The sequence below is a fragment of the Gossypium arboreum genome, chromosome 7 (genome assembly GCF_025698485.1).
Source record: "Gossypium arboreum isolate Shixiya-1 chromosome 7, ASM2569848v2, whole genome shotgun sequence".
Taxonomy (NCBI): domain Eukaryota; kingdom Viridiplantae; phylum Streptophyta; class Magnoliopsida; order Malvales; family Malvaceae; genus Gossypium; species Gossypium arboreum.
Genome location: NC_069076.1, coordinates 14,842,032 through 14,914,120, shown reverse-complemented (window position 1 = coordinate 14,914,120; position 72,089 = coordinate 14,842,032). Strand labels below are relative to the sequence as shown.

Here is a 72,089-nt window from a genome sequence, read left to right as displayed (position 1 = left end):
TGTACCTTTTCTATTAGTCTAGGATGAGCGCTTCAACCGAGTAATCTTCTTCGCTATCCTCAAGCTCACATCTGCCGAGTGCGAGCTCGTTTTGACTCAGAAAATTTTTCATAAAAATTACCAGTAAGGTAATTTCATAATTTCTCTAGACTTTTGGGTCAAGTTGTAAATTAGAAAAATATCTCTAGAAATTTTCTGAAATAATCTCTTCAGAGAATTTTCTCTCTACAAGTTTCTCTTGAATTCAAGTGTGTGTAAATAATAACCCAAAACTCTCTTTATTATTTTTTTTTCTCAATAATGGTAGAACACTACCACAATGAAGTAAATAACATATTAAAACACACCTACCCCCAATCAATTAAACAACCTTGAAAATAAAAAACCACTCACAAAACAGAGCCTATCCAAACACTAAACAAACCGAAATCCCCTAAAAAAGTATCTCTCTCTGATCAAAAGAAACAACAACCAAACATTGAAACACCATATAGACTCATACAACAACAAACCCATATTCTCAAACATTCTAAAAAAATAGACCCAACTCACCACCAAGCCTTAAACAAACATGGCCTACTCATTCCAGCAGTTGCTAGTGTTTCTGCCATTTCATTACTATTCAAATTAGCTATTGAAAACGATATCTTTCCAACACAGACAATTCTCCTTTCTAAGTCTGCAAATGTAGCTTGTTTCGACCATGATCTCCTTTTTTTTGTCCAAAATCTAGTTATAAACCACGCTCGAGCCCAATTCGACAATTAATGAACCTCCCTTCCAACCTATCTCAATAAAAATGTCCAACGCTGTAATGACCGCTCCTAATTCAATTGTATCAGCTTCACATGCGTAATAAGGACCCGAGAAAAATACTCTAACACTACCTTCCTCATCCCTCATCACGCCTCCACAGCCCGAAGCACCCTCAGAAGCAGTTCCACCAGCGTTAAATTTCAGCCACCCATGTGGAGGATAACACCAACCTCTTGAGCCAGATTTAGAAAGACTGCACTTATATGGACAAAACCACCATAATCTCTCTTGAATCATGTACTCGTCGAAAGCAGCTCCTACCCATAATAATGCCCTCATCTTGGAATGAAAGATCAGCGTAGCCATCGACAACACTTTATTTTTAAACACTATCCCATTCCTTGCAAGCCAAATAGACTAACAAGACGTCGCAATTGCAATCAGCCAAAGACTCTTGCAAGAACCAACAAACTTCACTTTGAAACATGACGAATAAAATTCTTCAAAGTTGTTCACCTCTTTCCATCTAACGTCCCACCAATTAAAAATCCTCCTCCAAAACCCAGCAATAAAATTACACTTAAAAAACAAATGGTCCGTCCTCTTCAGCTCCCTATTACACCAAGGACACACATTCAATATGGTTCGTATTTTCACCCCTCTCTTTATTAAGAAATCCTTCGTAGGAACTCTATCTATAGCAAGCAACCAAATAAAGTTACGCACCTTAGGAGGGACTTTTAATTTCCATATTCTATTAAAGACAAAAATGGAATCATCCCCATCTCCCTCAAGCAGTAGTTTAGATAATTGTTTCACCGAGAACTCACCTTTAATATCGTGCGCCCATAATAGCTGATCCTCCACCTCCGGAACCAAGACCTCGCAACTCACCTTTTTAATAAGATGAAAAAGAATCTCCAATTCTCGATCCAGCAGAGGTCATACAAATAACTCTTCCCATTTAACATTACACAAACCATTATTAAACGAGTAATAAAAAACTGAACCATTTTTTATTTTAGCTAAATAAAAAAGTCTAGGAAAATCCTGTTTTAAAGTACCATTACCACTTCATTTATCCACTCAAAACAACGTAGCCTTTCCATTCCCTATCTTCTAACTAAAATCTTTATCACCCATCCAAGTAACCACTCTTGCATCTAACGAATTCTCCACTATCCCTCTCCAAATCGTCTACATTTCTTTTGTTCGTACTAAATCGCCATTGTTTCATATCTGTGCCATACTTGGCTAAAATCACTTTTCTCCATAATGCCTTTCTATCAACCGCAATACGCCATCTTCATTTTGCTAACAGAGCTTTGTTTTTATCGCAAGATTAACCACTCTGGCTCCACCTTTTTCAGTTGGCCTGCATATTTGTTTCCAACTAACTTTCGCCATTTTCCGTTTTCCAACAAAGCTACCCCACAGGAAGCTTCTCCTTATTTTATCTATTTTTTAATAACTGACGCTGGTGCCTGAAAAAATGACATGAAGTAAATGGGCAAAGTCGATAATACTGCATTCATCAATACAATCCTAGCGCCCCACGAAATAGCTTTACACTTTCAACCCAACAATTTCTTTCTAAATCTCTCAACCACAACCTCTTAAGTAGCAACTTTCCTCGAATCCGCTCCTAACGGTAAACCCAAATAACAGATAGGCAACACCCCTATCTTGCATTTGCATAAAGCTGCTATGCGATACAAAAATTCCTCATTCACACCAAACCCCACAATGCATGATTTTTTGAAGTTTATACTCAAACCCAAAAATATCTCAAAACAACGAAGAATAGATTTCATATTTTCCACCACCCTTTCCTCAGCCTTTAAAAACAAGATCGTATCATCCGTAAATTGTAAATGCAAAACCATTTGATCTAGAATAACACCTTGAACACCTACAATAAGCCCTAACATCTCTACTTTTTCCAGCAACAAGTGTAGGACCTTCGTTACTAGAATAAAAAGGAATGGTGATATAGGATCTCTTTGACGTAACGCTTTGCGAAAATTAAATCCATTTGTAGACGATCCATTTACAAGGATAGCAGCTCTCACTATAGAAACACAATCCATCAACCATCCAATCTATCAATCCCCAAACCCCATCATTCGTAACACTAATTCTAAAAAATCGCAACGGACGTAATCGTACGCCTTGGAGAAATTTAGTTTGAAAATCAAGTTTCCCCCAATTCCTTTGATTTTCTTTATCGAATGTATCACTTCATTAGCAATTAGTATACCATCAAAAATTTGTCTCCCTCTAATAAAGGTGTATTGTGTCTCACTCACCAATTCTCCTATAACCACTCTTAATCTATGATAGAGGATTTTTGCAACAATTTTATAAAGAGAACTAACCAGACAGATTGGATGAAAATCAGCTATCTCACTCGAATTCTCCATTTTAGAAATTAAAGTAATAAACGAACTATTGATGGATCTTTCAAGCTTGCCAGACCTATAGAAATCTGACATCATTCTAAACAGATCCTCTTTAATGGTATTCCAATATTTCCTGAAAAAACACATGTTAAACCCATCCGGACCAGGAGCTTTCGATTCCTCACAACTCCAAACTGCCTCTCTAATCTCCTCTCTTGAAAAAGGTTCCTCCAGCTTCTCTACTTTAGTACCCTTTAATCTCTTAAAATTAAGCTCCATCTCCATCCTCTAATTTCTCAAAAGCCTCTTGAAATGATTTTTAAAAAATTCATACACTCTCTTTTTTAACTCTCTTGGTTCATTACACCAAAATTTCCCAATTTTCATTCTGTATATAGTCCTTCGCTTTGCTTTTATCTTAATAGCTTTATGGAAGAATGTTGTGTTCGCATCGCTTTCTTTCAACCACATCATTCTAGATTTCTGATGCCATAACGATTCTTTGAATTTCAATGCACCCCAAACATCCGAATTCAATCTTTTAAACTCCTCCATTTTACACTCACTCAGTCTTCTTTGTTCACTAAATTCATCTAATACCTTAATCCTCTCTTCACACTTTAAAATATTATCTTCCAACATATTACAATTGTTCTCGTTCCATTTTCTCAAGACCCCCTTAAGCTTTCTCAACTTTCTAGCAACCTGACCATTCAAACAGTCCATATTATTCCATTCCTTCTCTATCAAGCCTGCACATCCCTCTATCTTTAACCATTCATTGATAAACTTAAATGGCCTGGGACCCCAATCGATTTCAGCATCTGCTAACAAAATTGGAATGTGATCAGAAACTGATCTCTTTAAACCCAACTGCTGAATATCCTTAATCTTAATCAACCAATATTCTTCCAGCAAGAACCTATTGAGTCTGCTTTTTTTGTTATCCTGTCTGTACCATGTAAATTTCTTTCCCAACAAAGGCAACTCAATGAGATTATAGTTATTGATAAAATAATGAACTCTCTAGACCCTTTCTCTAATCCCAAACAGTTGTTCCTTTCACTTCTGCAACGTACCACATTAAAGTCTCCTCCCTCCCAGGGAGGAGAGTTTACAACAAAGCTTTTTTTATATAGAGAGAGTTTAGAGAGTTCAATTATGATTAAACTAAATCACTTTAATATTAAATTAATATAATATTTATCAAGATAAATATTAGATTATATTTAATATTAAATGTTATTAAATAATAGAATGTTTATCTTGTAGATAAACATTAAATTAAATTTAATATTAAGATAATTACTTCAATATTAAATTAATAAAATACTATTAAGATAAGTGTTAAATTAAATTTAATATTAAACTATTAAAATAATATTTTTTAAATAATTAATCTGAAATTAAATTCTCTAGTAGAGTCTCAGTAGGAGTGTAACTCTTCCACTGCTCAACCACCGACGACTAACCGCCACTGGCCATTAGGATGCCGCTGTCGCAACCACCGACACTGCCATGTCTAGTGATACAGATGCGACACCCTTACGGTACCCTGAGTCGGTTCAGTTGTTGTCAGTTCGATCTGAGTCAATGAGGACCCAACCTGTTCGGTCTTGTAACACCCCGAACCAGTGACCGTTACCGGAGTCGAACACGAGGTATTACCGGGCTTACTTCATTTATTTCCCCCTTTTTTTTTTGTTCTGTTCCAGGCAAGCTGGCTAACTGTATCGTAGTCGTTTTAAAAATCATATCTTGATTTATGAAACTCGAAATCCAATTCCGTAAATTTTCCCCGAAACTAGACTCATATATCTATATGGTAGAATTTTTGTAGAATTTTTGGTTGGGCAAATTAGTACAGTTTATTTGTTAAAATATCCCCTGTTACAAGGTTCGACTACACTGACCTCTGTACCTTACGATTTAAATATCTCCCTGTACAAAGCTTTGATGCCTATGCCGTTTGTTTCTAATAAAACTAGACTCGATATTGAATCTGTACATTTAAGGCACGTCTCTAATTATTTTGATAAAATTTACGGTGAATTTTCTAAGTCATGACAGGGGATCCAGAATTCGTCCGGGCCCTGTTCTGCAAGAAATTAAATATCTCCTAACATACAGCTCATATGGTCGTTTCGTTTCATCCATATCAAAATAGACTCATCAAGCTTCGATTACATAATTTATTCATTATTTAATTCCACTTCTACTATTTTTAGTGATTTTTCAATCTCACATCACTGCTGCTGTCAGCATCTGTTACTAAAGCAAACTATGCCTATTTCATGATCCTTCCATGATCTAACTAATAATTCATCATACATATCACAAATTATGACCACCTTATCAAAATTAAGATTTCTAAGACTCGTGAATAAGTGTTTTGGAACCAAATTCAACCGACCATATGGGCCATTTTCGCATGGCTAAAAGTTTACATACCAAAATTTCAACAAAACATAATAGCCTATACATGCCGAAATATTCTCTTAGTTCGACTAAGAAGACAATACCAAAAGGTTGCTAGCCGGTGTGATGACTTCGATGACGGTCCCGAGCACGCAAAAAGGACGAATTCAAGAAACCTAAAATAGGTGACAAGCAAACACCGAATGAGTATATAACTCAGTAAGTCATAAGCACTGCACTACCATCCAATAATAATAAAATTGTCACAAGAGGAAACAAATGATACGAGGCTAATTTCTCCATCCATACCGAACTATGTCATAGTTCCTTGGACCTTACGGTTAAATCTCATACCAATTCACCCAATGACATTTCATATACTATTCAATAGGATAATTGAGGCATTTCCATACATCATTTCATTTTCGCTACAATCATGCAAATAAATGAACTTTCATCTATTCCACGATACCTTATTTACGTGACTGCAATTGTAATCATCACATAGGTTCAAAACTTACCAAGCTCAACCCCGAGCATGAACATAGCACCTATTCGCCATGAACTCAAGGTACTTACTCTTTCCGCTGTCCATGATCAACTCGATAAAGTCACACCTTCCATGTAAATAATCGATCGAAGATATATATTGAGTTCGCACACATAGTGCTTAATAATCGATCATGCACACTTAGTGCCATGTGATTTAAGCTCGCACACATAGTGCCATATAATTTAAGCTCGCACACTTAGTGCCATACATTTCAAGCTTGCACACTTAGTGCCAATCTCGTCACCGTGCACACTTATTGCCCGCACACTTAGTGCCGAAACTAAACACTCTACACATTTCACTACCTTTTTACATTCAACAATGTCATTATTCCATACACATACATTTTTATATACATTTCGTTTTATTGAACATAATCGCATAGATATCATGCTCATTTAAATCGACATCAAACATATCCTTAATGACTTACCTTGTGTTGGGTAAAATAATTCCAAGTCGGCTACTCGATGACCTTCGTTTTCCCCTTGTTGGACGCCTCTCCTTTAGGATCTTGAGCTTAAACAATTAAATTAACTCATTCAACCACTTTGTAAAATATTTGTATCAAACATTAAAATTTCATTTCATAGGATACACATGGCAAATTATTATCCTTCTACCCCATGCTTTTGAACTATTTGGTTCACAACCATAGGCTATTACCCTATTGCCAACTATCCAAATCAAGGATAGTATCACAAGTGTGTACACCCATATGGCCGAATGTGCAAGATTAAATTCAACACCACCTATATGCTTAATTAGGTGGCCGAATATACCTTGTTAGACTCGACATTATACGTCACAAGAACTTTAATTTAAATTTGTCAATTGCTTGGCCAAGAACTCACAAGTGCCTTATCCATAACCCATTCGGCCTTACTACTTAAACTTAGCCTTTCATACACTTATCTCTATTTTTATAGGAGGCCGAATCCTTATGTGTTCCAATATCTAGCTTACTCAATTCAACACATCAAAACCACATCTAGGCCGACTTTGCTAGCACACAAGCCTTTGTCCGAATGTCCTTGACCTCTAGTCACCTAAAATTTCTTTGTTCTTTAAAATTCATCCAAGACCACATTCGGCACCTCCAACTAATAATTTAGATACTCTCAAGTTCATTCACAAGTACTATTATATATCACATTAGCATTAATCATTTTGCAACATGAATTCTATAGCATGGCCGAATACTCATGCACATACACACATAACAACAAGAACTCAATGACCCAAAAATCTCCTTTTATTAAACATTCAAACTCACTCATCTTCATGCTTCATTACGACAACATCAAAACACCAACCAAGAAAGACAACATCCATGGCTGAATATCATCTCCATCAAATAACAAAAGAAATCTAAACCATGGGCTAGGTAGGATTCAAACTAACAACTAAAACATGCATGAATCTCAAGGAATAACATCAAACATACCTCAATCTAGTTACAAGCATGGCCGAGCTTCTCCAAACCTCCCTTTCCCTCACTCACGGCAATTGTAAAAAAAATGAGAAAGGATGAACACTCCATCTTCCTTCACCTTTGTTTTCTTTATTTTATTTCACTAATATTATTTTATCTCAAATAATGTCATTCCTTATTTTAATATCCAATTAAACATATATATTTGCCCATCCACAACCATCTTGGCCGGCCACTAAAAAAAATTTGGGCAATTTGACATGCAAGTCCACCCTTGTGTTGACATGCACTAATAAGTCATTTAAAATTAGCCTATCATATTTCACTATGTCTCATATTGATCCCTATTTAATAATTTCTCATGCAATTGGCAAAATTAGGGAATGAAACTTCCACATATGCATGTACACACATAATAAGCATAGAATATAACAATTAATTATTTTTATAACTCGGTTTTGTGGTCCCGAAACCACTTTTCGACTAGGGTCATATTAGGGCTGTCACAGGTCTAGCCACTGGTTGGATGGTCGGCTCGATTTCACACACCAGGCCCGATTTGATCAGTTTTTGGGTTTTGGTCTCGATTTTAGGCTCCCGAGCCCAATTTACGAACTCAAGTTCAATTATCCATTGAGTCAATTGTCTGACTTGAAAATTAACTTCCAAAAATATCATATTAATTTTAATTGATTAATTTAATTTTACTTGATCAAGATTAATTTTTTCAAAAATCACTTAGGCTTTCCAAATTAATTTTTCAGGAAAATTCTTTAATCAAATTCTCTAGTTGAACAATTCTTACGACCACCTAATTTAATTCCACATCGAATAAATCGACTCAATTAAAGTATGCCTAAAGTTGTAGAATTTTCTTCTGATTCAAATACAGTCCGATCGAGCTTTTGTTGAGCTAGCGGAGAGACCAATCAGACATTTACAATTACACTCTAGTGATTGCAATTATGTCCAGAAGCATCGTTCCAATAATTCGCAATTACTTAATCATGGAGTTAGTCCACAAGAAGTACCATGATTGAAAACTCTTTATTGTATACTCTTTACGAAAGCAATTCATCCAACTGCTTTGTCCAATGACCTCGTCATGTGTGTGTTACCCTAATAAGATATCCTTGATTCCTTTGAGTTAAATTTGTTCACTCAATACAATCCTATTTTATCTCATAGTCACCATTGTGTCTTCTTAATAATTAATATAATTAGTGTTAACAAATGACTATGATAAATTACTCGTTCGAGAACAAGCAACCCGTGATCACATTCTATGTTTATCAATACACACAATGCCAATGAGAAGATATCATTAACTCTTTAATTGAGCTATGAATTCCACTGTTGCTAGTAAAGCCATGCCATACACAAGTCATGTACCCAACATACCAACTATGGGCTCGATTATCTTTAGAGCATAAGCCTCCACTTATATCAAGACAAATGAGTTGCATACGCATGGTTAGTGACTAACTCATGATTTAGGTAAATCACACCATGAATGTTAAAAGTGAATTAATTCACAAATGGATTCAGAATTAATTCATTTTAGGTCCGGTCCATGTATCATTCTACCAATGAATACATCTCTGTATCTACTCGTGGAGTCAACTACTCTGATAGCCAGGACTAGTCATCTCCCCAATTGGAATTCTAGACGACATAATAATTCTTCTCAGTATTTGAATCAAATGCTCACTTTGATTCTTTTAAAGGATTACGGACTCATTTAGATGATCTACTGAATTAAATTATTTTTCTCGCAATGTAAATGTTCTTTACAATGTCACTTATCTTCAGTTTGAAGTTTAGACAATTAATGAGCTAATATTTGCTTGTCACAATTTCGCTATGCATGCAAAATATAAAAGATATAAATACAGAAGTCATAATTGTGAAATGTGAAATTAACTTTATTTATGTATTCATCATTCAAATAAATAGAAAACAGTTACATGTTTACTACAATATGGGCACATTTCCCAACATTGGGCACATGGCCATATAATCCTTCCACATAGCCTGAGCCATCCCACATGACCATGTGCCATTGTTTCTTAGTTTTTTCAGTTTTGTTCAAAATTTTATGTTTTGTGCTGATTAGTCCTTGATTCCCAAACTAGTTTTAGAGTTTAATTTATGCAATTAAGTCCCTTATATTATGAATAATGCTTGATTTAATTGACTTTATTAATATTAATTATATACCCAATTGCATGAATTGTAAGTAACCATGTTTATTGTATTTATACTTACGATTTTTTTGTATAACATGCCTTATGACACCGCCAAGTTGAACCTTTGAAGAATATATGATTTGCCACTGAATTAATTGAATGAAAGCATATTTATTGTTGCAATATTTGATTATTTTTAATCATAATACTTTCCTGTTGTGATCTGTTTTAAGCATGTCTTATTTTGTTGCATGGATTGGGATGTTTTGTAAGGAGGAAGTTTTGAAAAACTATAAATTTGCAAATCTGGTGGTTCATCCACATATTATCTGGCAACTTTTATCTTCAAAAATGTTGTGTATTCATAACCATCTGGCAACATATTTACCTGCAACTTTTCGTGGTTCATCCACAATCTGATGTGTACGGATGGACGAGTTTCGAGGAACTTGTATGCTATGTAGCGATGGGGTAGGATCTTACCTGTTAAACCGATTCCATTTGCATCCAAAAAGAATGAGCTTGAAATTCTGAAATTTTCGATATGATATGGTATATGTGTTTTTTCTTATTCATGACGAAAAATTTTATGTTATTTTGATATACTGAATTTACTAAATATGATGTAAGCTATGTAAGTTGATTTAATATGTTTATCGGTTGTTTTGGTTGTCTTGTGATGGAACTCACACTGAGCTTCATAGATCACTCCACTTTTATTTTCATTCTTTCATATAACCCATCACGTTAAGACGTGGGCACAACATTCGGAGGTTCTTGGTATTATCATTTTTAATTCCAACACATTAAAGCTTAATCTTTTGTTTTAAATTTATTTGTGAACCGTAATACTTTATTTCAAACTACGACATGGGATTTAGGGCTTATGTTTGCTTATTTTTGCATGCCATTTAGTTATAGTTTTTAATTTGGATATTAAATTAATATTCTTAATAGTTCATGCATGAACCCCGGTTTTTATTAAAAACCTAAGAACTTACCATCTTTTCTGCCGCTAAGTTAATAATTAAAACGTAAAGGAATAATAAAGCGACATTTTAACTAAGTTTTCTACCAAGTTAATTAAATGTTTTAAAATGATCGTTTTCAAAAACTCTAATAATTTACCGGGTCATTTCGGTGACTAATATAATCTCCTGAATTCAGATCTAACGTCTAGACTGAATTGGAAAAATTACACTCAAAGTTTGTTGATAACCTACAATTTAAGAAACCATTTAGCCCAAAGAAAAATGTAAGATTTTATTTTTTATTTTTATAAATGTGGTAGGCAAAAAAAACATTCAAGGTCTTTAATTAATGTATTTTGGATTAAAGACATTATAAATATAATAATAAAAGTAGAGATGAAGTAATAAGGTTCATGTGTTTAGTAAGATTAATGAAAATTAGGATGTAGATTATACTTTTTTTCATTTTATTTTATTGATATGGATGGAAAGAAAACAGCATTAGGACAACAGAACTATAACACCGCTAGCTTAATTAAGCACAACAAAACTACCACCAAGAACAAAACACATTTAGTTTTGGTCATACACTGAACTCAACATCGAAAACAACACTTAACTTGCGGTCCTCTCACGCCTTTAATATCAAAATCCAACTTCAGTTGATGCAAAAACTTTAGGATTTTTGACTAATTTGTAAACACAAGTCCACCTCTAATCATCTTTCCTATTATTTTTTTTATACCTAAAGATTTCTTTTTATCAATTCACTACTTGAAGTTTTCAACTGTGTATTATTTTACCCTATTAAGAAAAAGATGATGTGGACGTGCTCTCAGAGCATCACGTCGCTTAATTTTTTTTTTTTTTGAATAAACTAGAAAATTAGAAAAAATAAGAAAAATAGAAAATGGCAAAAATTTCAGGAAAAAAACTCAATTTTTAAAAATTATATAAAATTCCTAAGAATTAAAAATATTAAATTTTATTTTAAAAATACATAAAATACAAGAAAAAGTAAAATATCAAATAAAGAGAAATTCCAGAAAAATATAGAAAATAACAATATAGATATATAAATATCTATATCACTTTTTATTAACCTTAAAATTTTTCTTTTGGCGAAATAAAATTCAAGAAAAATTTTTAAAATTGGAATTAAATTAAAAAGCAAAAATTCATATTTTTGTTAAAAATCAGAAAATTTTAATAATTATAAAATGTCCAGAAATTATAAAATATACTTTTCCTTTTTAAAAGATACATAAATTTCACAAAAAGAGTGAAAATTTACTTTTTGAGTAGATAATATGTTCAATCATGTAACATAAAAATAGTTCCATTTTATATTTTTATTTATATATTTTGTATGAAGAAAATTAAGATGTAGTAAAATTGAGAAGGAAAATCCGTACCTTCATATAAAACAAATTTTTGGTGGTGAATTAATATATATATAACATTATGAGATGCTATAAGAATAACTTCATGCGAAAGGGCAAAGGTTGCATTCTTTGATGTTGGAAGTTAATTGACAATTTTATGATATATATATATATATATATATATATATATATATGTGTGTGGAAGGCTGCATTGTTTTATACAAATATCTTAATTCTCTTTTACTGTTTTTTTTAGATTTCTTCTTACTTTTTTTTTTGTATTTTCTCACTTTCTTTATAGTATATATATTTTCAAAAAGTACCTTTTTTTTGAAGTTTTTGAAAATTTTATATAATTTTCCATTATAATTTTCTTATTTTAAATTTTTTTGAGATTTTAGAATTTTGTAGTTTCTCTTTTTCTCTTTTATGTATTTTTAAAAGAAATTATATATATATGGTTTTCTTAAAATATCCATCGAACGAGATCAATGACTAATTATCGTGTTTTAAATTTTTCTGAGATTTTTCTAATTTTTTACATTCTTTTGTATTCTCACTCTTTTTGTATTTATGTATTTTTGAAAAATAAAAGTATATTTTTTAAATTTTTGGAGATTTTATATAACTTTCCATTTTTTTCTAATTTTCTATGATTCTTTGACATATTTTGAATTTGTTTGAAATTTTGGTTTTTTTTCTGTGTTTAATATATTTTTAAGCAATAAAATCAGAATTTTATATAATTTTCTATATTTTCGAGCTTTTTTCAAATTTTTAAAATTTATTAAAAAAGTAAAACTGGTTACTTTCTTTTCATTCACGTAACTCTTCTTTTATATCTTTTTTAAATGCCGTTAACGGCTCAAGTAAAATGATACACGGTCGGAAATGTCACGTATTAAACTAATAGAAAATACTTTTTGGGTAAATTACGAAGATAGTCACTTTTGTTTATCTTAGATTACATTTTAGTTATTTATATTTAAAATGTTACGTTTTAGTCACTTATGTTAACGTGTTGTAACATTTTAGTCACTAAGCCATTAATTGCCGTTAACGATATAATGATAAGCTGACGTGGCACGTTAAATTTTCATTCCAAACAAAAATTTTAGGTTAAATTATACAATTGGTCCCCATATTTTTTTTGAGTAATTTAATTTTTTATATTCTTTTAACTTTTCTTTCATTTTTTCATTCTCTTCTGCTTCTCCCCCCAGTTTTCCTCATTTGAATTTTATTTTTTTCTGGAGAAAAATTCTAATGTGGCATTAAACTATTAGAAAAGAGATATAAATGGCATGGCGTCATTGTTTCATATAATCCTGTCCCCATCACTTTAACTATTAAAATAACAGATCAATTAAATGGTGACACATAGCTATTTCAGATTTAATCTAATAATTTTTTATAAAAAATAAAAATTATAAAATTAAAATTGATATAAACTTATAAATGTTATAAGGGTAAACTACCAGTCACTTTTGTTTATCTCAAGTTACATTTTAGTCACTTATGTTTGAAATGTTACGTTTTAGTCACTTACGGTAATGTATTGTAAACATTTTAGTCACTGAGCCATTAACAATGTAATTGTAGGCTGATATGACATGTTAAATCATCATTTCAAACAAAAAATTTAGGTTAAATTATACAATTGGCTCCCATATTTTTTTTCTTTTTGAGCAATTTAATTTTTTTCTTTTATATTCTTTTAACTTTCCTTTTATTTCTTTATTTTTCGTTCTCTTCTGCTTCTCCATTTGTTTTCCTCCTTTCTCCATCTCTTTTAATATAGTTTTTCTATATTTTCCATTTGTTAAATCTAAAGGGTAAGAAGAGAAGGAAACTAAAGAAATAGAAGGAAAAAAAATAAATTGTGCAAAAAAGATAAAAGTATAGGGACTAGTTTTAACAAATGGGAAACATAGAAAAACTACGTTAAAACAGACGGAGAATGGAGGAAAACAAAGGTAGAAGCATATGAGAATAGAAAATAAAGGGAAAAAAAGTTAAAAGAACATAAAACAAAAAAAAATTAAATTGCTTAAAACAAAAAAAAATATGGAGACAAATTGTATAATTTAACCTAAAATTTTTGTTTGAAATGATTATTTAACCTGCCACGTCAGCTTACCGTTACACCGTTAACAACAATTAACGGCTCAGTGACTAAAATGTTGTAACACGTTAATGTAAATGACTAAAACGTAACATTTTGAACATAAGTGTCTAAAATGTAATTTTGATGTGAAAATATTTATTTTTTTTATTATTTTAATGTCTATAGCATGTTAGTATTATCGTATAAAATTTTCGTTAAGAAATTTTACCGTTTGCATGCTTAATTCGATAAAAAGGACTAAATCAAAAAAGGTGCAAAAGTAGAGTTCTAGTAGCTAAAGGTATCAAATGGCTATAGAACTTTAATGTAAGAGTTCTTATGTGGTAATAAGACTATTAATGAAGTTAGTGGAATTATATGACTTGGTATTAGTGAAATTTTTTATGTTTTAAAAGGTTATAAAGGTAATTTGGTAAATAATGATAAAAATAATAAAACAAAGCCAGAGTCTTTCTTTGTTCATCTTCAATCGAAATTTAAGCTTAAGATAGCCATGGGAGAAACTTTAACATTCATTCATCTCTCCTAGCTTGCATGGTAAGATTTTTTGTCCCGTTTTTATTGATTTCTATGTTTTTAGAGTCCTTATAGCTTAATCTAGCTAGTCCATGGATTAATTTGTAAAATTGTTAAAAGTATAAGAGGTTGCCAAGAATGAATTCATATGGTTTTGATGTTTGATGGAAGAAAATGGATAGTTTTTGTTGGATAAACAACTTCTGTTAAGTGATTTTTGATGAAATTGTCAATTAGGGATTAAATTAAAAAATAGAAAATATTCATGGTGAAATTGTGAAAAAAATGAAATGTATGGCTTGCTAGGAACCTATATGAAACTTTTCTATAGTGGGTTAATGGAAATTGCATGAATTTTTATTTTATGAGCTAGGGATTAAATTGTAATGAAATTAAAATTATATGGACAAAAATATAATTTTGCTAAAATATGAATTTGAATTGAATTGAATTGAATTGAATTGAATAATTATTGATTTGAATTGAATTTATTCATTTAGATCAAGATAAACCTCGTACGGCTTTAGATCGAGGCAAAGATAAAGTTTCAAATTAATCGACTCTATTTCTACATTTTATCGTCGAAGTAAGTTTGTGTAATTAAATAGTGTTTATATGCTTTTATTTGAAAATTTATATGTGTTGCAGACTGTCATGAAATTAATTGTCATATATCCAATGATGTTGCGTCGACTACCAAGCCCCGTTTGAACCTTAGGAATTCATAGGATACAAATGACATGGCATTAGGGTTTACATGTTTCAAGTGCTGGTCTTAAATGTCCTACCGATGGCTGAGGTCTGACATGTGTTGCAGATACTCCACAACTCGTGTGAGCAGCATCGTGTAGCTACGTTCTGACCTCAAATGATTCAACGAGTATTATTCGAAAAGGAAATGGCAAGAGAACGATATGAATTAAGACATGTATATATATGAGTTTCTTTGATATGGTGATACATGGAAATTATGTAAGTTAAAATGGGTGACAAACTCAAATAATACATGTTGAGATTAATGACTATCCATGTTATTGTGCCTATGACTTATATTATGTATGCTAACATGTTTGGTGTAGATGCTAAGGCTTTGGCTAAGCTTTGGTTGGATTATGCCATGCTAAATTTAAATGTTGTATAATGAAATAGTAAGTTTTACATTATACAAACTTACTAAGCATTCATGCTTACTTTGTGTTATTTTCCATGTTTTATAGTGAATAGGAAGCTCGTTCGGGTTGGTAGCTGTCGGAGATCTATCACACTATCCATCAGCTAAATTAGTAGATTTTGATGTTTCTAAGTCATGGTGATAATGGCATGTATAGTTGTTTTTGTTTGATGATATAGCCATTTATGTTGGCTTGTAATTATGGTCTTTTGGGTGATAGAATGGTGTTATGTTGGCATGTATATATTTGGCCTTGTAATGGTTGTTATTATGGTGTTTATGGTACTTAAATGATGAGGGTTTGGAATGGTAATTAAAATGCATACTATGAGTTGTTCTTTAATATGTTTGGGTATGGTCATTTTGGTATATGGGATGTAGTTGACATATGTGGCTAATGGTGCTAGTGTTTAGTGATGACAGATGTTAAATGGCCAATTTGGTATTTTAAATGTGACTTTGATATGTGAAAGTAGTGGTAAGTTTTGGCATGAAGTTGGTTACAAGTTGGTTGATTTATTCCTAAATTATGCAATTGTATAATACATGTTGGTTGTTGTGATTGAGGTGCCTTTTGGGCTTATTGGTCGTATGAACATATACCATATTGCTTTAGCTTGCTTATGTGTGGTTTAGGTATACCTTGAATGCTTAGTTATATGTGAAAAAGGGTTGTAGGTGTGTGCATGCTTTGGGTGAGAAAAATGGCTTGGAAATGTCCTATTTTTCATCTGCACGACCAAAGACATGGGCGTGTGTCTTAGCCATATGTGACACACGGCCATGCGACACAGCCGTATGTCCCCTACAAGTTTCAAAAGGTTGCAAGTTAGGTTGTTACACAGCCTAGCACACGGCCTGGCACACGGGCGTGTAAGGCTATTTCGAAAGGTACACGACTTGGCACACGGGCGTGTGGCTTGGCCGTATGACCCAAGTTAGAGTGTTACACGGGCACAGATACGAGCTGGGACATGGTCATGTGTCCTTATTTCGAATGCCCACATGGCCTAAGACACGGGCGTGTGTCTCAGCCATGTGAGCCACACGGCCGTACGACCCCTGCAGTATGAAAATTTTCAATTTTTCCTTAAAAATTATATATGTTTTTGATTTAGTCTCGACTCATTTCTAATATATTTTTAGGGCCTTGAGGGCTCGTATAAAGGACAATATGTATGTCATGGATTGATTTTACTATGAATGATGTTGTGAATTAAATGTTTTGAATTTTTTGATAGTTTTGATTTGTAAACTTCGATAATGCTCCGTAACCTATTCCGGCGACGGATACGAGTTAGGGGTGTTACATCAATAGTCGAAAAAGAAGAGAAGAATCACTCAACTTTATTCAATTTTACCCAATTTAACTAGCCAAATCTTTTTTTTATATAGGTACTTACATAATAATGTTTAAAATAAATATAAACTCCAAAAAAATATAAAAGAGTTTCGCACTAATAATTTAATCTATATCCAAACTAAATCTAATGAATAGTCAATAAATTAAAAACTTTAAAAACTAATTGAACATTCAATTTTACAAGTCATATGTAATTGAAACTTTAATTATACGAATAAATAAAATATATTTAAAAAATTTCTAAGTAATATAAAACTCTAAAACTTAAGCCTAAAAAAAACTCAGATCCCATCCAAAAATGGGCCACAGGTTGGTGGATGTTTCATCCCCTCATAAGTTCGTATCATTCTCCCTTCTTCAAAAAAGATTCACCTTGGAATCCAAACATTATGTGAGGAATGGTATAATTGTGCTACTCCCGTTAGATTCACAAAAACTTCATATGTATCTTCTCTTACTATTGTGGGTTGAGAATATTACTTCGATTGGTCTCAGCCTCTTTACAAGAGGTAATCTCACCACCTAAAACCCCTCATAAATTTTAATTTTCATTAAATCAAAGGAAAATTGTAAGGGAAATAATGGTGCATCTAACTCTTCAAAACTAGACTCTAGTGTCATGGGGCTAGATCTTTCGTCTCGCAATCCATGCGACCTTAGGCGATCCGTTCGTTCCAAACTTGCCTAAGTCAGCCTTAACACCACAAGTAAGGATTCTCTTAGAATTCCTCCAAGGCACTAATTTGTATAGCGAAAGCAATTGATGCTAAAAGAAGCTGCAAATGAACAACAGAAAGCCACAGAAAATAATGCACGAGAGGTGTTTAAGTAAATGCTCTCCAAGAATTCTATTACTCTTAAGAATTCAAGTTACAATGGATTGAATTACAAGTGAGGAGGAGGCTTTCTATTTATAGTTGAGCTCCCCCAAAACCTACGGTCCGGATTAAGTTACATCGACAGATAAGATTAGCCTTATCCCTTAAATTATGGGATTTATAAGATACACCATATCAAATTAAATCTACAAGACATGATTTTACTAAAAATAGCATATGTTGCCATATCATCATTATAGGACCAACCAGGTTTCAATCTGACAGGCTTCTCCAACAGTTCTTTGAATCGGGTTATTTTTCGTGGGATAAATTGTAATATCCCGAATTAGGGCCTAATCAGAATAGTGATTTCGTGACTACAAATTCGAGATAGAAATAATTATTTTATAATTATTTTGAGGTTTATGATATGATTGAATGATTGTGTGAAAATTTCGTGATGAAATTCTATGCATAAAGTGCTTAAGTTGAGATTAGGGACTAAATCGAATAATTTACAAAACTTGCATTCTAGAAGTTTTTAGTATGAAATTGCTTTAGAATATTAATGAGGAGGTCTTAAATAGCAATTTGACCAATTTCTAAGTCTATGGAAAAAAAATTGGACATGGATGGAATTTTTGGAAAGTTTAGTAGTAAGGGCATTTTGGTCATTTGGATATTAAATGAAATTATGTAGTATAGGAAGTTGTAGATAAAACGGAATAAAAACGAGGTATCGAGACATCAAATTCATAAACCGAGCCATAAATATTTTTAGAAATATTTATGGAGTGTAAATAAGTTAGTATTAAAGTTTCGTCAAGAAATTTTAAGATTTCGGTAGTTAATTAGGTGAAAAGGACTAAATTGAACTAAGTGCAAAATTGTGAGATGTGATTAAATAGCTTAAGTATTTAAAAAGATGGATTTAAAGAGCAATTAGACCCAAAGGTTAATGGCTGGACGGTTTGGGTATGAAATAAGCAAGAAAACAATGTGAACAAGGGACAAAATTGGAATTAGTATAAAAGTTAATAGTAAAAAAAATGATGTAATTGAAAATCTAGACATTTCTTCAATATTCAACGTCCAATCAAAACCAGGACATTTTCATTCGTATCATGATATTATGACCTTTATTCATACCTCTGCTACTTTTTTTTTTTTTTTTTCCGTTCATCTTATCAAGTAAGCCACATACACTACATCATATGAGCATTAAGCAAATATGGATATTTATCATAACATGAACTTTCATCTTACATATTATCACATATGTATCATAAACTTTTATTCATACTTTTCTTAACCGAGACTTATCATAATCATAACTTTACTCAAATACCTTCACATAATATTGAACATGATCAGCGCAGCTCGGTTGGAGAGTACCCTGTCTAAATAAGACGGTACTTATACGCGTCGGAAGACATCACACTATCATAGATCAGTGGCATGGCATGTATAGCTAAACTTTTACATATGCTAAGTTAGTCCGAGAACCGACTAAACCTGCTCTGATACCAATAAATGTAACGCCCCCTTACCCGAGACCGTCGCCGGAGTCGAGCACGAGGCATTACTAAACTTATTTGAGCACTTAAACAAATTAGGACAAGCTGTCCAACTGCGTCATAGTTGCTTAAAAATTCATATCTCGAGTTACAAAACTCGAAATCAAATTCCGTAAATTTTCTCTTAAACTAAACTCATACATCTATCTACTAAATTTTTTTCTAGAATTTTTTGTCGGGCCAATTAGTACAGTTTATTAGTTAAAGTCTCCCCTATTTTAGGGTTCGACTACTCTGACCTCTGTGTATTACGAATCAGATATCTCCCTGTACAGAGTTTCAATGACTATGTTGTTTGTTTCTAATAAAACTAGACTCAATAAGGAATCTGTACATGTAAAGCATGACTTCTAATTATCTTTTTACAATTTATGGTGAATTTCCAAAGTCAGAACAGGGGATCCAGAAATCGCTCTGGCCCTGTTTCACAAAAATTTAAACTTCTCATAAAATATAACTCATATACCTGTTTTGTTCCATCCATATGAAAATAGACTCATAATTCTTCAATTCCATAATAATTCATCATATACTACCCTTACTCAGCCAGGGTAACTTCCAATTTCACCCACCAAATCAAAAACTAATGAATTAGATGATTGGACCTAATTGTAAAAGTCACAAAAATATAAAAATTACTAAGAAATAGTAAAAATTGAACTTACATGGTGCAAAAATATGAAAAACCAGCATAGGAGACCTGCTACGGCGTTTTTGGCTGAGAAAGATGAAGAAATGTCTAGATTTTCAATTACATCATTTTTTTAACTATTAACTTTTATGCTAATTCCAATTTTGTCCCTTGTTCACATTGTTTTCTTGCTTATTTCATACCCAAACCGTCCAGCCATTAACCTTTGGGTCTAATTGCTCTTTAAATCCATCTTTTTAAATACTTAAGCTATTTAATCACATCTCACAATTTTGCACTTAGTTCAATTTAGTCCTTTTCACCTAATTAACTACCGAAATCTTAAAATTTCTTGACGAAACTTTAATACTAACTTATTTACACTCCATAAATATTTCTAAAAATATTTATGGCTCGGTTTATGAATTTGAGGTCTCGGTACCTCGTTTTTATTCCGTTTTATCTACAACTTCCTATACTACATAATTTCATTTAATATCCAAATGACCAAAATGCCCTTACTACTAAACTTTCCAAAAATTCCATCCATGTCCAATTTTTTTCCATAGACTTAAAAATTGGTCAAATTTCTATTTAAGACCTCCTCATTAATATTCTAAAGCAATTTCATACTAAAAACTTCTAGAATGCAAGTTTTGCAAATTATTCGATTTAGTCCCTAATCTCAACTTAAGCACTTTATGCATAGAATTTCATCACGAAATTTTCACACAATCATTCAATCATATCATAAACCTCAAAATAATTATAAAATAATTATTTCTATCTCGAATTTGTAGTCACGAAATCACTATTCCGATTAGGCCCTAATTTGGGATATTACATAAATGATCCCCATCTTATCAATAGACCTTCATGGGGTGCATCTTGTGCCATAGCCATGAGCTTGGCCCGTGACACCAGTATATAACTTTTGAATTCATCGCAATTTACAATTCACTATCATTATTATTACAATTCTTCTTCTCACAAGATATTTCGATTAAACAAACTTAAAATTAGGAAATGACTGGAAAATTAAACCAAAGCTCCCTAAAAAATTTCTCTTCATGATAATCCTTCTTTAGACAATCATATCCTAAATGGTCTTTTTCACCGTAATATCAACATTCATAATTTGTGGTCCAATTGGTTGGAAAAAAAGTGATAGCTTGCACCTTGTTATTCATTTTATCATTGGTCTCATTAATATCGAACCAAATTTCAAAGTTTGGGTTTTGTGCTTCATGTCTTATATACATTTTGCAATAATTTTCACAAATCATTTTAAGATTTTTTTTTTTTTTTTTTGCCATCACACTAATAAACATCGTAAAAAAATCTGTAAATCGCTTTGAGTTCAATGTTTCAAAATGATACCCTTGAATTTGATACCACAGGATATGAAAATCCAAGATCAATTAAAGTGGAAATAGAATTAAAGAGTTCAAATTGAATAACTTGTAAAAATATTAAAGAGATTAAAGAAAAATGGGAAAAAGATTAAACTGAGACAGAAATAGAATTTATGGCCTTAGATGGGAATTTGGCCAAAAGTTTTTCCCTCATTTTTTTTATACACTTCATGTTCGTGTTTTACAGTCCACGTTGAGGTTTGTGGCTGCCCCTCCCAACAATATTGTCTCTAAGATTCAAACATAGGTCCTCCTATCACATCCCAAAAGTAGAGCTAAAAGAGATAGGGATAAAATTTAGATTTTATTTTTTTAAGCATAGGGTGAGAGAATTTAGAATGCCTTAAAAATTAATTTGTTAAGAAATTAACAAGAATAAGCTTGTTGGTTTAGTGGTAAAGCTTTAACTTATACTTAAGTCTCAAGTTCAAAACTATTATGCATCTTTCAACCAAAACATTTTATTTTCTTATTTTTACCCAAAAAGTACCAAAATTTCAAACTAGCCTAAGTTAAAAACTGTTTTCTTTTTTAAATTTAATCCTTAACTTAAATCAAACCTAATTCTAAATGATTTCCTAAACATATTACAATTAGGGAAAGAAAGTTTATAAATAGCTTATCTTTTCAAACCCTAGAATTTTTATCTAGAAAAATTTTCAAGAAAAACTCCCAAAATCTTTCTTTTCTCCTCCATTACCGAAACAATTTTCAACCAAAAATTTAAAGGTTTTAAAATTCATCCCTCTCCTCCCAGTAGATTGTCTTTTCCTTCATCTAAAACCCTAGGTGTGTGAACCCTATATATGCACCTAGATACACAAACCTTATATGTGCGAACCCGTAGATGCGAACCCTATATGTGTGAACCCTTTATATGCGAACCCTATATACGTGAGCAGATCCTACATGTATGAGCCCTAGATGTGCGAACCCTTTATGTGCAAACTCATATATACGAACCCTATGTGTGTGAACCTTATATGTGCAAACCTTAAATATGAAAACACTATATGTGTGAACCTTACATGTTAACTTATTATGTATGTGTTAGCCGAACTAAACATGTTAATATCCCAATGTTAATTCGCATGAAGAAACTGTATATGTGAAATTGTTCATATAAAGTAATTGAATATGTGAAATTTATATGAATTAATTGCATGCCAATGATTATTAGTATGAAAATTCATACACCGTATTGAAAGGTAAATGTGCTTGATAAGCATAGTAATATATTATTGATTGATAAATTGCATGACATGCTGAATTTATGTGCATGATTACGTGAAATCGGGTGTGGAGGACAAAGGAGTTCTATAGGAGAAAGTGGCAATTTAAATCCACACCGAAAGTCAGTACTCCACGAAGTAGACGACGATGTCATCAAAACCAGGTAAACCAGGATGATAGTTTAAAAATCCATCAAAATCGGGCAACCAAGATGGTAAGTTATTGTAGTAAAAGTCATCGTCATAGTCGCCGAGAAATTCGAGATGGTCAATTTTTAACATGTGTTTTAGTGTGTCGAGCGATGCTCGGAGGCGTATAGAATGGATGGGTGGGAACTTAAAACTAAAATTGCATTGCATCATGAACATAACATGTTCGTGCATTGATTTACTGAATGTTCCTTACATTATCTTAATTGCTATGTTGCTATAAATTGAATGCTTTATTGTTTGAATAATCATATGTAGTGGTTTAAAAATAAGACTCACACTGAGCTGCCATACGTTCACTTCCCTTTTTTCTTACCTTTCAGTTAATGCAGGAAACTAAGACTCAGAATGACATCGGAGGAACCTTAGACTAGCAACTTATTTTTTATTCTTAATTTAAAGTTTACATTAAAAGTTTTCCTTAATCGCTTTTAGGGTTGTAATTATTAATTATTTCTTGTTTTTATATCTTAGGTTTGGGATTGTTTAGCTTATTAATTCTAAGCACGATATTTAGTTAATACTATGATAATTGCATGTTATTTGGTTTAGAAAACTATTACTCTTAATAATGTTTTTTCATTGCTTTACAAATACTCTAAGTTTTGAAAAGTCTTTTTCAACTTTAACTGTTTTTTCAAAACTTTACATTAATAATAGTGTAATTGAATTGCTAAGTAAAGCCGGTTTAATTAAAGAATATTTCCCCTTAAAATAGAAGAGCGATTTTCATACAATCCAACTAAAAGCAAAAGATTGACTTTATAGGATCACCTCGGTGATCAATATAATGCCTTCGACTTAACCGAAACTCGTAGGTTGGGTTGGGGGTGTTACACTTCCCCTCCTTTTAACGCACCTAAGCTAGGGAGACGAAAGAAAGAAATAAAAAATGTATATTTTTTAGAAATTCTAAAGTAATGACTTAAAATGATAGTAAAAAATTCAATAATAAGAGATAAATTTATCTTGTGAAATCTTAATAAAATAGTGATTAAAATATCAATAATTGAACTATCTATGAAACTCCTAGAAAGATTTCTAGAAACATCGATAACTAAGAAATAAAAGAAAAATTACTCCACTCTAAAAAAACTTTCTTCCCACAAAAAAGAATGAAAACTTCATGTTTATTTAATTTTGTCCAATTTAACTAGCCAACCTCCTTTCATAGATATTTACATGATAATGTTTGAAACAAAATATAAACTCTAAAAAGTAAAAATTTTGGCATTAATAATTTAATTTATAGTTGAATTCTATCTAATAAATAAAAAATAAATTAAAAACTCTTAAAACTAATTAAATATTTGGCTTTACATGTGTTATATAAAGGGTACTCTAATTAAATGAATAAATAAATATAAAATATGTAAAATAAGTAACATAAAACTTTAAAACTTACCTAAAAATATCCTAATTCTACCCGAAAGATAAGTTATGTTTTAGAATATTAGGTTGATGTCAACCTCAAATAGTATTATAAGTAAGATAGGTGAAATTAAGATTACTACATCAATTGTTGCATAGAAGATGGAAAGTACGAGTTTGCCATATTTTGAGAGTTTAGAATGAAGTTGCGGATCATATGACTAAATATGTTGCAACAAGAAATTTTTTGCTCTAGTTGTTTGAAGTTCCACTAAGTTCAATAAAAAATTTGTTGATTGTTAATCGTAATAATTCTAGATCAATTTAATATTAATTGTTTGATGTAGTTGCTTTGTTCCGTGTTTTTTTTTACCAAAAAAAAAGTTACGTAGAATAAACACAATTCCAGAGCTAATATCAACTTAGAGCATTAGGAATAATAACAAACATCGACTTTTTGCCGACACTTGAATTTCTCAAAAAACTTCTTGCCCTATATTTTTCTGGAGTTGTCTCAATCTCACTTAAGGTCTTAGGTTTGACTCCTTTCACTATGTCTCTGATTTTTTTTTTTGTTTTTTTTTTTTGTCAATGGAGGAAAAAAAAGAAAGGATTAAAAGAGGAAAATATCTTACAATATATTGTTTTTATTATTAAAATTATTTATAAATTAATAATTTTAAAGTTTTTTATTTTTCAAGGTAAATGATGTGACGTTGTCACATATAATAATCTTATACTATCACGTCATTTTTTGTTATCACATTACAACTATTGGCTAAAAAAATTCAAATACTAAGCTGGAATAAAAGAAAAAAAAACCATAAGTATCAAGTTAAAGTTAGTGTCAAGTTCAAATACCAAACAAGTATTTAAGCCAAAATATAAACTAAATTTTAGTTAGTTTGATTTATTTTGGATTTGATCAAAGTATCATTCATGTTTCTTTTATAGTTTATGAAAATTAATATTTTGGGGATCTGTGATTGATTTCTCGATAATATTATCTTTAGTGTTTGAACTCGAGTTCTCTCACTAAGACGACAATATGTCTTCTCATTATACACAACACTTATTAGTTAATTAGTATGAACTTTAATGTAATATGTATTTTAAATTTAATACAATATATATTTTTTACAATTGCACCAAACACAGTCCATATGCCATGGATAAATTTTGTCCATTTCTTTTCAATTTCTCGTCTGTTGACTTTGTACTAATTTGATTTTACATACTAATTGTTCGAATATTTATTTATACACGTATTATATTTGTAATAGTAAAATTTTTAAATAAAATTATCGTTAATAATTTATATTAAAAATAAGGGTAATTATTTGGTACAGACAGTGAAAAATTCTCATTCCACAAGCAAGGTTGAGATTTTGTCACATATTTTTTTTAATTTTTTTTTTAAAATACAACTCAATTACACATTACAAAATCTCAAGTTAAAATTTTCCACTACCTAGGAGGGTTGAGCAAAAAATTGACCAAATCGAGTTGAACCGACAATTCAATTTTTTTATAGTTCAGTTTCGGTTAGATAATGTCATTGAACCACATCAATTTGATTTTGTTTCAGTTTATTTCATTGGACACCGAAAAATCCAAAAAAAAAAAAAAAGAAAGTTTAAAAATTTCAAAAAAAAAATCCAATATTTTTGAACATATAAGGCCAATACAAAAACCCATTTAGAACCTAAAACAAAATCCATTGCTTCTAAATTCTAAAAATAACTTTTATTATGCTTTTACATATCCTATAATTAAATAAAAATAAACCCTAAATCTAATTTGAGTGTCAACCTCTCACAAATTCATTGTTTATTTATTATTATTATTATTAAAATTTATAAGAATTCAAGTGTTCATCTCGGTTATACTTAATACGTCATTGTATTTATTCTTCAATTATTATTATTGTTAAAACTTTTAAAATTTTGGTTATCAATTAACATTTCCAAGTTGAACTATCATTACACATTGAGAGTTCTAAAATATAAATGATTTAATATTTGATTATGTTCAATGAAGATCGAGAGTAATTAAATTAAGGTTTAATTAGATTTTTAACAAATATTTATGATTATAAATTTTACAATTTAGTTTTCATATAAATTTATTAATTAAGGTTTTATGTATAATTGAAAAAATTGTTAAATAGTGTTTAAAAACATAAAACAAAGATAAATTTATTTAATTAAAGTTGAAAAGTACAAATCCAAAAATAAATTTATCTAAGTAAAATCCAAAAGCTAAAATCTGAAAAACAATATAAAAACTTAAAATCCGTACCAATTAAGTATGGTTCGATAATAACCGGTTTCTTATGTTAATTGGTTGAGTTTGCTTTGAAAAATGAAAAAAACAAAAAAATCAAATACTCCAACTCAATTAAAAAACTAAAAAACAGAACCGAACCGAGCCATCTCACCCTTCTACCACAGCACCGGAAAAATATTGGAAGATGGGCCTTCTATAAAAAGTTAGAATTTGGGTGGATCTGAGGTACTAAGGCCCAGTTAAGCCCCAACAACTTAAAAAGAAAGTATTATTAGGGTTTTTTATTTAGAGAGAGAAGCAAAGGGAGAAACCAGGAAACCAAACCAAACTAGTGAGCCGCAGCTTCTCTTCTTCTGTATCCCAAAATGGTTGCTTTTAGGGTAAGTTCAAATTTCTATTTCTTTTCTTTTTCCATTTTTTGTTGTTGAGAAAATGGTGATGGGATTTTGGGTTTTGATTTTTGATTTTTGATTTTTGATTTTTCTTTGAAAAAAAAAAACAGTTTCATCAATACCAAGTGGTGGGCAGAGGTCTTCCTACAGACGCAGATGAGCATCCCAAGATTTACCGTATGAAGCTTTGGGCCACTAACGAAGTCCGTGCCAAATCCAAGTTTTGGTCTGTAAATTTGCAATTTGCTGATAATTCCTGATTTCGTTTGTTTTGATTTCCTTGATGAGATAGGGGATTGGAATTTTAATTTTGGTTCCATGTTTAGGTATTTTTTGAGGAAGCTGAAGAAGGTGAAGAAAAGCAATGGACAAGTTTTGGCCATCAATGAGGTATTCAACCTTACTTGTTCTTCAATTTTGAACCCCCCATTAGTGTATGGCTTAAGCAAGCTAATTGCATTGCATTTTATCATATAGGAACCTTATATTATATTGTTCATTAACTTCTACTATTTAGTTGTGTTGATTAATGATGAAAGATTACAGTTACTCTGTTCATTCATAATTGGGAGTTACTGCATTATGACATACAAGGTGTTTAAGAAAAGAGGGGGAAAAGCAAAAAATGTTGGCCTAATCACATAATTTTAACTTGGAGGTTCTCTTATGCCTATATTTTAAGAGAAAAGGTGTTGTAAATAAAACACATTGATTTTTGGTTCATTGTTTATTTTAGAAGAGAAAGCATTTTAAGCATTAATATCTTTCTTAATTTGATTGCTTTGTTTACCATATACTAGATGTAGAGTTGTCACTGCTAAACATGGTAGGCTTATGTTCTATCCTCTCGGTTTAGTTTAGCCAGATCTTGTTTCTCAAGAGGGAATGATGTTTCACCATTTCCATGTATATGGAATTAGACATTTTAAGCCACCCGAGTTAATTTTTGTGTGTGTTTTAAGTGTTGCTTATTGGATAAGAAATGTTCTATTTTTTAAAAAAAAAATGATCTTCACATACTTGAGCTTGAAATGGTCTTCATCTAGAAACATGTTTTGATCAATCAGTTTGATTGGATTTAAAAGAAGCATCATGCTAAATGAATAGCCTTAGATCTAATCATGGATGGTATTTAGTTATTCATCTGAGCCTGGTATATCAGGTCATTTGATGCCACCAGAATGAAGTACCACTGTGAGTGAAGATAAAACCTTAGATTTTGAGAAACGAAAATACTTCTTAAAACTCTCTTGTACTGGGAGTTTGGATGTTTTGGAGTTGGGACAGTTGAGCTATGTGAATGAGACTAGGGACAGGGGTAAGGATCCAAGTTTCGGGCACAGTAATTCTTGAAATCTCAAAACAGGGGAGTCGGGGACACTATCCAAAAGTCGGACACGGAGTCTCCCATTTAAAAAATATAATTTTTTTTATGCCTCTCATAACCTAATTTATTTCCAGCCTTTGCTTTTCTTTTGAAAGGTTTTTTTTTTTTTTTTTTTAAGCTTTAACTTTTGGCCCATTGTGAATTATAAAATAATGGACTGGTCTGGAGTCTGGACCGATAAAAAAACCCCTAGAAAAGTGAAAAGTCACAACATTAGTCTTCTTCTCTATGCCGCCTGCTGCTGGGGCTTTACTTAGCAGATTTTTTTTCCTTTTCCTCCAGCAATTTCTGTCAGAAGTCGTCGATGGTCGACGTCATCGCATCTGCTGCGTATACACCTTTCTTTTTCCTTTCCTCCTGTTTTTTTTTCCCTCAGTTCTCCCTGCATTGTGTCCGTTGATTTTTGCTGGATCTGATCCGTTTCCAGTGTTGGAATCCATGTTGGATCGTGTTGACACCGGTACAACACCCCTAACTGCCAAGTCCGGGTAACAGAGCAGTTGAGTAGAGTAGACAACATGCTTACATATTTACCCGTGCTTTATACCTTAAATTAGTGTCAAACCTTGTAGCAATGCATTTGTGCTTTGATGCTGGCTCACTTGTGTTCCTTTGTTATTTTAAAGAGAATGATGCATTGTTCCTAAATTACCATGAAACCAATTTTTTTCTCGCAATAAATGTTTTTGATTGCAGATCTTTGAGAAAAACCCTACCAAGATCAAGAACTATGGCATTTGGCTGCGATATCAAAGTCGAACTGGTTATCACAATATGTACAAGGAATACCGAGACACAACCCTCAATGGTGCTGTAGAACAGATGTACACTGAGATGGCGTCTCGTCACCGGGTGAGGTTTCCTTGTATTCAAATCATCAAGACAGCTACCATCCCAGCAAAACTTTGCAAGAGGGACAGCACCAAGCAGTTCCACAACTCCAAAATCAAATTCCCACTGGTATCCAAGAAGGTCAGGCCACCAACTAGGAAGCTCAAGACGACATACAAGGCAACCAAACCCAACTTGTTTATGTAGTTGTCTTTCATGGCTGGTGGTGATAGGTCTAATGCCTTATAGTTTGATTACTTCCCTTGTTAGATTGAGAGGGGTTATCAAATTTTGAACACACTATATTAACTTTTATAGTTCTTTTATGTTTCGAAGATTGTGTTTTGATGACTTTACTTTTTAATTTAATGAACATGGTGAATTTGCTAATTTCTAGTTGGTGAATGATCTGTATAATGCATCTGCAATGCATGGTGCGGATACATTTTATTGTGCAATTTGATATTAACTTTAATTTGGTGAATTTATTTGAAATTTTGGTTGTAATTTAAATATATACATAGAACTTTAATTTTAAAGAAAGAAATGTATCAATTTATTTTTAAATGGGGTAGATATAAATATTTTTGTGTAATATAATATAAAATGATGCAATACTACTAATTGTATCAATAATTTGATTCATGTATAAAATTGTACAAATTAAAATTTATGTATGTAGTTACATATTAAATCAAAATTAAAATATAATTTTGATATTTATCTTTTTTATTTTCTTCGGACTTTTTATTGTCTTTAAATATCTGCATTAGTGTGGATCCTAGCATTTGAAGGATTTGAGAGAACTATTGCATCAAAACCAGAAAATGTGGGAATTTGAGAGAACCAATAATTAGTCTAAAATCGAGAACTGGTTTATGCGGAAAAGCTTGAAAAAACTGATGTGTTTAAACTTTTGGCTCAGTTCGGCCAAAAAGCATCCACTTGGTTCATCTCTACGTATGGTGGATCTGCAACCGGTAGTGCATCTTGACCTCACGAGAACCAGTGAAGGGTGAACAAAAATGGAGAATGAAAGATACTCGAAAATTGTGGCTGTATGGATGAGAAAAAAGAACCAATGAACGTAAACGAGGAAGTTCTAGGCTTCAGCACCACCTAAGAAACTTGGTAAATTTACCCTGACGATGAAGTTCTAGGCTTCAGTTTTTATTTTTTTTATATAATAGACAATTTTTTTTTTTTGGTTACAAATCTGGTTAACACCACGAAAAACTAGCATAGACACCTATTACCCATTAGCCCGTTATGAATGTGGATAGAGTGGAGGAGGTGCTTGATATTATCAAGTGTTAGTTGGAGATTTCATCCTACTTTAGTGCGTTCACGAATGATATTCAACCATTTTTGTCACTTCCAAGAAACTTACGTGAAGAAATATTATGATTTTTTAGAGTAAGAATAGAATGGAGAGTGAGAAACTTGGCATGAATTTTGTTGACAAAATTGAAGCTTCCAATGGACAAAATCTGAAAACCGCTATAATCCTGAACGATAGTAGCTCCACCAGTCATGTTATTTCGCCTGCAATTGACATTACAATGTGGAGAGGGAATTTGCACCTGTCTCAGGAGCTTGATTCCTTGACTGATGATTTTGCGAAATGTCTAGAGAATCGTGCAGGCTTTGAATCTTGGGAATTGCCCTATTGGTGAGGGTTCAGCCATCCAAAAGATGAGTTCAGTCCTTGATTCCAAATTATCCAAAGGGTACAAAACATGTAAGTGTAAAGTTGCCTCGAGTTAAAGAGAATCAATGTTGTTTGAGTCAAGCCATTGACGAAACTATGAAGATAAAAGGAGGAATTTGGAGGGCATCAGATCAGAGGACAAAAGGAGTGTCGAACCAGACAGCCCAAGCAAAACATCATTCAAGGAACAGGTGTTTCGTAGATTCTCTAAAAAGCTTGCAAAAAGGACAGAGATTATCAGCATTGGAGAGCAGATCCTTAGGTGGGAGACAAATTATGGAGTTTTTCCAGAGAAAAATGACAAGCATATCGACGTGAGTGGTTGAACTAATTGATAAAAGGAGGGCATAAACATTTTTAATGGAGAAGCGACGTTGAAATCGAATTTCCAAATAATTTTATCTTCTCCATATATCGAGAGTGTTCTGCTAAATATAATAAACAGATTAAAAGAATCAATTTTAATATTTCAATTTTCTCATGATAGACCGAGCCTTTCAACACCTTAAACCATAAGAGTAGGGGCTGAATCCTAATTCACACCTTATAAACCATCAGTTCAATCACTGATTCGGGTTTAGAAGATGACCAAATTCACAAGTTCTTTTATGAGCTTTGATAGGGGTTGTAGTCCAAGGAAAGACTGGTACTTGAGGTGTCATTGGAGCTGAAATGAGGTCCTTTTTGACAGCAAACTATGAACGGTGCCACAACTGATCGCTACTCTGTTGTCGAGGGTGACATGATATTTTCCCTAGACAATTAACTGCAACACAATATCACCTATAGGCAAAAGATAAACTCAAGACCAGCGAGCCTCGCATCATAGCATCCCATCCAATACTTCTATAACATTGAAGCAATCTCACTGGCAAAGATTTAGACTACTTGCACCAAGGCAACACTCACAAATTTATTGTCTGTTACACTCAATCTGCAATCTCTATTTCTCTTCATAAATGTTCCCACAACACTAGCTTTTCTCCCTTAAAACAAGCAAAAGAATATACACAACAATACCTGAAACTGCAAAATCATTTGCATTTATAATGATGACAACGTTAATGTGATCATCTACATATATATATATAACTATGAAACACCTTGGAATGACAATCGATCCCGAAGAGTGTCAAAAAGTGAGGAAGCTGCTGCATTTTGTGCAAATGTTAATTTCAATCTACCCAGCAATTCACCATCTTTTGCTTGAGAAGCTGCATCAGCAGCTTCTTTGGCCATGCCAATCCTAGCATATGCCTGTCAGTCATAACCATAGACAGATCTTGAGCAAGGATATAACGATAAAATTTTATTACATCTACTCTAATCAGAAACAATATCACTTGCAGATCGATTAAATAGAAAAGTCAAAACCAATTATAATTCCCATGAAAGTGGGAGAACTAAAAGATCAAATTAGACATGTATTGTTACCTCGGCCCTTTCACGGAGATCAGCAAGCTTGGGTATATATTTTAGAGCTTCACCTTTCTCATCAGCATCAATGCATGCCTCAACAAATGGCCTATAGCCTGTTTGATGCAGACAAGTAAAAAAAAAAAAAAAACAGAGATACCGTAAAACACTAATAGGCCTTGCAGAAAAATAGGAGAAGAAACACTCATTGTTGTGAAAAAGCTAATTTAATTCATGTATTCAAACAAACTCAACATATTTTACAGCATGAACTATTTCTGCACACATACTCTTCTGAAACAATAAAGAAGTCAAAGGGAGACAAGCATTTCGCATATGAATTAGCTAATACACAAAAGTACCATATGTTTACTTCACAAAAATAATTTAGGCTAAACCTACTTAAGAAACAACTAACTAAACTCTTCTTTCTAATAAATCAAGTTAAATTTTAATGTAAACAAATTTCTTTACTTTTCCCATTTTACTTTGTTTCTTCCTTTTGTATAATTCTTTTATCCCAGCCAAATCAACAATAAGGATACCAATATTGGGAAGAACGTAAACCTTAAGAAAATCCAGCCTGTGTCACTTCATCTTGTGATGTTAATTTAGAATCCAAGATCAGGTAATATCAAGTAACAAAGATCACTTGCAGACAATGCAATTATTATATTTTTCATAATAGCAGGTAGCCTAGATCACTTGCAGATATGCTTGATTTATGTCACCTATCTTCCGCCCTGTAATTGAACAAGAATGTTGATAGCTTACCAATTGGTGGTCTCTTCTCTTTTGAGAACTTCTCAAGAGCCTCCCAATCTCTAATTGTAGCCAAAGCAAAAACTTTAAGCCAATACCACCTCTTCTCAGAAACCTGAGACAAGAAAGCAATAAAGCAACAGTTATGATTCAATAAGTAATTTGAGCAATCTAAAAGGATGATGCCTAAATTGTCAAAGATGCTGAAGAATAAATGTTATATGTTGTGTGCCACCAAGGGAAATTCTTTCAGCAAGATAGAATTTAGGGGAAGATTTTTATGTGTGTGGCTAAATAGAAAGTAGGGGCACTTTATGAACCTTGAACTCGGTCTTCACTTTCATTGCAGCACGATGATTCCCCAGAACAATACATGTACGTATAGTATCACTGATACTTGAATCAACAAATATGGCCTGCTTTGTACTTACTTCTAACTCATGTTGTATTCTGTAACATTTGGAAGTATTTGAAAAAGTACACAAATAGGTAACCATATTAGTAGGCAACTCATTTTAGAATAAAAATAAAAAGAATATTGAACGAGAAAAAAAGTACATCGATTTGCTTATAATGGTTGGAAACTAGGACGGACTATTGACAAACTATAATCTTCAATCATGACATAAAATTTCCTTTTTCTAATATAGTCTACATCTTGCTTATGAGCACGGAGAATCCATCCTTGGCTTTATTATCCCACTTTTCCCATATTGGAAGGTTTTTTTTTTTTTGTTGGTGGTCAAACTTAAACTGATATAAAGATACACCATCACTTCATTCTTCCCACATATTAAGCATAATAGACCAACAGAAACATATGAACCTATAATGTCGACTCTGAAAGTAGGAAACAAATAATTTGAATTCTAACCCATCTTAAGAATCACATTAAAAACCATTTGGCAGTAGACCACAGGCTTATCTTTAAGAGAGCTGAGAACAAACCACAAGGTGACAGTCTTGTCGCTTTTCTTTAATAATACAATATTAAGCATCCAACATAAAACCAAATTAGCATCAAGCACAAATGGGAAAAAATACTTTGCCACTACCCCAAGTTTTGGCTTTTACATAGACATTATCATGTAGTTTATGCATCTCATCAACTATGTTAGGCATTTGTAGTTATTTGCTAATTAGTTTAGGCCACTCCAATTGCAATTTAGTTTGGAGTTTGATGCCTTGAAAAAAAGCACAATAAATTGATATCCCTCACCTCAACAACTTTGCATGCTCCTCAGCAGCCTTGGACTCAAAGGTATGTTCCTTGGTTTCTGCAAAAAGATGCTGGGCCTTGTCAATTAGTTTTATGCGTGGACCATGAAGCGGGGATCCTTTGCTTGCCATTGGATTTTTTCCAAGTTCCCATGACTCCTTCCACAAAAGAAATGCAACTTCCTACAATACAACAAACTTTACATCAAAACAAAATGGACAATCATTATTCACATATCCAACCAACTATAGAATTGTAACTTGGTAGGTCTTTGATGCATATTTAAACTTTGACCAGTAGAAAGCTTAAAGATGAACAAAATTTCAACTTACAACAGAATGATGGACTGAATGAGCAAGGAAGAGAAAGAAATTCATCCTTTTGTTTTCCTAGCCATTTATGAATTTACCATCAACCTTTAACTTCCCCATCTCTTATCTACTGTTCTGATGGCAAGAAATGCCTAGGACGTCTTCATTGCTTAATATTAGATATTTAATTACTCATTCATTCATCATAGCACTTGATCATTTACACAGAACAGGAGGCACCTGGTTTCATGCCTGAATTTTATGCATAGTTACCTACTTATCTCCTTGAAAAATTCCTCATAGATCAATTAGATTGGCAAATTAAAATATTGCAGGGTTGTTAGTGGTCACGTCAAGCAGCATTTGATAACAAATACGAATTAAAATCTTTGATCCATAAGGAGAGCCTACACCAGTAAACTTCTTTGATCCATGAAATGGGTAGTTGACACAGTAATAGAGGTCAACAAGTTCAGCCATAGCTGAAAATTAAGAACTCATAAAACTGATAGCTGATTGAAATAATCCACAAGTCTTTGATAATCAGTAAACCTTGTATATTATATCATCTGAAAAATTAGCATACTCGATACTCTTATTATCAGAAACCCAAGCAATCTAATGACTTCAAAGCCGGGATATCTTTCCAATGCCAGATATCATTCAACAACAGACAATATCTTTTTTGGCAGTTGAATCTATTTCTTATAAACCATAATAAGAATCAGCAAGAATAGAAATAACAATAATGATAATAACACCAATAACATCAACAATAATTCTAAGAATGATAAGTAGTATAGCAACAAAAGCACCGAAAGCTAAAACTTACTTGAAGTTGTCCAGTCGAAAGAAAGAAATCTTTCAAAAATTCATGCTTATAGCACCTGAAACACAAAATATCATGAATAATCAACAATAAACATTGACCCATATAATCAAAGAATCTGAAAATTACAAAATACTTGATAAAAGCTTCATTTTGACCACCATTATCAAATAAATGACCGTAATAGCTCGATGGCCACCAGAACCAGAGCAAACACCTACTCAAGGAAACAATCCAAAATTGACAATAAAAGCATACCTCCTAAAATGATATAAATACAATTTTATCATTATTCAATAACTTCCACTACTTAATACTATAAAAGTATAACAAGCATCTAAGTGGTGCACCATGTCTTGCCCCTTGTATGATCTATTCAGCCTCTCAGATAACGTATCACGTCTAACTAGATCATGATTACATGTAGCCTTTCATAATTTTAATTTGGACATTTATTTGCAAACTCAAGTGCTATTAAAAATAAAATATTTAGGAATAATAATAATAATAATAATAATAGTATTCCTTGAGTACCTACCTTGCATAAGATATAAACAAATCACGTGGTAGGGGTCTAGCCTGAATCATTCCAAAGAACTCCAAAGGTGGCCTCTGCATGAACAGAAATGTAACCAGTTCAAAAAAAATTTATTGGCAACTCCATGTCTAGTATCCCCAGGCTACTCATGACAGGTAATTAGAAAGAATTCAGTGAGGAAAGTCAAACCAAGTCCTTTTACATAGATGATGGAAACCCTAAAAATTTCAAGTATCACCAGGCTACTCATGACAGGTAATTAGCAAAAGACATACAACAAGGAAAGTGAAACCGTCTCTAACCTCAACATATATTAACTTAATTTTACAGTTTGTGTAACAAAGTTCCTTGTTCTATCAAAGCAGTACCTTTTGCCAGATATGGAAAAGAACAAGATAGACAAGGTCAGTGTCACCGCTTTCTGTTGCCTTCATCAAAGCAGTATCTTCTTCTCCTATGCTTAACAGAAGCGGCACCTGAAGTGAAATGATCATAATCAACATGCTTAATATGGTAAGATCTCAAACAGTACCTTGTAAACAAAATGTAATCATATAAGGATAAGGAATTTAACCTGTTTAGAGGAGCGAGGTTCATGCTCAACAAGCATAGCAGCTAACTTTCGCCGGCCATTCTTATCTGCATGAGCAGCAACTGCTGCATATGATATCCCTCTGCATAATTTTAGCTGAAACTCAAAAGGCACATTAATTCAGGTAATGAATTTGCATGAAATCAAATTAAAAAATAAACCAACATTCTTTGGCTACCTTATCAAGGAGAATTTCTAAGAGAGTGGCATCTGGAATTGCTAATGAAGCTGTTATCTTCGAGCATGCCCAATGCATTATCACCACCTCCTGAATGAAACCAATCAGTGGAAAATGAAATCTTATGTATATCATTTTATACTTTCTACTTGCCCAATAAAATGCAGCATTTAGTTCAAGTTATGAAAACATAAAAATTAATGAAGGCCTAACCTAATTCCCATCAAACAAATGAAGTTTGGGTGCAGTCTTATGGTTTAACTCTCCTTCTATGTATAAAGCAAAATTTGTGGAAATTTAATATAGGCAAAATCAGTGATCCAAACTTACTTGATTCATTCCAACATACTCTGATATCCGTAGTGCAAGAAGGTGGCGATGGGCATTAATCAAACGAGCAATCAGCACAGATGGTGTAAGCAACTAAGAGAAGCACATTATTCAGTAGGGAAAGTTAAAAAATAAAAATAAAAATTCAGAATCAAATTTAAAATGCAATCATTAAATCTTTAAGACCTTATATTGATTAATACTGAGAGGGATGCCAATCTCAGGATCACGCACAGCATTTAAGACCCGCAAGGTTTTACACATCTCCTGAATGCGATCACGTTGAAAAGTACTGCCAAAGCCAACTGGATATCATTATCAGGAGCATAAATCATAAGGGAAACAAAACATCCACGGTAGAAGGTAGCTACAGAATTAGTAAATTATCATCACGATAATAAAAAAAAAATGCACCATGGCTAATATAGGAAAAGTGGAGATTGCAGTAGCCAAAGAAAACCTAAAAGTGAAGAAAACTATGCTGGCTTCCTAAAACCATTTACACTTCTTGTAAATACAGCCTACAAGGTGTAGTTGGCTTACCACATGCCTTCCAAAATGCAGGGAATGTAAAGAGGCACGTGGAAAACTTTAGAACTATGTAAACTGGACAAAGAATAATAAATGTGTGGGCAACAGCTTGATGATCTTTCAACTAAAGATTCCAAATCAAAATAAGAACAGTAAGGCTCATTTTCAGATATGTGTTGCTCAATAACAACATAAATTGGTAAAATTACAGACTTAAACTAAGCAAATTTCAATCTTGTTTGACAACCATATAAACAACTAAAACAGTCAGCAAAGAAAACCTAGAACACATCACCCCAAACATGTTTCAAAGTTTGTTTCTCATACACCATACAGCGCTTGATACTGTCCAATGTTCCCCACCGTGTTACTTTATTACCTGTCACTGCACTATACAATTTTTTATGTGCAATTTCAAAGTTATTAAGGATAGTGTTGGATAAATGGGTTCCAAAATTCAATATATGCAGTTCCCAAACAAATTAACCAAGTTCAGTTCTTCACTTTTAAATACATAAGATGTAGATTCATTTGTGTGACTTCAATCTTAAAAGCATTTAAAACTAACAGTAATAATTCAAATTTTGATTTCAAATACAAAAAGTTCACTTTTATAACTCAGCATATAACCACGAAACATATTTGATGTTTTACGATTAAATTTTTGCATTTTTATAGGTTTCAGTTAAGGAATTAATGGATACCTGCAATGCATTGTCTGCTTATGATATTTAAATCTATATAAGCAAAGAAAACTGAACTCGGTAGTTGCAATCAGTTTGATGATATTCATCAGAACTCCATACAACTACAAAAGGTATGCATATGAATTACATCTAAATAAGTTTCCAGCATCATCTTATCTTAACCTCCATTCTCATTTTTTTTTTTTTTAGTAACACCACCAGCATAAAATGTTAGATTCCTAAAGCTTTATGTTCTATATGCATCCCAATACTTTAACAAAAGCATAACCATTCTATTTAAATTCACTGAATCCATGGTTTTACATCTGGAGATTATCAGTCGCAGAACAATGACAAGTGTCTAGTTTAGTGCTAAACATGAAATCAAAGGAACTCAAATCAAATTTCAAGATGCTTTCATTTTCAAAACAAGCAGCTTGATCTAGCATCATATCAATCAAACAAGAATTCCAACTAACCTGCAGAAAGCTTGTCCATAGCTTGCAGCTCTTAATAGAGTTCTTTGACGTGAAACATCAAATTCATGACCAGCAGCATCAATGCAGGCTTCAACAGCCTCAGGCAAGGATGACTGAATCAATCTCAAATTTTCATCTGCCTGATAATAAATAGGCAACAAAAATATCTTTAAGAAATCATGCCAAGTAAAAATCATTCCGCCTCAACAGCAAACTCATTTCTTTATCGTTTCTTCCCTGAACTGTGGTTATTTTAGAGGAGAATGAAAAGGGGAAAAAATCATGATTATTAGGATAGTAAGGATAAGAAGCCCGCCAATAGCACTTAACATATTCTGTGCATATACACCAACATACATCAGCAAATTTTAAACATATATCAAGCAGCAATACAGCTAGCTTTATCTTGCAGCAAAGAAATCAGCGAAGTTGGCAACATTTACCAAACTAAACTCGAAATCAAATATTTCTCTCAGTAAAAGAAGGCATTGGTACCTTGGCACTTCTCCGGTCAAAATGATCCAAGGCATCATAAAGCAATGCAGCTGGTGATGTGCTACCAATTTTGAATATAGATACAGTAGAATCTGGAACCCGTTGCAGAAACTCCAAACTTGTGTTCGATAAAATCCTCACTCCATCACACTCTGGGATCAAAAGCAGTGGCTCATCGTAAAAGTAATGCACTGGATCTCCCCGAGGGCCCACCATCAACAATGGTGTATCATCCCAATATAGAAGTACACTATCCAGTCCACACCAAGCTAGCTGCTCTGGAGGAAGAGCTGACTGTATATGCACAATTAATCAATAACAAGCAAAAGTAAAAACTGAAAAACAGAGGTTAAAATTCTGAATGAAGGAAACAATTAGTAGCATTCAGATTCCTCCACAGAAATTAAATGGATTCACAACATTTCCATCAAAGCACTAAAGTTCACACAGTTATGAAACATCTATAATAACTATAACATCACTCATTTTCCACGCATTAAAATATGAATTTCTAAAGCTCCATTTATCTCTTACTTCTGTTCTTGTTTTTATCTCTTAAAAACTTCATTTAAAGCAAAAGCAGCTAGCAATTAATTAAAAATGATCAAATGAATAGTGTAACTTCAAATTCTAACAAAACTGCTCTACATAAAACTATGATCATATATTTTGTTCTCTGAAAGAATTCAAAACTATTCATATATTTTGTTCTATGTATGAAGGCAATCAGCAAAAGCAACAGCAAGTGGCACCAAACCAAATAAATAAAACTGATCAAACGCAATCAGATTTATTGTCCCTATAGAATTTTAATGATTTCACAAACATTTTTATGAATGTTATTGAAGTTTTAAGCAACATTAGTACTACCATCTTGAACATTTCTACTTTCATCATTTCAACAAATCAAAAAACTTCTAGAAAATTGGGTTTTTATAAGTTGTTCTCTACAATCAAGATATAAACATAAGTAATTACATGAACCAATTAAAAAACAAAAAAGCGAGGAAAGAAACATATCGAACTAACCTCACAATTATACTCCAACAAAACTCCCTTGAAATTAATATCCGTCACCAAAATCCGCCCATCATGCGTAAAAATGGCCAAATATTTGCCATCCCAAGAAACAACCATTTTCTGAACCGGACCCTGAACCGCTTCCCCATCCACTCTCTGTACTCCATCTTCATCCACAATCAAAATACCATCACCAACGCCGACCAACACTTCCACATTCCCCGAAACCGTGTATTTTGGCTCGATAACCGCCATGCAATTGGGCAAATCCTCCGTCCCCGTCTCCGCAAGCTGGCAGGGACGCATCACCTTAAAATCGGGGATGCAAAACAACAACCCTCCTTCGGTCAAGCACACAACGCCGTTTCCCCAAAAAATGCATTCCACCACGTTTTGCTCGAAACACTCTTTTCCGAGCGTTACGTTGGGTTCGATCAGCTCGGCGTGGATGTTGTAGCGGTAAACGGTGCCGTCTTGGACGATGCAGATTAGGGTTTGGTCTTCGGTCCAGGACATGCCGATGAGACGACCGCCGGGGTTTTTCCATACGGTATCGGAGATCAGGACGCCGGAGGAAGTGAAGATGCGAAGCTTCCGGAGAGCTGATTCGGAATAGAGCTGGACGATCTTGGAATCGTCGCGGATGACGGCGATCGGGCCACCGAAGGGAGCACAGGCGACCTTGTTGCGGGATAAGTCAATGTTTTTCCATCTCAAAGGGTAGAGCTCGGGCTTGCGGTAGTAGCGGTTATAGAGGAGCTGCCATTCTGCAGCTACTGAAACATTGGCCATTTTATGGTTTGAGAGTGAAATTGAGGAGAAATTAAGAGGTTTGGAGAATTATGAGAGCATGATGTGAGATCGGGGTGGGAAAGGCAGCGATTTGCTTTTCTTTCTCCTATTTTCTCAAATATCTCTGTTTTCAGAATCAGTATTTTTTTATTTTATTCGATTATTTGAAGATTTGAATCAGATTAAACGTTGGTTATTGGAATTTATCAAATATTATTTTGTTAAATTATTTATGTCAAAATAATATAGATTTTAATTTTTTTGCAATTAATAATTCTTTATTTTGTGAAAAATAATTAATAATATACATATTTAATTAAACTGGTATCATATTTAATTATATTTTGATATTTAGCTTTTAAGTAAATTTATTGTTTTTAAATAATTTAAATTTTACAAAAATATTTAATTAAACTATAAGATGTTTTCTAGATAATTGAACATGGGAATTGGGTTAATATATTTATTATTTACTGTTTAATAGGATTAATATATTTATAATTTTTATAATTTTGTAAATAAAATTTTATCTGCATTAAATTATAATTAAAAATATTTTTAAAATATTTTTATATGATAAATATTAATTCTATTATAATTTTAATTTATTTAATATAATCCCTATAATACATGCACTTACTAGGAACTTTAGTCCATTAGTATCTTTTGTGCTTTATCAGATTAGTTTTTCCTCCCTTCTTCCCACTGTTTATTCCCTCCCATTTCTGCATTTATTGTTATATATTTCCAACTTAATTAGTTGTTCACTGTCCTACTTCACCATACCAAGTCATCATTAGTTTTTCAATTTTTTAATAAACATCTATTGTATTAATTATTTATTTGTGTTAAATTATTAAAATAAATTTAAAGATTAAAATATATTTTAATTTTACTTTTATTTTAAAAATTCAAATTCTTTATTTTTGGATTTAAAATGTAGATTTAATTATTACGATAATTAAAATTCTTATATTAAATTTACTTGTGCTGAAATTTAAAAAAAATTACTTCGTAGTCATATAAAAATAAAAATAACATTTACGTTTGGTTCATTTGTAATAGAATAAAATTTGTAATGGAATAGATCAGAATCAATAATTCATTTGTTTGGTTGAATGGAATAGAATAAATTGTAATAGGATTCTTGTGTTTAGTTGAATGGAATAGAGTTGAATAGAATAGATATTGTAATAGTATAAGGAAAAATACTTAAATGACCAAAGTAACCTTAACAAAAAAATTTTTATATAGATAATTATTGTTGTTGTTATTAAATTTTAATAAAATTATTGTTAAATATATTTTAATAAAAATAAAAATAAATAATTTAATCATATTTTAATATAATTATTATTAAATACAATTTAATAAAATATTATATAATTTAATAAAATTCTTAATATAATCATTATTATATGAATTAAAAATCATAATATATAATATTATAAAAATAATATATAATCTACTTTATTATTTTTAAAGCTGTAATACATATTTAATGTACTAAAATATCATTAGTGAAACAAATAATTTAATTATTCTACAATAAAAAATAAAGTATTAGAAGTAATAAATTGCTTGTGACTAAAAAATTAGACACTAAATTAGAATTAATGATATAATTTAAAAGTTAATTTATGAGTTAAGTAATAATTTTAATCGATACTTTGTTACATATAACAAACATTATAATGTTGCATTTCACATTCCCATTTCATTTAAATTGTGAGAGAAGGAAAGAGTATGGCCATTGTCAATGGAGATTCCCATTATTTTTGTAGTTTCTAAAGGTCACTTTCTCAATACAGGAAAATTCTCATGACATGTATCATTCTTGTGATTTCATGCTAACCCAGCTCCACCAAATCTCTAAACTTGTATCTACAATAGGTATGCTGGAGAAGTACTCACATGCATCTCCGATTATGCACTTATCAGCCATCAAGTTGAATTTTTATCAGTATTGCCTTCTTGCTGTGCTTTAGAAGAATCTTCCTTTTTCTCCATGATCTACTGGATACCCTCTTGATATCCTTCTATGAAACTCTTAAGAGCATCTCTATATGCAGAACCCCTGTCATGTATAACCTCTGTAAAGCAGGCCTCAAAGTCTCCACCCCTCCTCTTGCAACAATCGCTATTAAATCATTTTCATAGACAACATCAAAACAATGTAAAATTTAACAAGATAAACTATAATACCAGGAAAATAAGAGAGAAAAGGGTGAGAACTAAATAAAACAAAATGCAATCACAAATGACTCTGAGCAGCAAGGGGAAAAAGAAATCGATATTATACCACAACAGTAACTTTGAAAAACTCAACACTAAGGATTTCTACAATAAAATTGAGGTCTCTCAAAACTGTGAACTTGTTCATCCTGTTGAGCCAACAGGCTTTTAGTGTAAGAACTAAGCTACTCCAGGCAAGCCAAAAGTATCTGCAAGGAATATCGATGGGATATTGATAGGCATATAACCTAAGTTTGACACAAAACTAGAATATAAAAAAGTGAAGTTGAAATAAAACTGACACTAACATAAGGATACTTCTTTACTTTTCACTCGCTCTCCCAAAATGGAAAACCTAAGGCTTTGCTTGGTTGCAGAAATCTAAAAGAAAACAGCAAACGGAACCATGTTTCCAACAAAGCACATCATTATTTTCATTTGACACTAGTATCCCTTGAATGCAAAAATGGAGATTAACCCATTAAGATAATACGGTACCTAAAAAATGCCAGGCTATCTATTTTTCCTCTAGAAGAACTTTCGTGCAATAAAAAAACGATGACAACTCTTCTTACTTTGCCAAACCAAAGCCCTGCCATCTTATTCTACCAAATTTGTCAAGCAGGAAAATATACCTTCAAACAAGTGAAAAAGCATCTTCTCAGACTAACAAAATAGAACTGTATGAATATTAGTTATGTTCTTGATTAGGATATAAGAAACTTTTGATTCCCCAGTTAGAAGGTTCAGTATCTTATGTTCCTTTCTTGTGAAGCTCTAAAAGACAAAAATATAAAACATAAATCCATGAAGAAAAATAACACATAAAAATTAATAGATCATATGCATAAACGAAAACATACTTGATCCAGGCTTTTCAACTTCCCTCACAATATGGGTCATTCTGGCCTTATAACCCAAGAATGCAGTTAATCTGCATGGCTTAGTAGGATCATCTTTAGGGAAAGCCTTCACTGAAAACCATAAAATAGTAACATAGACTAGCAATTACAAATTTGGGTACAAGTCACAAATTAAAACACAAAACAAAAACAAGTTAATGTATTTGATCTAACAATTACAGCTATGAAATAAACATTGTTAAACAATTAAGAGGGAAAACTAGGGGAAAATGAACCTTTTCCTCGATGTCAGAAGGCTCTTTTCCTCTGGAGAAAGCCTAATGACTATGCCTCAGATGCTCAAACTTGCGATGAGACATGCTTATTCACTAATAAGAAAGCAACAAAATTCATCTGAACTCAATTTGTTTCTTAATGTAAGCTATAAGCCACAAATGTGAGCAAAGCTCCATATACAAAATTATTTGAAGTCAATATACATGTTCATGAAATAATCACATTAGAAGTAAAAAGATAAACCCAAATACAAAATTGGGTATTTGAAGATTTCAACAATTACCCAAACATAAACTAGAAAATGGAAATCCACTGAATTAACCCGAACATATACATACATGTAGACCAAAACTATACAATCCAACCATAAAGTCGACAACCAGAATCCATTTGACCTAAACCCAAATTGATCCAAATACAAAATGACCAAAACATGAGCTTCAAATCCAAATCAGCTGGTCATAAAACAACCAAAACCCAAATAAAAAACAATCCGAACCCCAAATTGGCAAAACCCAAAATAAATGAAAATTTTAAAACTTAATTTGATTCAATCTACATTGATCCTACTCAAAATCAACCCAAACTGACAAACTGTTAGATCTATAAAGACGTATAGGAGATTACAACAAAATTCAAGCTAATAGGTAAACAAATAGATGGATCTGCTAGAAGTAGAAAATTGGGTTGATTAAAATTGTATTGATTAAGCTAAATCAAAATCCTTATTGAAAATTTGAAACATGACAGATCCATTTTGAAGCATTATAAAATGATTAAAAATGATTTTCAGAAATAATTCAATAAAATAAGTGTAAAATGAAAGAAAAAAGAGTTGAATCTTGATGTTGAGACATATGAAGAACAACAGATCTAGCGAACTGAATGGAAATGGATCCCCCAAAGACCAAAGGCCTATGGCGTAAACTTAACGTACGCCAATTCTCGGGCTACTTCGGTATTTCTTTCCAAAAAAAACCCTTTTTTCTTAGGATTTTTGGCAAAAAAAAAAGCCCTAATCGAGATTCCAGCCTTGATTTCTCCAATCATGGGGAAAATCCAATTCACATACAACCGCAGAAACTGAAGCTTACATCAATATGTTTTCACACCCCAAGATTAAAAAAAAACCAGAAAAGTTAACAAAACTTATTAGCAAATAGACTAAAAAAAACTTGAAAGCTAATACCTATTATTTCAACTAATTTAACAAAAAAAATTTTAAAAAAAAGAAATCAAAATGGGAGAAGAGTTACCTGAGGGAGGACTGCCGATTGTTTCTCTTCTCAAGTTTCCATCTCAATCGAAAGCCTTGTTGAGGGTTGGAGTTAGAAAAACGATTCTTAATTGAAGGCCTTGTTAGGGTTTGTGAAAGGGAGATAGAGTTGGTGAGAATAGAAGCATGAAAAAGAGGGAGTAGAGTTGGTGAGACAAGTTTGGAAGAAAATGGGAAGAAGAATGAAAAAAAGAAGAGATTGCTTTAGATGTGAGAAAGAGAAGGGTAAAGTTGAAAGTCTAACATAATTTTTCATCCAGACATTCGTTGAATCCCTATTCCTTGGGGAGGGTGCCGAATTGTAAACGGCACTTTTGCGTTAAATAAGGCTGTATTGAATGATACTGTAATAACCCATTACACCCAACCAAACAAAATTTTAATGAGAGGCCCACTGAATTCAGCTGTAATGACTTACCATTACAGCCAACCAAACATGCTGTAAAAATGTTTATGTAGATTTAAAAAAAATATTCATTCGAATCTGTCATGATAAATTTTTTTTTGGTTGAAATAATGTTTCCAAGAAAAATTGACGTTAGTATTTTGATTAAAATAGTTAATAATATTAGTATTTAGGCTAAATAATGACATTATAAAAATAAAATAATCAAAGTATGTCAAAATTAGATACATAGATTAAATCTCAAGGTTTAGCATAGTGTGAGGGTTAAAACTAAAGTTTGATCATTGCTTATAATATACAAAAAAGAAAAGAAGCAAGGCAAACCTAAATGAAATTAAAAACTAAGTATCCGTATCTAAGATTCTTATCACATCAAATTATATATAACCACGTAATATTTTAATCAAAAAAATTAATAATATTAACTATTTGAATTAACCTTTTTTTCCGGAATAAATCTTCAACTTCTATTTTATCTTCTCTACCTTCTTAATCTTATCGTGCATCCTCTTTTGCTTGGGTAGGACAAGCTTCTCCCGGTGGCATTTGAGTAGACACCAACTTTGTTGCTCTACCGTGGCATAAACCCCATCTTATATTCTACCAATGCATATTGTAGTTTTAAGATTCATTTACAGGTTTTAAGTTACCAGCAATTTGCTTCAGTGTCAGAACTTTAACTCTAAATAGTTGTTACTTTTGCAGCCAAATATGTTGGTTGTGGATGTGGAGAAGTTTGCATCACCCATTCCAGGTAATTTTTTCATTATTTTCTCATATTTCTATCATGATATTGGCCACGTCATGTGATTCAATTAAATAGACTCTGAGATTAAGTCAAGTTTGAAGGGCCTAAATATAAGATGAGAACGTTCAAATCTATGCAACGTGTACAGGTGGGCTCTTTAGGCCTAAAATTTCGTCCATATTATTTTTATTACACAGCCTTTTTAATCCTAGTTTAAATTTATGTTGTTGCGTTTTTAATATGTCTTAAAAGTATATTTTTTAAATATGGTAGTTTTTAGTTAAATTGGTTGATAGTTTAATTAGTTAATTTTATTGCATTTTAAACGTGTCTTAAAACTAGCTATCTAATATGTCCATTTCATTACAGCTTTATTATTATGTTGTTTCTTTACATGTTTAATGTGTTTTCATTTTAGCTTTATTGTTTCATTTTAAGGTGTCCTAATATCATGTTTAATGTGAGATTTAATTTTCCTAGGAGAGTCCAATGGCCGACCTATTTAAAGTTTCAAAGGGCTGCTCGTTTTTGTCAAAAGGAATCAAGAGTTTTCACACCATGTGGCTATTCGACTTTGCAAAAGCATCAATTATGTTCAAATGTAAATATGGTTGTTCGTGTGGGCTAGAAAGTGACCATTCGGTCAACACAAAGGAGCCTTAAATGCACTGTTCAAATTCAAGGAATGAATGGGCAGATTCTAGAAGCGGAATTTATTACCCAAGATGAACAAACATTTGCTTCATGAATAAGGGCTTCTTCTGCCGCGTTTAAAAAAATATTTGTGACTCCAAATCACTTTTAAAAGAAAAACTGTGCTAAATAAATTATTTTTAATTGAAATTTTAAATTTTTAGAAGTGTTTTTTAAAAATAAGAAGATAAAATTTTAGTTTTCATCTCTTAAAAACACTTTTAGTACTTAATTACTTTTTCATCCCTCCAATAACATAATATTTTCTCTTTTTTTCTTGATGCTTAATTATAAATGTGTTAAAATTATTAATTAAAAATAAAAATTTTAAAATACTAATTACAAATATTTAATGCTTATTTAAATATTTAAAATATAGTTTATATATTCTAATTAAATTTTATAATAATTAATATTTATTGCTTAAAAATATTTAAAATTTATATTTCATATATTAAAATATTAACAACAAGTTATAATAATTTTTTATATTCTTACTAAAATATAATAATATTAACTAATTTAAATATTATTTAAATGCATATTTGTTACTTGATAATAACATGTCTAAAATGGACATTTTATTTCTCAAAAGCACTTTTTAACAGCAATGCTAAACACTTAAATTTTAAACCAAACTTTTCAAAAGCACTTCTCAAAAGCATTGCCAAACTAACCCTAAGGATGCATGTATGGATGGCATGGGGGAGAAATGTAACTTAAATGTCATTCAATGGATGAACATATGTCATTGAAATCGATTCATATATGGGGTGATTCATGTTACTTATTAATGGCCAAAATTGGTTATTCATGTCCTAGTTTTAGTATAAATAGTTGGCTTGTGAACATGTAAAGGTTAGACAATATAGACTTTTCTGATTATAAACTACATTTGAGTTAATCTCTTTGCTCTTTACTAAGAACTTATCGAACTTATCAAGAATTCCTTTCTTGTGGCGTTCACCAAACTGATATTATCATTTTGTTCACCTTCCTAAAGTGTGGCGATCAACCTTATACCTTTGGTTCCAATCTCATTATAGATAGTGGGTCAAGGTTCTTTCCATCCCTAAACTTTTCGACTTTAAACAACCTTATAGAATTCGAGTCGTGTTGTTATATAATGTTGATTCTTTTCTGGTTCGTTTACATTCGAGATTTAGATCCAAATTTACTTTAGCACTATTCTCTTCTTAATTCTACCAATATCCGAGCAAATACCTATTTAGACGATCGGGCACATAAAATCGTGAATCAACTCGTTATGAGTTCACGTCAATTTCCTTGTTTGCTCTCATATTTTACTTTCAGGGTCATAACTTGTTTGCTACCATGTTTTACTTATAGCTCATTTCAGGGTCATAGCTTATTACCAGTTCAATAATTTGCACAAGTTAATATTGTTATTGGCCTTGTTTGGCGATTGGCTAATAGCTGATTGTAGTCGCTAATTTGACCAACTGATTCTATTAACTGTTTATTTAAAAGTATTTGCTAAAACTTAGCTTAAAGCTGATATGTGTAAAATGACAAATAAGGGCATGACACATTTTATTGTTAAATATTTATTTGTTTATAATACTTTAGTCTTTATTGGTGAAATTATTGAAATAAAATGCTATTACCAAAGAATTAAAACATCCATTATGGAAATTAATTAGTGAATATTTTGATAATTTAAATAAACAAATTTCTTAAGTTATTTATTTGCAAATATTAACCTTGTGGAAATTGATAAATATTAATAGTATATATACATAATTGTAAACTATATTTTTAGTAATAATTACGTCATGTTCTTAGTATATAAATTAGTGATAATTATGTCACACTCTGGATAAATTTGTCGAGTAGCATATTTCAATTAATATAAAGTTGCATAAGAAACCATTTTACACAAGTAAATTGAAAATAAATTAAGAGTACATAAATATTCAAGAAATAGATACATATCCAAACAAGTAAAAATAAATATTTAAGAAACACGACGTTGTTGTCTAGCTGCAATCAAACTAGTAGTAAAGTCATTACGAGCTTTTGTCATTTCATTAGTACTTATACGCTCAACTTCTTGAGTGGAAATGCATTCGGCATCCAAAAATGCTTTGGGAGGAATAAAATTCGGATTTGCATCTATGACTCTAAATGTTAGGTCAAGAAATTTACTTAATCTGATGTAGTTATATAATGCAAATGCAACACAAATTATTCTATTTTGATCTTGAGACGAATATATTGGCATTTTCGCTAAAATCTTCCACCGCACCTTTAAAATGCCAAATGCCCTCTCAATACAACTTTTTAATGATGAATGAATTCGATTGAAAATTTCTTGCAGCACTATTGGATTTGCACCATGGAACTCTGATGGGTGATACCTTATCTAATCATAAGATGTCAAATAGCCTTGTCTTTTAGGGTACTCTTTGTCTACTAAGTAATATTTGCCTAAGCTTGACCAAATAGAGCCACAAATTTAAAAAGCCTTCATTTTAAAATTAAAATGACTATGCACAAACAAATAAGAATAAAATATTAACTAAAATGGTGAAATTTACTTGGAGGAGGTTTTGGAAAATTTAGACTTGGGTTCCCAATTGTATCTAGAAAAATATGCGAACCGTGAGCTGATCACTTCCAACCACTTAGCACATATGTAAAAAGCAAATCAAAATCGCATGTCACCAATACATTAACGGTGGGTGTCCCTTCCTTCCTCTATAACACAATTGATTTTCCTCACAAATTATAACATCTATATAAGTATCATCAACTGCTCAAATGCAATCCTAAAATGAAAGAATTTATTATGATATGAGATATTGATAAGATTGCAAATTATTACTATTGAATAGAATATAAGGAACAACAATAACTATAAATAATTACCTTAAAATGTGGTATATATTTGGTATCATTGGCAATTTGTGAAGGAATTTCCTTAAATTTACAATCTCTCAGTCGTATTATGTCTCTTGACAAACCATCCATGGCATCTAAAACCTCTTTAAAAATTCTACTTAGAATTTCACTAGAATGTTGAAATCGCTCTTGGAGATCTCGATTGGAAGCTCCCTTACTAAGTATAAAGACAATTAAACCCCCTTCTCCAAAGTTGATATTCTATATGAAGGAAGCAAACCATACTTACATTCTAAATCCATGTACAATTAGCGAAATGTGCTTTGTGACATTCTAAACATGTTAAAACAACGCTTTTCATAACCATTCAACAATTTACATCCATTTTCTCCTGTTTGAAAAAAAGTCATGCATGGCTCATGTGTATGTACTTCACATAATAAAGAGATATATAACTAAATGCAAAAGCTACCAAGTCCTAGAATTCACTATTTATGCGCCTCTTACGTATTCTATTGCATATTACATGCAAATCCATGCCTACAAATATATATAAACAAACTATAATTGCTTCAAATGTCGCCCGCATCAAAAAATTAGGAGAACAAACATTGCTTTAAAAAAATCAAAAGTAACAACCAGACTTTAGATAAGCCACTTTCGCATTACAAATAAGATCCATTACAAAAGGTATATATAGCATGAGCTTGCTCTTTAAAATGTCATCACATATTGCATCAAACAACAAAATTTAAGCAAGCATACATTTGCTAATTACTAACTGAAAGTTGACTTCAAAATATGTTTACAATTCGATAATAGAACTAACTAGAAGATAAAAACTACATTAAAGTTAGTATGATGTTTATTTTCCCTCCTCATACAAGTATTTAAGCCAATGAAGTCTAGCATCATCATCTGGTAGACTATTATGAATTGTCCTTTTCTTGGGATCCTTAATCAAGGTGCAAGCAAAACAAAATTTTGGAGTACTAGGTATTAAGCCAGGCAACGATACTAACTTTGCTAGAGAATTAACAAGTGTGCGTGCTTTAAGATTCATTAACTCCATATCTTTAATGCTCCTCTCAATAGCAACTTGAACCATAGCATCAAGTTTTTCCATCAACATTGTCGATCCTCCAACCCTTCCAAAGGATTCAGTCTTAGAACTCTTATTACTCCCAAAAGCATTATTCCCAAAGCCTTGTTTGTTTCCTCTTCTTCCAACTCCTTGTTCATTAAATTGTGGAGAATGAGAGGGGGAAGGAACTAGGCTAAAATCATTCCAAACTTCTTGCCATCCCATATTAGCTTGGTTATGGTTAAAACCATTATTCTCACTCATTACATCATCATAATCATAAGGTGCATTACCAACATTATAATTTGGGAGAGAAAGGATATAAATTGTTTCCTTTTCACGCTCACCAAGAGTAAACTGAAAAACCTCTTGTGCAACTAAAACTCCAAACAATTATTCTATCTTTTATTTTAGTTCAGGTTCAATTCCTTCATCTTGAAATGCTTTAAAATACATATTTTCCTATATAGCAAGATAAATTACATCAATTCTAAAAATTTAAATCAACTTAGTTTGTGTAATTTTTTGACAATAAAGTAGTAAAACAAGTGTAGATAAATAATCTAACCTCAATTTTTTTCATCCATCACTCCTCACTAACGTTTATTGTTCCCTTTTCATGATCCCAACCTAATTCCGTTTCCTTTCTTTTCAAGGCTTTCCAAAGGCTCCATTTATTGCTCATCCAATCCCACTTGTTCTTAAGTTTAGCCTTGTCATATGCTAAGTTGTCTTTTTTTGAAACTGCACTTCTATGATCTTCCATAGCATTCTTTGTAAGATCGTTGTACCACATTTTCCCTTTCTTCTTTCAACATATTGGATACACAAATCACAAAATATGTGTACATTTACTTTCAACCAACTAGCTCGACTTACATATTTCCCCCCATCTTCACTTTCTTCATTGTCTCTTTTCTTTTTGATGCCATCTAAGTATTATATAACATAATTAAATTCACTTATTTTTATTATATACCTTTAAAAAATTTTGGAGCAAAAACACTTAGCATGTCTAATAACCATTATAATCTAATAACATTACAATCCAATACAACTAATAATAATAAATACCAAGTAGCCCATAATATAATTTGGTTAGCTTCTGTGAGACAACAAAGCATTTAAGAGGATGTAATTTTGTGTAGATATTAGAGACAAATGATAATGCAGTGAAACTTATGACATCAATAACAAACATTTGAACAAGTAGGTAGCCAATGAAATAGAGACATTGTAAACTAACCTTAAATTCTCAACTGTAATCTTAGTGTGGAGGGGCTTCTCTTCTCTTATCATGCAAATATTTCCTATGCAAAATCATTTAACAAAATAAAGAAAAAGAAAGAAAATATTAATGATAAGAGGCAATGATGGATGGAAAAAAAAAATTTTAGAACAAGTATAGTGTAAAAATAGAAAATATAATGCAAACTATTTTTGATGTAAAAAATAAGATTTTGGTAGGAAACAAAATAAACTATAATTGATGGGGAAAACAAAAAAAAACGACTTACAAGGAAAAAACAACTACATAAACTAAAAATATTGAATTATAGGGACAAAAAAAAGTCAAATTACAGGGAGAAGAAAATTTGACTTACAGGGAGGAAAAAATTAAACTACATGGACAAAAAATTAGAATTATAGGGACCAAAAATTTAAATTATATGGACAAAAAAAAAGACGAAATACATGGAAAAAATGGATTAAAAGGGAGAAAAAATCAATTTACAGGACAAAAATTTCGACAAATAAAGATACAATAATTTAAAAACATAGAAAGAACTAACCTTAATTGATGAAATCATCTTGCAAATGAATCTCCATAGTTGAATTTTGTAGATTCATGGTGAAGTTTTTTTTTTAGATTTATTTTGGACTTTGGAGGTGAAAGTGAAAATGAGAGAATGGAGACTAATGATATCTTGGCACCCCTATTCGGTTTGAGAGCATGTGGCAAAGAGAGTAATTTTTGAGCAAGTATGGTAAGATATGCCATTACACATATCTCATTCTCAATCAACTGTGAAAAACGTTACTCATCCTTGCAAATTTTTATCCTGGAGGTCTTAGCTCAATAGACTCTTATAAATCTCTATTCACCAAACACTATAATTAGGGGGCTTAACTGCTCGATCTTCCATTTGTGCCCAAATAAGCTAAAAAAGACCCAAAACTCTGTTTACCAAACACCTCCATTGTGAGTTCAATCTAATTCACCTTTTCATTGATTATGTACCCCAAATGAGAAAACTGGTTTTGTAAATGAGAATCAACTTATTGTTCATGTCCAAGTTGAAGTCATTCAAAGGTTTGATATGAAACCTTCAAATTTAAATGGTCAACTTTAAATCTGGTTTCTTGCATTTTCACCATGTAATTTGTTTTTATGGTCATGATTGGATATATAAATTTCAAGATTTACTGATCCATATGTTAAAGGGACACTTAGTTGGAAAAATACTGTTTAGAAAACATGTTTGAAGCACAACGAAAATTTAAATTTTTTCTAAAAACTGAGTCATTATGTTATTTATGGAAATTAACCTTCTTTCCCAAATTATACTCATGTTTTCTAAATAGGCATATTAGGCCATTCCCGACTTTCAACCTCTTGATCTTATTCGCTAATTTTGACCTCGCTTTGCTAGAGTATGGACTTTATTCTTGAAGCTAAAAACTTTCTAGGACTAGAAACCGATTACTCAAGAAAAATAGATTTATTTCGCATGGAATAATTTCGTGGTTTTCTGACAGAGTGACCTTATAGGTGAATAGTATAATTTGTCCTAGCCCATAATCTCTATTTATAGAGTAAATAACAAGAGTCTCTATTGAATAAAGTGTTAATCGAATAATAATATTTTAATAGGAAAAATACACTCATACTAGGAGTAATATAGATGGGCGGCAATAATACCCTCTTTTGAGATTGGGTTTGCTCCTCACTTATATGTATAGGGCCTAGTTAGATCTTTTCATGTATTACGTACAATTATATGTGTCATCTGATCTTTAAACAAAACTCACATAATTTATCCAACTCAATAATTTTTTCCTATAACCCAAAGATTATCTATTCAATTAATTAAATTATTTAATTAACTTAATTAAATTACTTTTTCGATCCAATTTTGATTCTATTAAAGTCATAACGACTTTACTGTATTAGAATCTATGAGCAAATAAATTTAATTAACTTGTTCTTATGAAATTTTGATGACTAGTTAATTTAATTTCAACTTCAAACTTCAATTATTTAATTACCAATAAATTAATTTAATCTCTAGGTCATCTCTTGTTCATGGCGAGAAAATGCATTTACAATGAGCAGTGATTCATGTGATCAATTTCTCTTATTCGTTGTTTCATTCTACATAATCAACTCAAAAATGCAAACCATCAAGGATATATCGAGCTAGCAGAGGGATTGACTGGACATATATAATTAGGACTCAAACAATTTATAATTAAGTTATGGTTACACGTATACTAATTACAACATTATTTAGTCTTGGGATTATTTTACTAAAGTACCATGACTAGTTCTCCCCATTACATACCATTATGAAAGCTACTTATCAAGTGCTTGTCTAATGACTTTGTCATATGCATGTTACCTTCATAGGATAACCTTAATCTCTTTGGGATAAAATTCGTTTTCCCAATATAATTCTATTTTATCTCATGGTAATAATTACATCATCATTTATGAAAAAAGTTAGTTACTAATACATGATAATTAAATCATTCATCTTTAGATAAATGACCCATGGCGACATTACTTTTCCATCTATCATGTAATACCAATTAGATGACATCATTTACCCTTTATTTGACTATGAATTTAATTATCGTAAGTGAAACTATGTCATGCAAAAGTTATATACCTAATGTACCAGCTTTCGGTTCTATTACCAATTGGCCTTACGCTTTTAATACATCAAAGTATACGAGTTATGCACATATAGTCTGACATTTATTCAAGATTGAGGTAAGTCGCACTATGAATGTTACAAGTCAATAATTCATAAGCAGAGCTAGGATTTATTCTACTTGAGTCCTGCATGATGGATTGTCAGTCTAGATAGTCAAGTCTATGTTTCTATCTTTTGGGAGTCATCCGCTTCAATACCCAAGACAAGGTATATCCCTAATTGGATTTGATAGATGATATAATAGTCTTTTAATAGACTTGCTCAATTTTAATTAGATCATGGATCATTTAAATTAACTACTAATATATGTTGTCTGTATTCTTGCATTATGATCCAACCTCTTAATACAACTTAATATTAGTTAAACGTTAGATAACCATTGAACTAATATTTTCTTTCTATTTGTTTTGCATGCAAAAAACTAGATATGAAATTTTATTAAATCAATTTGTTTAAAAAATTACAAGTACATTGACAATATTACTACAATAAGGGCACTAGACTCCAACACACTTGGGCTTTATAGATTTAAGACATCTTTTGTAGAATAAAACTATCTCTTAAATGGCATGAGATATTTTTTATCCCCATCTAACATGGGAGACATCTAATGTACTAATTATACAAGTTTTTGAAAAAGACCATTTATATGATGATAGCCTTGGGCTTGTATCTGAATATCTAAAATAACCATATTGTGCAATCACGTTTGAAACCTTCAAGTGAAATTTCTTTTTGGTTACGCCTATTATACTTTCTGTGTCCTATTGCCTTTGCCATTTGTGCATCATGTTGACAACCCTTTCTAGTTGTGCATTAGTTCACTTTAGAAATTGCACCTATTTAGAATTACTTCGTGCATGTACCCTTGGGATTGTCAACCTAATTTAGGGTCAAGATTGAGGTTGTATAAATTTTTTTTGAAAATTAGGGTACATATAAAAGTTTGAAAATGCACTACAGGAAAATAGGGCTTTAGCGGCGTTTTTAGCAGCGTTTTTTAAAAAAACGCCGTAAAAATTTTAAAATACAGAGCAATAGCGGCGTTTTACAAAAAACGCCGCTAAAAACCGAGCATTAGCGGCGCTTTTGGTAAAACGCCGCTAAAAACCAGACCATTAGCGGCGCTTTTGGTAAAACGCCGCTAAAAACCAGACCATTAGCGGCGCTTTTGGTAAAACACCGTTAAAAGTCATATAACCTTTAAACCCCAAAAAAATCATAAACACCAATCTATAACCCCTAAAATAATAATTATTAAAATTTATGGTTATACAATATATTAAATATTTTCTTATATAATCGTAAAAGAGATAGTATTGAATTTAAAATATTGAATTAATTATCATTATAGTTTAAGGTTTATGGTTTAAGATATATGGTTTACGGTTTAAGCAGGTTTATGAGTTAACTATGGTTTAAGATATATAGTTTAGGGTTTAAGGTTTAAGAGTTAACTTGTATTTGAAGGTTTGTGATGAATTATGATTTTAGGGATTATGATTTAGGGTTTAAGGGTTAGGGTTGAAGTGACAATTATTAACTTCTTAAGAGACAATTTCCTTTCCAGATTCTTACCTGGGATGCTATTAAGAAAGGGTGATTTTGATTGTGGCAAGCTTAAATATTAATTAGCATTTGTTGAACTATGTATAATTTCCAAGTTTATATAACATAGAAATATCTTCTGAGTGGACATTATAACGACTAGAGTGTTCCAATAGAAATTGTTTTATTAAAGTTATGTAACTTTGTATAAATAATAATGCTATTGTGTATTTTATCTGTTTTTTTTGTTTAATGCTCACAAAAACCCTAGGACATTTTAGTTAATAAATTTAATGACTAGTGTTTATGTTAAGCTTAAAACTTAAATCTTGAAATTGAAAAGGATAAATATAAAAATACGCATGAACTTCAATCCAACGTGTAATATCATACATAAATTACGATTTTATACGATTTTAAGCATAAAAGTTTGATTTGATCCAAATTTATAAAATCACTAATTATATTATTGAATTATAAACATTTCATGTTGACATGTTGCATACTCAAACAATTATATTAATTTGATATGAAAATAAATGAATATTTTCATTTCTTTAAATGTGTACAATTAATCAAAATAAAAGTTTCATGTATACGTATAAACCACAATTCAAGTTTCATGTGTATAATTACATCAAATTAAAATTCATGTATCAAATTGCATATTGAATCAAAAGTTCTTTGATATATTTATCCCAATTTGAAAGTATAAAATTAAAATGAATCAAATTAGACTACATGAACTATTTTTGTATTTTTGAAATATTAAAATGCTCAATGATATTATTCTTTTTTATAAATTTAAAAAATATAAATTTAAAATATTATAAATATAAATTTAAAATTAGAAATTTGATATGTAAGAGATTGATTGCTTACATTGGATAATTTTAACTTAATAATTAACTACAACCATTTAATTATTTGTTTTCTTATTAAAATACACGATATTTATTTTCAGAGTACTTAATTTTTTATTTAAAATAGTAATAATAAATATTTTATAAAATTATTTAACTAATAATTTTAGCAGATAAAATAAAAAACTTTTAACGGAGCAAAACGGCGTAGTTTTATTTAAAATGAAATAATTTTGGTGGCGTTTTTACGAAAAACGCCACAAAAAGTTAAGTATAACTCCACAAAAAAATTATTTTCTGTATATTTTTTACAGAGGGATTTTTTACATTTATTCTACGCCGAAACAATTGGAAAATCCCAATCCCTTTTCTGTATATTTTCTTTGGGGGCAGAAAGGCAGAAACTTGTTTGTTCTCTTGAAGATTAAGCATGCCATCTGAGGACTCAAAGTCAGTGAAAAAGGAGGAACCCGAAGAGGATAATGAGGACCTCAAAAGCCTGAGTTCGATGGGGGAGAATCGTAAGAAGAAACCCTCGAGTAATAGCAACAATGCTGCTATTTCTAACTCGAAATTGCGTCCCAAAGAAGCCAAAGTGAAGAAAGAAGAGCCGGTAGAGACTGATGATGAAGACGAAAAACCCATCTCTAAAAGGAGCTCCGCTACTAAAGCGACCAAGCCCAAGAAGGAAGAGAGCGACGATGAAGACGAAAAACCAATCTCCAAAAGGAGCTCCGCTACTAAAGTAGATAAGGTTTTTGGAATTCCTTTTCTGCTTTCTCTTTGTCAAAAAAGACTTCTATTCTGTTCTGTATTTGTAGGAAAAAAAAAGATAATGTGTTTGGTATTTTTGTTTCCGCTATAAATTTTTGAAGGAAAAAGAAATGAAGAAAAAGAAGAAAAAGGGGGAAGAAAAGAAAGCGGCTGCTGGGAAGGAAGTGAAGTGGGAGAAGAAGGTTTATGATTTGCCCGGTCAGAAGAGGGATCCTCCTGAGGAGGTACCTGGACTTAAGCATTTTTTTGGGGGGATTTATTTTCCTAATTTTTGAGTAATTTATCATTGTTTTCACTGTTGAATTTCAGAGGGATCCACTGCGGATATTTTATGAAACAATGTACCAGCAAATTCCCCATAGTGAAATGGCACAATTCTCGTAAGACATAATTCCCCAAGTCCTGCATTAACTTTTTATGGATAATGTAGTTCATTTTTATGGCGTGTTGTAGTTCTGTAATGTATGCAATATAAGGATTGTGAATGCTTAGAAGTCATTTTATCCACTGTTTGTGCTGTGATCTCATTAATTTGAGAACTGAAAGCTGTGTCTGCTACTTTCCTTGGGGGCAGTATGTGCTTGAATGCTGTGATAGCTGTGCCTTAACAAAGACTGGTGCAGTTAAGAATGGTGAATAAACAAAATCTTGACCAGATTTGGGGTGTCAAGGTTGTCATTTGGGTTACTATATTTCCTTCGGTCAGTCGGGTTTATTCATAGAAGTAATGCAAAAATTTGCCCAAATAGAGTTGATGCAACTTAAAGTGTGTATCTTTAGGTTTTGGTTCTATTGATAGTTTTCGTTTTCTTTTGTAATTCCTATTTCTGTCTCTCAAGTCCCAACTCCCAAGTGACGAATTTTCTTTTGTAATAGGCAGAATTTTTCTAATTTGTTCTCTTTAATTCCCGCAATGGGGCAAGCCTTGCCCCAAATATTTTACTTTGTTGCAATGAACTCACAATCTGAAAGAAAATTGATTGTGCATCTGAAACTGAAACAGCTAATATTGTGCCAAATGGTCTGTGATCCTTCTTTGTACAATGCAAGAAAGCTTTCTTCAGAATCTCTTGCTGAGTGTCATAATCTGCTGATTCGTACCTCAATATTTGGCTCTTCAATTTTATATGTTGCTACATTTAGACTTTTCTTCTTCTTGGATGGAAGAATGATACTGCGGTGGATGTGTCAATTTCTTTCTGCTAACTATGGACCTTTGGCTTCATTATTTATCCCTGCATTAGGTCAAAAGAGTTGCAGCTAGCTCGTTGCATTCAACATGCATTGATGGTAATTTGAAATGATTTCTCTTATGGTCAATCAATTTTTATGACCTTATTACTGGACATATTCCAAACTTTTGTTTTCAGATCTTAATTTGTCTAGGTATTGCAGAAACTGGGTCTTTGTTTGTGTTTGGGGATAAAGTGATAGCTAATCTTGTAAGTTCTAAACCTGTCAGTTTTAACATCACCTAATGTTTCTAATCATATGGCATTTTTGAGTGATGTTATCTTAATGAAAATATTTAGGGATTTGGGGAGGCCAAGAATGCAACCATGCCATCCATGATCAATACATTGCCATATTCAGAAGAAGTTGCATGTGGTGGCTACCACACTTGTGTTGTAACAAGTAATTCTCTTATCTTCATTATTAAATGTTTTTGCATGTTTTTATTTATATGACTCAAGATTTGGAGCCATCATTTGTTGCAATTCTCATGTTAGATAGATAGAACCTAGACTATCTTACCATGCTCTTATTATTTCCTACTCAGGATAAATCCTCTACAGAAAGTTTAAAGGTTAACTTTCAAAAGGAAGTCAGATTAGAAATACAAAGCAAACATTTTTGTTGTTTAAAAATCTTAAATCGATGTATCTTTTAAAAATTTCATGCTTCAATAAATTATGAATATTCTCAATGATTATATAGGTTAGAATGAGTAAAGACCTAGAAGAATAGAAAATGATATGTCTATAATCAATGACAGGAATTGTAGGAAAATATGGTTTCATTTATGGACTTATGTCTAAATTGTGTTCCAGTGCTTGAAAATTAAGTGCAAGTTGATGTGAATAAGATGCCTATTTTTATGAAGTGGTCGGTGTTATTCATGAATGTGCAAGAGTGGCATTGTTAATGACTTTTTTACTGCATGCAGTCAACACACATGGCTTCTCAGAAGATTATAGAAGAAGCCGTGTATCTCTGTACTGGAAATCCATTGCCTAAAGACATCGAGCAAATATCTTACTGGCTTCTGAATGAGTCATTTGCGGAGAGTTTCAAATGTATTTCTCTCAATCTCTCTGTTGTGCAATTAGTAAAATTCTTGTCTGTAGATCTACTTTTTATTCTCTTTAAAACTGTTTCTTTATTCTTTGGTTAACTCTTTGTAGGAGTATCTGAAACAAAGACCAGGAAAGGATTGGCCCTGATCGATATTGTAAGGGAAGTGACAATGTAAGTGCCATGTCTGTTTTGACTTATAAATGGCTACTCTTTAATTTTTTTTTTGGGTAATTATTCATGCATTACACTTTTTAACAGGTTTGTTTTTAAGATTAAAATGCCCTCAGATGTTCGAGTTCAGTTAATCAATGACTTGGCAGACATAGAGTAAGTACTTATTTCTGCTGCTACTGCTCTCTCTCTCTCAGCTAACACATAAATAATTGATAAATATTTGATGCTCTGAACAATGAATGTATCATAAAACTGGTTATAATTATAAAAGAACCAAAAAGAAAGAGAAGTACGCCCAAGACAATTTGGTAAATAAGCATAATTTATTTAATGTATAGCTTAAGACTTTTATTGCAAGTATTATGTAAGTGCCTGATTTGGAGTTTCATTTAGAGCATTCTTAGCCAAATGATGTTTTAGCTCCATTAGTTGATTTTATTTATTATTGCTAGCCGCCACATTTGAGATCTAGTATTTCCTTTACTAAGGCTTTTTGTTAGCTGTTGGAAGTTTTCCTTTTTCCTTTTTGGCCAAGGTTTTTTTTTTTGATAAACTTTTTGGCCAAGTTGTTGAATGTTCTAATTGGGGCCTGAATGTGGAACTTTGCTTCATCAACATAAATACGCTTAGATAGTAGATTGAAGAACAATTGACTAGTAGATGGTATTTAAAAATGCTATTGACATTGTTTTAGAATCATGAAAGAAGTGACGATTAAATATCTCTTTGTTTTCATATGTTCAAAGAGATGTTAATTTGATAGTCATATTTCATTCTGTTCCTGATATTGTATAATAGGTGTTGATTGTGGAAAGTATATCAGATAGTAGTAGCTAATGGCTTTAATTGATATGTCTTACCATTTGCAGGTATCGATTGAGTTTTGGGTGCAATGATAAGTTGCAACTGGGATCTCTCATTGCTATTTTCACAAAAGCTAGATCTGCCCTAGTTGCGGTAGTGAAATAGCTGTTTATGTATTAAATTACATATTAAATCAATGTTTATGTATTAAATTTAAATTCATTAATTTTTATATTTAGTTTTGAAATTTAAATTTTAATGGAAAATTTCATTTAATTAATATTTTTTATTTATCCTTAAAGTATATAGTTTAGATTTCAAATTTCAAAAATTAAACATAATATAATATTTTAACATAGAAATAAATATTATTTAATTAAAATAAAATAATTTTTTAAAAGGTCATATCTTTAGCGGCGTTTTTAGGAAAAGCGCCGCTAAAAGTCATGACCTTTGGCGACGTTTGTGGTAAAAGCGCTGCTACAGGTCATGACCTTTTGGGGGAAAAGCGTCGCTAAAGGTCTTGGTCTTTAGCGGCATTTTTATAAAAGCACCGCTAAAGGTCCTGGTCTTTAGCGGTGTTTTTTAAAAAAGCGCCGCTAAAGGTCCTGATCTTTAGCGGCGGTGTATATAGCGACGTTTTTTGCGGCGCTTGGGAAAGCGCCGCTAAAAGTATTAGTGGCGCTTATAAACGCCGCTAAAGGCAAAAAAAAAACGCCGCTAAAAGTTTATTTTCATGTAGTGATGGACTAAATTTTCTATTTAGAGTGACATACATTAATCCTGAGTGGATGATGGACTATGTATGCGTGACTCGTATACTTTGATGTAAGTAAAAGCCTGAGTTCAAATAGATAAGGAACCGAAAGCTGGTGCATTGAGTATACGACTACTGTAGTATGTAGCATCATTCACAATAATGAAATTTATAGCCCAAGACGTGGTTAAACGATATCCTCTCATTGACATTACATGATAGATGAAAAGTAAATGTGGTCACGAGTTGTTTGTCTTTGTGATGAATGATTTAATTAATATACGGAAGTAATTGACTTTTTATGAAGGAAGATGTAATGATTACCATGAGATAAAATAGGATCATACTGGGAGAACAGATTTATCCCAAAGAAATTAAGGATATCTTGTGAGGGTAACACACTTATGTCAAGGTCAATAGATTAGCACTGATCGGGTAGCTTTCGTAATGGTATGCCATTAGGGAGAGCTTGGTCACGATACTATAGTGGAATGACTTTGAGATTAAATGAGTATATAATTAATAGGCGAAAAGTTGGAACTTAATTATAAATCATCTGAGCCCTCTACTAGCTCATTGAAACCAGAAGTGAATTACATGTTGAATTAAATGATCAAAAATGGATAGAAATGATAGAGTTAGAGAAATGAGAAAAATTTGGAAATTAATTTGGTTTTTTCACGAAGGATGGAAATAACCTGAAAATTAATTTATAGTTTTTCGAATTATTATTTCATTAATAAAATAATTGAAGTTCGAAAATGGAATTAAATTAACCGATCATTGTGAATCCGTTGAATATAGAAAATTAAATATGTTTTCTCATGAATTCTTTTGTGGTAAAATTGCCTTGATTTTAACGATATAAGAATTAGGTTGAGAAAATTATTTAATTGGAAAAATAATTAATTAATTAAAATTACTTTATGATGTTTATTTTGGAAAATGGAAAAATATGTATTGGGTTGGATTGAATTATAAAGTGTTGGGTTAAAAGTTTAGTAAACACTTATAATTGGACCCAATATAGGATATGTCCGAATCCTCATCATAATACATATGAGAGGAAGCACACCCTATCAGCCGCCCTTCTCTCCTAGTTCAATTAGGGGATTGATTTTTTCTATTAAATAGGCATTAAATGCATTCTACTAATTCAAATAGGGTTTTACTTTCTCTCCCTATAAATAGATGACACCGATAGGGCTAAAAATACAATAAGTTACACACAACTTTTGATATATTGTTATTCTTCCCGAAAATAGTGAGAATTTATTTCTAAGTATAAACTTTATTTTCCAGGAATAACAATTTTACTGGTTTTTATAAGAGAGATTTATTTTCTTATTGAAAGTAATAAAAAATATTTTTGGTTCTGTGTTTGGTTCAGAATTAGTCAAGTCCATATTGGAAGCAGTTCATGATATGAGAATAGTGGAGAAGACTGTTCGGTTAAAAGCCGAGAATGATAAGGATCCATCTCGCTCAAAGCATAGGTATTTTCGAGAAAATTTTATTATTATATATATCATAAACCAACTCAATTTTCACGATTTTATTTTTCCGCTGTGCAAGAAAATCGTTTTCGAACCGAATTTTTTTCCAACATTAGCCTACCATGATTGGCTCTATTCGTGGAAGATAGAGGGAAACCTATCTACTTGAAGCTTGGTGACCCAATGAAACACTCTAATAATTTATAGTTACCAGGGTAAATATTATAATCCTAAGGATAAGATTGTATAGAGTTTAAATTCTTCAAGGCTTCCATCTTGTAAATAGGTATTAATCTTAGTTGTTGATGTAGTTCAATATGTACCATTGCATTTTAGGGAGCTAGACCATAAATAAAGGTCTTCCCCTTCATTTGTAATCATTCAGAAACTTAGAGATTGTAAGTCATTCTTGTGAATAGGGAGAATATTTACTCAAACAATTATTGTGCTTTCTTTTTTGTGCCTTTCTCTTTTATTTTTTTGTCGTTTACTTTGCTTACTAACTTTTGTATAGCATCAGTACCTTAGAGAATCCTTATCAAGATTCTCATTTTTGAGGGTTCAGGTTGGCTTAGACAAATCTTCCTAAGGCCAAATGGATTGCTAAGCTAAAGTTTAGTCCCGAGATACAATGCATAAAAGATGCAAGTTAGCATTTCCCCCCCAAAAAAAAACCCTTCATCTTCAACTCTTTCCTAATTCCTAAAAACCCTTTACCACCTAGACTTCATTAATTTGACTTCATCTATTATTATAAATCTGAATTAAATGATTTATTCACTTGGTATCTTGATCCCTAAAAATCCTTAAATTATGCTAATATCTCTTTCGAGAGTAAGAGCAGCTGACTCTAGGTTGATTAATTGAAATATCTGTCTAATTAAAACCCCTATTGTCACATTAACTCGATTTATGGATTCCCTTATTAGATTTAACTCTAATCCAGTAGATTTACGTCGTTCTATTTCTAGGATTGCATGCAACCCCACTCAATTATGCTAGATCTAATATTAAATAGGGACTTTTCCTCCACTGAATTAAGCACATTAAACACGAATAAATATCCCAGAAATATTAAAATAAGAAATAAGCACACATAATTGAGAATAAGAATCAAGTATTTATCGCGTAAAATAGAAATTAAATAATATAATTCATCATAGGTTTCATCTTCCCTAGGTATTTAGGGAATTAGTTCATAATCCTAAATAAAAACATCTCAAAGTTAGAAAAACCACAAGAAACAAAGAAACTCATAAAAACTTTGAAAGAAACTAAAAGGAGGTCTTCGATCTTGATGGAAATCTGCTTCAGAGTTGGCTCCAATGGTGTTCTTCGAGTTATTTATTCAACATTGTCTGATGGCTCCTATATCTCTTCTTCTATTTGATATTTATAGACTTTAGAATGCTCAAAAAGTCTAAAAATTGTGTTTTTCGTATATTTGGGAAGTAGGTTGCGAAATTGACATGGACTGGCACATGGGCGCTTGTCCAACTTGTGTAGCTCATATAGGCATGTGCCCAGCCTATGTGGCTCATAAAATCTACTATTTTCTCTAATTTTCACTCGTTTTTCGCTCATTTTACTCTCAAATATTCACCTAAGTATAAGAACATGAATTCAAAGGATTAGGAGCATCAAATTCACCAATTTGCATAAATAATCATCCAAAAAGACATTAAGAATGGCATTAAAATATGTTAATTTTATCATTTATCAATAGTCTCTGATAACATGTAGAATATCTTTAGAATGATGACCATATATACCACAAGAGCTGTCATACCCTATTCCTCTCCTAACACGCTCTACATTAGTCAAAAGCTTCTGATTTAAAATAAGCCATAAGAAGAATCTAACTATTTGGGGTCCCTGAAATTTCCATTAAAGATTCCACTGTGTATCCTTCGGTCTCCAATTCCTTTCCCGAATACGCTAGTTAGCACTTTTTAGTGGGAAAATATCATTTGAAGTCTTAGTTCAAAAAATCTTATTAGGGCCTGTAGATAGGTGGGGTGGGGGATACTCACAATGCACCTAACAATTCCTTCTAACAACCATAGACGAAAAAGATCTAGATTCTAAGAGGCCTCATTATTTACCATTTCACTAAGTATGTAATCTAAGTTAATATTACAATGGCCCGGAATATGATCAATCAAAGGGCCCACATCCAAAATCCATGAATCTCTCCAACATCTAATGATGTTACTTTTACCAACTGACTAACACAAATTTTCTCAAATTAAAGGTCAAACTTTTGAGACAGCTCTCCAAAGAGTGGAAAAATGTCTCTACAAAATTTTATCAAGTAAAGCCTCTTTTATACCATATTTGGACCTAAGAACTTGAACCCATAAAGCATCCTTGTTGGAGATTAAGTTGGGCCCTATCTTCATCATGAATGAGGTATTCTGGTCTCTTAGATGTCTAATGCCAAGTCCTCCATAAGATCGAGGTTAACAAATAGGCTCCCAGTTAACCAATGACACCTTCTAATGGCCCACATATGATCCCTAAATAAACTACCCTACAATGCGCTCAATCACATCACAAAAACCTTTTGGAATCATCATGAGCTGCAGGAAGTAATTAGAAACAGATAATAGAACTGATTGTGCTAAGGTAGCTATACCGGCTATAGATAACTTCTTATCGTCCCGTCTATTCAATTTGCTATGAATCTTATCAACAACAAAATGTAGAGTACTTCTTGAAATCCTTTTGTGAAGGAGTGGGACACCCAAATAAGTACCTAGATTGTTAACCCTCTAAAATCCAAGGGTTTCACTCAACTGTAACTTCAAGGCATTAGACACTCATTTGGAGAAATAAACGTCAGTCTTTTGAACATTAATTCGATGCCCAAAATACCCACATAATCTCTCTAAAATATCTTTGAGAACTAGAATCTGTTGAGGATCTACACGACCAAAAATGAAAAGATTGTCTGCAAAGAACAATTATGAAAGGGATAGGCCATATCTCGATAATCTAATAGGCCACCAGAGGCCACCCTCTATGGTATGATTAAAACTTTGACCCAACCATTCCATACAGAGAATAAAAAGGTATGGAAAAAGTGAACCTCTTGACAAATACACTTCACAGGCTTGAACTTTTGCGTTGGAGATCCGTTCCATAGCACTTGCATGGTAGAATTCGTAATAGTAGACATTATAACATTAATAAGCATATTGGGAATACTTGCAACCCAAAAAGAAGCATCAATAAACTTCCACTGGACTTTGTCATATGCTTTTTCTAGATCAATTTTAACTAACATCCAATTCCTATTCCTATATTTACTCCGTATCAAATGTATGACCTCCTAGGCAATTAGGATATTATCAGTAATGTTACTCCCTATAATAAAGTCTGTCTCTTCCTGGCCAATGATCTTGGGAAAACTATTTTAAAACAGTTAGCTTTGACCTTTATTATCAATTTATACATCATAGAACACAAACTAATTAGACGAAATGGAGAAAAGTTCTTGGGATTAGGGACTTTAGGAATGAGAACTAACAACGTGTTATTTAACTCGGGCTCAATACTCTTATAGAAAAATACCTATTTCACCCATTCACAAATATCTAAACCAATCAAATCCTACTACTTCTGGAAAAAAAAGTGCCTGGAAGCCATCACTCCTCGAAGCCTTCAACGGTACCATATCGAAAAGGGCTTTTTTGATCTCATCAATTGACACATCCTTTCCTAAAAATTGAGAATCACAATTATCCAGATTAGGGAAAGATTTAGGAGGTAGCATACTTATGGGTCCAAGTTGGTCTCCATACAACTTCTGAAAGAAACTAATAGCTTCGAGTTGAAGGGTTTCATCATCATAGATCCAAGAACCATCTTCACTTTTCAAAACAGTAATACAGTTATATTTCCTTCTTTGTAGGGTATGAAAATGAAAAAACTTAGTATTACAGTCTCCAAATTTAACCACTCACATCTAGATTTTTGTTTCCAAAGAAGTTCCTCATGGTAGAGGACATTTTCCAACTCTTCACGGGTTTCCATCTCTGACTGTAAGAGTGAACTAGAATTAGAAACCTCCAGCTTCCTTTGTAAACTAGAGAGCTTATTCACCAAATGTTTTTTGCGAGTGTCTAAATGACCATAAACTGTTCTATTCCACTTCTTGAGTCCTATAGAAAGATTAGAAAGGGAGTCTACCAAATTTCCATGAAACCCCCATTGATCTTTAACAAAACCTGAAAACCTCAGATGCTCCAACCATCCAGCTAGAAATCTCAATGGATGATCCTTCGAAATTCTAAGCTCTGGTCTTATTGAAAGAAGAAGCGGTCTGTGATTAGATTTAAGTGTAGGGAGATGAGTAACTACCGTGTTAGGAAAATCGTTAAGCCAAGCTTCATTTCCAATAGCCCTATCTAATCCCTCAAAAATCCCCCTTTTTATGCCAAGTAAAAGAAGGACCACAAAAACCCAAATCATGCAAAGCCGCAACATCTATAAATTCCCTAAATAGAGAACACCTCACACCTCTGACCCGTCTACCTTTCTTCTCATTATTAGATAAAATGACATTAAAGTCCCTAAAGCTAACCAAGGAGTCCTTCCTAGTAGAATAGTAGTATATAAACCTTCCCAAAACATTTTTCGTTTCTATCTATTAGGACTACTATACACAAAAGCAATAAAGATAGAGTATTATTGAGAGCTGTCGAAGACCTTGACCAAAATAAATTGGGGGTGGTTATGAACCACCTCAACCCGAATCGAATCTTTCTGACCAATCCAAATTCTTCTTGAAAATTCAACAGCTTCTACACGATGAGAAAATTGAAAGCCTAATTTAGAAATAATTTATCAGCTTTTATGCCACTAATTCTTGTTTCTAGAAGACTGATAGTATCTAGCTTATGTTCTAAATTATTCTTGCTAAAGATACGCAGAAATTTAATACTAGCACATCCTTGACAATTCCATGAAAATAAAGACAAATCCATAATAAAACTGCTAGGTAAAAAAAGTGATTCCAAAACCTTTATTGATCAGAAGGAGCGGATCCTTGTAAACCTTTCCCATTCTTTTTAAGAGCGTCCGAATCACCAACAATATCAATTTAAAGATTAATAAGCTCAATCATAAAATTCATGAAATTCTAGAGTAAAGTACGAGAATTACCAGAGTTCTTGAATTTATCACCCCGGTCCCAAAATATTTTATTAAGAACTTTTTCACTCTTACTCGGATCAGTTTTACCACCAAACCCCCGACATTTACCAACAATAATACCGCCTCTAACAATTTATTATTGCTATCATTCTTTTTTAAAAAAAAATTCGCACCTACCGAATTCGAGCTATCCTTAAAAGAGACTACTGAATGCTTATCCGGATCCAAAACTCCTTTTTCCAAAGGACCTCCATTCCCATTGGACCTGCAAAAATAGGATTGGAAAAAGTCATTGAATTAGAAGTCGTATCTGTCAAATTATTTTTCTGATCAGATAAAATTTCACTGCAAATTGAGACTGGTGTTGCAATTAAAATTGAATTAGAAAAATTAGCCTGTACAGCAAATTGGGCCACATCAAGTTGGCCCACCACCTCCCCTCCTTGATTTAAATTTCCCAAACCGTTGGGCTGGTCCACGCATGTAATGGCCTGCTCCTTTAAAAGGTCCCCACCTGCGTTGGAGTTAGCCGAAATCAAGCTCCCGCATTGCCCAGGACGCGTAGAAGAAGCCAACAATTATAAAAAAAATAAAAATAAAGTAGGATTAATCTCCTTAAAAATAGCTTATAAATCTATCAAGATATGTGTAAAGGATAAGCACAAGCCTTATCCTTAAGTCAATCTCAATTTCTTTAAAACTCTAAATTTGACCATAACTATGATGCACGATAAATCAGTCTTAAGAGTCTATTTGCTTATAGAAACATCACATGAAAAAGTCTAAGTCAAATAAATCAATAAAACACCTAGGTTGTCCCGACGTTTTGACTGATCAGACATTGAGTCTTTAGTGCTTGGACAACTTTGGTCCTAACATCCTATTTTTCGTTTAATAAATTTTATTCATCCCTTATTACCCTACCACATTTTTTTTTATTTTATGAGTAAATTATACCCAAAGTCATTGAACTATAGTACGTTTACGCTTTGGTCTCTAAATTTAAGAAAGTTATAGAATGGTCATTAAATTATTAAAAAGTTCTTATCCAAAACATTGGATCGTTAATATTATTGTTGAAGGACCTTCTCCATTCGCACCGTCGACACCAATTAAAAGTTATTCTTCCCCCATCTTCTACGACTTAGTTTTTTTTTATGAAACAAATTTAAATGTTACGAATCTGCAAACAAAACCAAAAGGTTTTCCTCTTCTCCAATCTCAGATACCGATTGTTAGATCAACTCGGATTAGAGGATGCTCTTGTACTCATCGATGGGTATGTGACCCCAAACAAATTAGTTCTACATATAACAATAGTATTTGATAGGAATAGTTGTTTAAGCATGATATTTGATAATGCATCTTTGGTAGGAGGATTAATAATTTAGTTCTCTTTATTAACTTTGTAAGGGTTTTGTGTGATATTATTTGTTGCAGGTTTTGTCATCATTTTCAAAGGGAGATTGTTAAGAATTTTGGTTGATTGTTACATTTGGTTGTTCTTGTGACACCTCTAATTTGACCCTAGTCAGAAAGTGGTTACGGGATAGGGGTGTTACAGTTCCATTCTTTGTAATAACAGAAAGAATGTTTTGCATGACTAGTTTTTTTGTATAGTTGATGTTGTTAATTAATATTTTGGGTAACAAATGCAAGACCTTATGTTAAAAGGAGTGGTTGGAAAAATTATAATTTATGGGAACTATGAGGCATATTTTTAATTGATAAAAGTAGAGAGTTAGAATCATAAAATTATAGTTTCATATTCTACTCTATGAGACCTTTACAATTGTATATCATATGTTCAAAATGGTTCAGTGATGAATGAAAAATTGATGTTCAAAATAAACTACTTGTGAATATTTGTTGAGAAAAAAAAAAACTTAGATCTCACATTGGTTAAAAATTAAATCCCAAATACTAGGAATATGCTCCCAATTTGTTGTATTGATATTCTAATATTTAAAAATTAAAATAGATGTATATTCAAATATATTTTAAATTATTAAAATTAATTATCTATAAATTGTATATTCATTTTATTTTGAAGGTATTACAATATGTGTTTATAGTGAAATATCAATTTAATTTCATATTGGTTAATACTTAAAATAATGAAAATTAAAGTACACTTCATAAGTACTAGAAAATTATATCTTACCAAAAGATATATATGTTTTGAATTCTTAGTTGTTTGTGTAGTTGTTTGATTATTAATATTTGTAATTTTTGAAAAATTTGATTAATAAAATTTCAATGTTTAAATTATTGTCCTTTGATATACTAGTTTTCAATGGTTTTTTGCGAAAATAAGAATGTATGAACAAATATTGGCTTCTTGATAACCTAACTTTTAATTAATATCAAGTTGCATCATGTGGTTAGATTGTGATGCGAGAAGACAACTTATATTAGTAAGTAAAATGGTTTATAGTTTGAATAATCAAAATTGAGAAAATTAATTCAAGAGACTATTATATTGTCTGTCAAGTCCAA

General features: G+C 31.8%; 4 protein-coding genes and 1 long non-coding RNA gene across 6 annotated transcripts; 2 read left to right on the top strand and 3 right to left on the bottom strand.

The window, feature by feature from the left end:
* Window positions 1-2,372: 2,372 nt before the first annotated feature.
* On the bottom strand, window positions 2,373-3,443 carry LOC108473488 (uncharacterized). The gene is made up of 2 exons (XM_017775072.1): window positions 3,135-3,443; window positions 2,373-2,858 (listed from the first exon to the last, which is right to left on the bottom strand). Exons 1-2 carry the CDS (start codon window positions 3,441-3,443, stop codon window positions 2,373-2,375), a joined length of 795 nt encoding a protein of 264 aa, XP_017630561.1.
* Window positions 3,444-27,084: 23,641 nt separating this feature from the next.
* On the top strand, window positions 27,085-29,935 carry LOC108473854 (60S ribosomal protein L18a-like). The gene is made up of 4 exons (XM_017775682.2): window positions 27,085-27,210; window positions 27,333-27,448; window positions 27,549-27,612; window positions 29,306-29,935. The coding sequence occupies exons 1-4, from the start codon at window positions 27,196-27,198 to the stop codon at window positions 29,645-29,647; spliced, it is 537 nt and encodes a 178-aa protein (XP_017631171.1). The 5' UTR covers window positions 27,085-27,195; the 3' UTR covers window positions 29,648-29,935.
* Window positions 29,936-32,029: 2,094 nt separating this feature from the next.
* Window positions 32,030-41,526, bottom strand: LOC108453027 (protein VACUOLELESS1). Its single transcript, XM_017750907.2, has 15 exons — window positions 40,547-41,526; window positions 39,518-39,811; window positions 39,023-39,162; window positions 37,513-37,618; window positions 37,327-37,419; window positions 36,997-37,086; window positions 36,801-36,914; window positions 36,595-36,702; window positions 36,227-36,300; window positions 35,692-35,746; window positions 34,549-34,730; window positions 33,650-33,779; window positions 33,342-33,444; window positions 32,586-32,683; window positions 32,030-32,408 (listed from the first exon to the last, which is right to left on the bottom strand). Exons 1-15 carry the CDS (start codon window positions 41,327-41,329, stop codon window positions 32,244-32,246), a joined length of 2,535 nt encoding a protein of 844 aa, XP_017606396.2. The 5' UTR covers window positions 41,330-41,526; the 3' UTR covers window positions 32,030-32,243.
* Window positions 41,527-43,080: 1,554 nt separating this feature from the next.
* On the bottom strand, window positions 43,081-46,283 carry LOC128295581 (uncharacterized). 2 transcript variants are annotated; one of them, XR_008286110.1, is made up of 4 exons: window positions 45,960-46,283; window positions 44,703-44,795; window positions 44,428-44,538; window positions 43,081-43,469 (listed from the first exon to the last, which is right to left on the bottom strand). It is a non-coding gene; the product is annotated as an uncharacterized LOC128295581 (long non-coding RNA). The 2 variants fall into 2 exon arrangements; XR_008286109.1 differs by lacking the exon at window positions 44,703-44,795.
* A 12,123-nt stretch (window positions 46,284-58,406) lies between these two features.
* Window positions 58,407-62,457, top strand: LOC108482586 (uncharacterized). Its single transcript, XM_053030489.1, has 10 exons — window positions 58,407-58,881; window positions 59,003-59,125; window positions 59,211-59,281; window positions 60,146-60,191; window positions 60,272-60,343; window positions 60,434-60,536; window positions 61,069-61,198; window positions 61,307-61,370; window positions 61,458-61,526; window positions 62,243-62,457. Exons 1-7 carry the CDS (start codon window positions 58,558-58,560, stop codon window positions 61,137-61,139), a joined length of 810 nt encoding a protein of 269 aa, XP_052886449.1. The 5' UTR covers window positions 58,407-58,557; the 3' UTR covers window positions 61,140-61,198; window positions 61,307-61,370; window positions 61,458-61,526; window positions 62,243-62,457.
* Window positions 62,458-72,089: the final 9,632 nt, after the last annotated feature.

Excerpts from the sequence above, each read along its gene's own strand:
- LOC108473488 (XM_017775072.1), bottom strand. The coding sequence starts at position 3,443 with ATGGAGATGGAGCTTAATTTTAAGAGATTAAAGGGTACTAAAGTAGAG. Across the intron at positions 2,859-3,134 it reads ATTTTCATCCAATCTGTCTG|ATTGGATGGTTGATGGATTG; the intron begins GTTAGTTCTCTT and ends GGGGATTGATAG.
- LOC108473854 (XM_017775682.2), top strand. Across the intron at positions 27,449-27,548 it reads CGTGCCAAATCCAAGTTTTG|GTATTTTTTGAGGAAGCTGA; the intron begins GTCTGTAAATTT and ends TTCCATGTTTAG. Across the intron at positions 27,613-29,305 it reads AAGTTTTGGCCATCAATGAG|ATCTTTGAGAAAAACCCTAC; the intron begins GTATTCAACCTT and ends TTTTGATTGCAG.
- LOC108453027 (XM_017750907.2), bottom strand. The coding sequence starts at position 41,329 with ATGGCCAATGTTTCAGTAGCTGCAGAATGGCAGCTCCTCTATAACCGC. Across the intron at positions 39,812-40,546 it reads TGTTGGAGTATAATTGTGAG|TCAGCTCTTCCTCCAGAGCA; the intron begins GTTAGTTCGATA and ends GTGCATATACAG. Across the intron at positions 36,703-36,800 it reads AACCTCGCTCCTCTAAACAG|GTGCCGCTTCTGTTAAGCAT; the intron begins GTTAAATTCCTT and ends ATTTCACTTCAG.
- LOC108482586 (XM_053030489.1), top strand. The coding sequence starts at position 58,558 with ATGCCATCTGAGGACTCAAAGTCAGTGAAAAAGGAGGAACCCGAAGAG. Across the intron at positions 59,126-59,210 it reads AGAGGGATCCTCCTGAGGAG|AGGGATCCACTGCGGATATT; the intron begins GTACCTGGACTT and ends GTTGAATTTCAG. Across the intron at positions 60,192-60,271 it reads GCATTCAACATGCATTGATG|ATCTTAATTTGTCTAGGTAT; the intron begins GTAATTTGAAAT and ends TTTTGTTTTCAG.